Below are 69535 nucleotides of genomic sequence, written 5' to 3' on the forward strand. Positions count from 1 at the left end.
TTAGGTGCGAAGCTATCTAGTAAATTATAGTTAAAATTATCTATAAGCTAGCTATAGCCTAAGAGACTAAAGGTAATATATACTCTATTAAGCTCCTTTATAGTATTAAAAAAGCTATTTATTTTATATACTATTTTAAATATAGAGTATTTAGCTTATATAGTATTAATTTTTATAATTAAGTTAACCTTATATAATATTATAGTAGAGTATTCTAAAAGACTAATATATTTTATTCTACTAGCTTTATAGATTTTATTAAGAGTAGATATTAACTTAGAAAGTAGAGTATTTAGGTTAATATAGTGCAGGTAATAGAGGTCTAGTATAAAGCTAAGCCTCTAGATAGTGCTATTAATATATTCTTTAATATAGCTTATAGAGTTTATAACTCCTATCTCTCTATTTAAGTATCTAATGCTGCACTTTAAGGTAACAAAGACTTTATTATAAATATTATATTTCCTAATAAAGTCTCTAAGAAGCTTTTTATTAAGGCTAGCCTAGTATATAACTATAGAGTTCTAGAAAGTGCATTTAAGTTTAATTACCTTAAGTAAAATAGGCTTAGCTTATTTAAGGCTTAAATTGCTGCTTAAGCTAAAGCTAAGGCCTATAGCTCTAAAGTCTAGCAAGGGGATTATAAGATATTAAAATAGTAGAGTCCTAACTATATTTGTTTTTCTAGAATAGAGATAACTAGTATAATAGGAAGACTTAGATTATTTAAATAGATATAACTACTAAGAATAGAACTAACTCTTAATTTATCTCCTTTATCTACTATAACGCAAACTTATTCACTCTACCTTCTTTTACTATATAAACTTACTAGCTAAATAGCTATCTTAGAAGGGCTAAATTTATTTAGCCTACTTCTATATCTAGGCGTCTTAGTGTCTAGTTATAGTAACGTTAGTAAGATCTTACTATTTTTTTAACCCTATTAAAACTAATATATCTATATAATTACTACATCTACAATAATTAAAATATTAAAGTAATTTAAGTAAGAAAAATAGATAAGTTAGTAATTATTAGCACTTAAATCTATTGCCTCTGTGTTAAGTGCTAGCAGCTCTGTTTAAACACTCTATTTTGCAATATTAGCTTGCTAGCACCTTATATAGAGCAAATTTTATTTATAGCTAAATTTATAGTTTTTTTTACTATAGAGCCTTTCTAATTAATTCTTACTAATAACGTTACTATAACTAGTGCTTACTTAATTCTGTCTCCTTTATTATTGCTAGTCTACTATTAGCCTTTAATTATAGGCCTTTATAGCAGATGCTATAACTACTAGTACTTTAATGCCTTACTAAGATATTCTACTTCTATAGCAAGCAACGCCTTTAGGATCCCTTTTATTATAATTAACTAGCCCTTATATAGTAGTATAAATTATATCTTACTAATCCTAGAAGGCTCTAACTTTACTTAAGAAAGTGCTAAGCTGCTATACTAATCTATACTTCCTAACCTTTAGTTAGAGTCTAGCATATTAAATAGTTATAATTATATCTTACTATTATCCTATAGCCTAGGTATTATAGTAGGTATTATAGTAAGCGCGCTGCATGTATAGGATAGCACTCTAGCTTATCCCCTTAGTAGGCTTATTATAAGTAGTATAGATAATGTTTAGTTAAAGACTATAAAGGGTACTATACTATTCTATCCTATAGTTAATAAATATTATAGACTATGCCTAGTAGAACTAAAAGATGCTATAATATTTAAGCCTAGTACCTATATACTAGAGATTTTGCATAAGAGCAAATATTTTAACGCTATATACCCTATACTAGAGATTATTAAGTTTATAATAACTTAGATGCCTATCTAGAAGGAGAAGTAGGCGTTACTAGTTAAGGCACTAGCTATATATTTAATAGTTAAAGATAATCTATTCTTTAAGGCTAATAAGTAGAAGAGGTAGATAAGATCTAAGCCTAAACTCTAAGAAGCTTATATAACTAAGTATAAAGTTATTATAAATATATAACTAGGTAAATATATATTTAAGTATATAAGTAGATATAATTATATATATATATATAAGCTAACTCTTTTTTAGATATTTATATTAGTTATATAAAAGAAATTTAGAGATAAAATTAGGACCTTACTAGCAATTAATATAAATTTTTATCTATATCTATTAATTCTAAGAGATATATCTATACCTATTATAAGTAGAAGAATTTTAGCTACTAGGCACTATATCTATATATCTTATATTTAACTTTGCATAATATACTATATAGGTATATAGTTTATGTAAGCGTGCAAATTATTCTGCTAAGCTCCTGCCTAAAACTCTACTCTAGCTTTACTCTTAATAGCCTAATATAGTCCTATAAAGTATAATATAGCACTCTATACTATTCTTATACTTTATTACTCTTCTTCTTATATATATATAAGTTAAGATCTACCTAAGGGTACTATAAATAGTATCTTATAGGCTAGAGCTGCTAGAGGCTATATTCTATTATAGTAGTATTTTATAGACGCACTATTAGGTATAGCCTAGCGCGTTAGTAATATTATATATTATATACTAGCCTTAAGCTAAGCAATGCAATAGAGATACTAGGGTCCTAAGAGTTTACCTCTATATATCTAATTAGCTAAGAATTTAGTATCTAGGGACTTTATATTAGTATAGTCTTCTCTAGTTAAAGAAGGTATCTACTCCTAATTATTATATTCTTAAGATAGTAAGTAACTATAGAGGACTTCTTACTATTATAGATTATAGGTATAGAGTTAATATTAGGTGCAGTCTTATAGAAATATATAATATTGCTACTTATATATATAGTCTCTCCTTATAATAAGCTAAGCTTATCTACTATTAGGATAGATATAAATTAAGGTTATTATATAATCTATAATAAGACGTTACTTAATCTAATTTACCTTAGCTAGCACATCTATACTAGCTGCGTTATGCCTTAGCGCGTTAGTAATAATACTAGCAAGGTATATATATCTAAAGCTATGCGTTAATCTTCTATAATTAATTATAGGCATAAACTTTATAAGTAGAGAATAGCATTAAGGGGTAAAGACTAAAGATATAAAACCCCTATCTAATATTTAAACTAATTAGAACATCTTTAATATATAGGCTTTATTACTAGCTTCTTTAGTCCTACTTATAAAACTTATACCTATAGCTATAGTAGAGAGTATAGCGTGTTTGCAGCTAATATAATAGAAGATATATAGGTATATCTATTATCTAAGAATTATTATATTCTAAGCTAAAGATATATAGATATAATTTTGTCTATAGCTAGAGTTCCTTATAGTCTTTCTTTAAATATACCTATATAGTATATACTAACTTAACTATAATCCTAATAATATAAGTAGTTATAAAGCTATCTAGTTAAAAAGCTATCTATCTATATATAGAACAAATCTATAACTAACTTAATCTCTAATATTAATAATTGCTTAAAAAGAAATATAGAAGTAGCTTATATATTGTCCCCTTAATATAGCCTTAGACCTAGGTTTTAATAAGAAGACTAGTGCTCTTAAAGTTATCTATACATATACTTTATAGGCTTAAGGTAAGATTATCCTTATTACTAGTATCTTAAAGGGCAGTATTAGAGAGGGTATAGCTTGCGCTTTTACCTATAGTAGCGCCTCTAAGATTATTATTACTAGTTAAGATAATTCTTATCTATCCTTAATTACTAAAACTTTTTCTACTAATTATTTATTAGCTAAATTTTAACCTTATAAGCTAGATCTTACCTCTCTTAAGGCTACTTATTACTCTATAAACTAAATCCTTGCAGATAATACTATACTAAAAATTAACTTTATAGTTATAAATACTAGAGGTATATTCTATAGCCTATAAACGTTAATACTAGATAGTATTAAGTTATATCTTAGGGTTAACTACCTTAGTTACATCCTCTTTATTACTACCCTTCTCCCTAAGTTCTGCATTATAGCCTAGAGATTAGCGCTAGGCAATACTTATATAATTAAAGTAGACAGCCTTGCTATACTTATATCTCTCTTCTATTTCTTAGACTATAACCTAGAAGGCAAGTTCTTAGCAGAAGATAAGGCACTAAACTAGATAATTCTTAAGCAACTGCTAGGCTTTAAAGAATATAAAGGCTATAATATAGAGATTATATATAGATAAAGCAAAGTAGTAAATATACTCTTTGCTTTGTCTAAATACTAGTATTTAGCTATATAAGTTTATTTATACTACTATATTATAAACCTTAGAAGGGGCATAGTAGAAGATAAGAGATAGAAGGATTAATAACACTTAGGGACAACCTAAAGGTCTTTAAGAAGGTTAGTATTTAGGACTTATAATAATATAACTACTTCTATTCTAAAGTCTTAGTAGAATACTACTATAGAATAAGTTATATATAGTTCTAAGAATCCTATAATATTCTAATATATTCTAATATTAGTATATTCTAGAATATTAGAATAACTATAGAATATCTTTAAGTATATAGTAAGAAGGAATAAAACCTTTATAGTTTATATTTAACCTAAGTATTAATCTTTAATATTGCTTTATAACCTAACCTTTAAGCTAGATTATCTACTCTATACTACTTATTATTACTCTTACTCTTAAGATAGATAGATTATATCTATACTCCTTATTATAAACTACTTCTTTAGATTCTCTAATAGTATTTATCTCTAAGAACTAATTAATTAGTGCTTATAAGCTTTACTTAAAGTATAACCTTAATACTTACCTATAGAGTATATTACCCCTAGTTTCTACTTATATATATAGCCTATAAATACCTAATTTTATATATTAATATACTAAAATACTTTATCTTATACTACTTTAGTAGTATATATATAGATCTTAATATTATATATTAATAGGTTCTAGATCTATTATTATAGTTTCTAGTATATTTTCTTAAAGTAAGTCTACTAGGTATAAATACTAATCTAATAGTAAGTATACTATAGTATTTTATATTAATATATTTTACTACTAAGGTATATAACTCTACTAAAGTATATAGCCTTACTAATATCTTATCTATTATAGTCTATTACCCTTAACTATAGTACTAATTAGAAGTATTACTATTATCTAGATCTATAATTTCTATAGTATAGGTATATAAATTATAGCTAGTCTTACTATAATATCTATAGTGCCTCTCTTTATATACCCTCTTTATAGGCTATTTAGCAGCCTCCTTACTACTACTATTCTTCTTAGCTATTAAGTTCTATATATTACTTACTATAAGACTCTTCTCTACCTAAATATACTTTCTTTTATAGCTATACTACTCTATTAATATATTAATTAACTTTAAAAGACCTACTAATTTCTAAGCCTATAATACTAAATTATAACCTATAATAAGTATACCCTTTATAAGTAAGTTAATAGCTTATAGTAGAGAAGAGATAAGTAATTCTCTATATCTTTATATATGCTTATAAACTAGAGTTAATTATACCTCTACCTCCTTTATAGTAGCTAGTATTTTAAACTCCTATAAAGTAGTCTCTAATAGTATAGGTATAGAAGTATAAAGTACTATATTAAGCTTAGATAATATCTACTCTAGATTATAAAGAACTAAACCTATACCTCTAAAGCTTACTAGAATATTCTTTTTTATAATTATACTACTAAAAGCAATATAAAAGGCTAGTAAGAAGGTCTCTTTCTTAACTTAAATTTTAGCATACTATAACTAGCCCTTATTCTCTTTATAGTATACCCTCTTTAAGAGGGTAAAATAGCCTATATTAAGTATCTATAATAGGTATAATAAGTATAAGAGTATATAAAGAATAATAATCTTTTATTCTTTATAGTATTTATAAAACTTATAATTATTATAGCTCTTATAGCTATCTATAATTAGAAGTTAGTATACTTTAATAGTATGCTCCTTTATATATATATTAAAGTGCTTTAACTACTTTAAACTAAGCTTATTTATAGTCTAGCTATTAGCGCTAGTCTTAATAACCTAATTATAAGGTAGATTAATATACTAGCTTAATATTAGAACCTTGCTACTAAACATAATAAAGGGTAGGATAGCCTAGCTAGTAGTATAGATACTTTAGATAATTATAACCTAGTTATAAGTACCTAGCTATATCTTCTTAAAGTTAGTTTACTTCTTAGAGCCTATAAAGACTATCTAAGTATTAATTATACCTATTATAAAACTAGTCTTATTAAAGTTATAAGTATCTTTATCTAAAATACTATACCTCTCCTTTATCTTCTTTATTATTAGACCTTAGCCTAAGCTACTAAGGTAAGCAAGCTAAAAAAGGTATATAACTTATATTAATAGTAAGTCTTTGCTTAGAATAGTATATATTGCTCTTGTATCCTAAGTTATATAGGATAGGACCTAATAATATCCCCCTTCTTAAGGTGCTATAACCTAGGGTATGCTATGCCTTAATACTTATATACTAGACCCTCTAGCAGCTATTAGTAATAACCCTATAACCCTATTATGTGTCTAGTTAGGTAAACTACTTCTAACCTGCTATAACCTGCTATGTTCTATAGTAGGCTAGCTTAGCTAAACCTAGACCTAAGTATAGGGTAAGAGCTTAGAGGTATGTCCTATTAGAGCTTAGAGGTATATCTTAAACCTATGCACTTACTTTAGGTATTAATATAAGTTAATTATTAGACCTTAGCCTAAGCTACTAAAGTAAGCAAGCTAAAAAAGGTATATAACTTATATTAATAGTAAGTCCTTGCTTAGAATAGTATATATTACTCTTTTATCCTAAGTTATATAGGATAGAACCTAATACTTATAAGCTTAAACTAGAGTATTAAAATATATATATTTTTATTTAGAGCTTACTTATAATTATATAGTTAGCTATATTAAAGCTTAACTTTCTTAGTATATATATTAAATCTATCTACCTAGTACTTACTAATAGGTTCTTTACTATATATAGCTAGTAGATTATTAGCTATTTCTTCTACTATAGTTCTTATTATACTTATTCCTTACTTATCTAGCTTAAGTATGCGTGCTACTATTACCTTCTCTTCTATCTTCTTTTACTTCTTTAAGTTAGGCTTATAATTATATTATATAAGCTTCCTAGTATATTATTCTTTTAGTATAGTTTTAAAAATATTTAAGGCCCTATATCTATATTTTATACTATTAGGTATAGTAGCTTCTATAGCCTTAATTATAAGGTATAGTTTACTTTTATTATAGGTTTATTACTTATTATACTATAGTAGTATAATATAATAGACTATAATAGATATAATATTAATAGGGCTATGCGCTTTAGTAGTATTATATGCCTTAGTAGGAAAACATATTACTATAAATAATAAATTTAATAGTATAGAGAAACTATAATCTAATATTTCTATATATTATAGTTTTCTAGAGTATAAGGCTATAGTTTATAAGTAATATATTAAAGGTATAGTATTAGAAATATAGTATAAAGATAGGTAGGTAGAGTAAGTACTACCTATCTACTATCTAAGTTTATATCTTAACTATAATATAGATAATATATATTTCTATATCCTACTACTAATTTCCTACTTAGAGGAATATACTTTCTTTAGGCATAGTCCTAGTAGAATATAGCATAGAGGTAATATTACTATTATACTATAGCTAGTTAATAGACTAAAGGTAGTACTCTATATATTTTATAGCTTTCTAGCAATAACTATAGAGATAATAAGTAGTGTAAGACTTTAGAGGGCTTAATATAAATAGCTTAAAGGGGGTATACTCTATATAAAATAGTAATTATACCTAGTTAGTAGTCCTAACTACTATATAGTTAATGCTATAGGCCTATTGCTATTAATAAGATATATAGACAAATTTATATAAACCTAACTACTAATATAATTCCTGTTACTAAGTAATAGAATTAACTTATGCTATATCTCTCTATAGAGTAGTAAGAGTTAAAATAAGTTACTAGAAAGATCTAGGCCCCTATCTCTACTATTATATATATTATTATATATTAACTCTATTCTTAAACTTATAATATAGAACTATAGACTAACTTATTATATAATATTCTATAATTTATAGATCTAATTAGACCTTCTATAATTCTGCCCCTTTTATACCTTCCCCTATTAAGTGCATTTTTATATTAGCTTTCTCTCTTCTAAGACTATAGTATATAACTCTTCTAAGCTAGGCACGTCTATATATAGAGAGAATATCTCCTATAACTAAAGATATATATATAATATCCCTTTATGCTTAGGCTAGAACATAGCTTAGCTCTAAGCTTCGTGGCTATTCTAGCTATAGTATCTATACTACTGCTTTATCTTATAGCTATAGCTCTTTCCTTATTTGTAATATCTCTTAAACGTCCTCTATTATTAATTAATATTTTTTAAGACATGTTATTTTAGCTTCCTAATATGCTCGATAAGACTCTTAGTATTCCCTGCCTAATAGTTACTTACTTGCCTAGCAAGATTATTAGAGCCTTTATACTTAGTAGCTCTAACTAGTAATAAGGGAAGAATTACTTATATAACCTCTAGTGCCTTATTAAATTCCTTCTATTATTCTTGCTTAGTAATATTATATAAAGTATATTCTTAGGTAAGGTTTATAGAAAGTAATGCTAAATATAAAACCCTAAGAACTATAGTACCTTTAAGAATATTCTAGTAATCTAACTTCGATGTTATAAGAAGAGTATAAGTATTATCTACAAGACCTGTTAAACTTGTTTTATAGAGCTCCCTTAAGCCCTAAGATTAAGCTAATCTAGTATAGTAGCTGCTTAACTAGCCCTTTAATAATATTCTATATACCCTTAATAAGGTTAAGATCTAGTAAATTAGTTAGATAATTAAGGCTTATAATATAATACTACTACTCCTAGTTTTTCTAATTTTAGAGAGGGTGCTATATACCTGCTATAGCTTTTCTACTACTAAATCTATTATATAAATTGCTATTTTACTAGGTATATTCTTTTAGATTATACAGTTTGCATACTATTTATTATAGCAAATAGTTAGTTATATATACCCTAATACTAATAATAGAGATAGTATAATATAGATACTTGTAGTATTGCAAGATTATTTCCTATAACTATCTTAGTAGAAGATAAACTAGACTAGGTTAGCTAATTAGGATATATATTAATTATAGGTGCAAAGATAGTAAATAAATAGAGACTCTACTAGAGGTAGACCCCCTTAAAGGGTGCTTTAATCTTATAATATAATAAAAGTTAGATCTATACTAGCTATATATATTAGCTATTTAATTAGCTTCTAGTATCCTAACTCTAACGCTATTGCTATAGCTATAATAAGGTTTAATCTAAGGCCTTTAAGCTACTATACTAAACTTATCTGCATAAGTAAAACAGCGTAATATACTAGGATAACTAGAGTATTATAATCTTAGGCTTTAATAAGCTAGATATATTCCTAAGGTATATATATTACTTATAAGAATATAGCACTATAATTAACTAGAGTGTTAAACCTATAAGAAGCCTTTAAAGTTTTAAATAGAATAAGTTATAAAATAAGGGCGTAAGTTTTATAAAGAAGGCCTAAGGCTTAACTTAAGTAGTTTAAGTATAGATTATACTACTAGTCTATTTGCCTCTATAAGTCCTTAATCTAGTATAACCTTTTATCTTTATTGCAGGTATAAGGACTAGCTAGCTTCTGCGTCTTTAGCTACTATTTTCTTAATATAACTAGCAGTATTCTGCTATTAACTAACTAGCTCTAACCTTTTATAAGAACCTCTAGTAGGCTCTATAGCCTCTATATTATACTTATAATATATAATATTATTCTACCTACAACTTTAGGCGTATAGATATAGCAAGAAGGAATGCTAGCTTAGATATACTTAAAATCTATAATTAAGGTGTAGAATAAGTATATAGCTATTAATGCTAAGCTTGCAAATACTATAGCTATATTTTACCTAGTAATTCTCTCTATCTTAGTATAGTAACCTAAAAGAGTATAGTTTATCTGCAAAGCTGCTATAGTATTCTAGTAATTTATCTATTTTAGCTAAGCTTTAGCTTTAAAAAGATGTCTAAGGTGTAGTAATAAGATTAAGAGTATATAATACACTAAAAAGTTATAATCTATAGTAATTTTAGGAATACTAGACTGCTAGACAGCTATTACTTAATTGCTGTTTTCTATTATAAGACTAGTTATATAGTTATAATAGTAGAGTAGGTCTTAGAGCATAGAGGGGAGTGCACTTTAAGTATCTTTCTATATGTCCTAGAATTAGAGATATAGCAGGATAAGAATTTTAGGTAGCTAAGATATTAAACTTATATTTAGATATAGCTTATAGTAGTTAGAATAGCTATAGTCCTAAAGTGCACGATTCTGCCTATCTAGACAGCTGCTATTATAGTAACATGCAGCTATAGCGTTATAACGTTTATTGCTTATAGTATAATAATCCTTAATTAATAGCGTAGGTTGCAAATTATATAAAGTAGTAGTAGGCATAGATAATATAACTATAAGAAGTAATAAAGGAGCTAGTAGAAAGAAACTATAGTTTTCTTTTTTCTTAATATATCTTCCGCAAGAGGGTTACTCTAAGTTGCACTGCTTATAGTGTTAGTCTTCTTCTTAGATTTGAATAAAGGCAGATAAATTAACCAGCTACCTTTAAACTATCTAGGAGGGCGCATTTTAACATAAATGTTGTTTAATGATTATAATTAGCCTAATACTGCACATAACGACTACCTGCGTATAGGAAACTACTACCTTTATATGTCTTATCTTGCACTATTAGCATCTAAATCTAGATTTTGTATGCGCCCTTTGTATCTAATTTAGTATAGTGCTTCTAGATTGCTAGGCGCAGAAATGTTCCGATAAAAGTCCAGGCGCTAGGGAAAAAGCCAGAACAGGTTGTGGAGTGAGAACGACAGGTCTACGCCTTGACAAGTCGTGTTAAAAGTCTGTGATGATAGGTAAGTGTTTGTAAAGTGCCCTTTCACAGATGTACGATGGATTGCTGGGCATACATCGAAGGAGAAAACGAAAGACGTGCTAAGTTAAACAAAGTATCACGTTCGTTCTACACTTTTCCCAAAACGGCATTACTACGGGAAAGTTGGCATCAAATCTTTTGATTTAAAGGGATCCGGGATCATCGTAGCGAGCCAACCGGGCGGTGAAGACTCGCGTCCATGGGGGCTGAGCAGAACGGACAAAATCGTGCGGCTCTTCGCAACCTTAGCAGAAACTGGCCCGTGCTTAGCCAGAAAACGAGGTGATCGCCTGGCCAATAGGTGAACTTGTTTGGACGTGCTCTTGATCGCGCGGTGGTGCCGGTCAGAGCCACAGCTTTCCAGACATGCATTTCTGTCGCCCTCTCGCTTGTTGTAGCCCGTAGCGCTTCGAGTGGAGCGAATGTCTGCGCCTTATGCGACGGATGCGGAATCAGCTGCTGCGGTGCTCGTGCACGTGATGCGCGTGTTCGGGTGATAAGCGCAGCCACCAACATCTGCCTTCTACAAAAATGAGGCTATAGAGCCACACACAATAGCTATGACTACAAGACATACTGGTGAAGTGCTCTATAGACCATTACGACAAAGTTCGTTCATGCAAATTAACTGTACAAAGTGACGGTTCGGCCGCTGCGTGAAGATACTCCCCAAGACACAAGCAGAGAGTGTGTGGTTAACGCATGACGGGAAGAGAAGGGAAGAAAGGACGACCGACCTAAGGACGCACACCAATGTCCACCAAGGACATACTGTAGCTCCACAAACGGCTCAGCAAGAGGGAAAGCGCGCTGCTGATGCAGCTGCAGACCGAGGAGATAGGTCCCAACGACTAGAATCTACTGAAAATTGTACAAATTCCTAATGATCGCACACTGCTTCCGCGGTGCGAACGGGTTTAGGGAGAGGTGACCTTTCCAAAAAAGAGAACAGCCCCTTCAACAGTTCTTCGAACGGCACGTCAACCAGTAAAACATCAAAGTACTGTATCAAAGTACTGTATGACCAGGTGAGGGTTCAGAATCTTTATTGTTCGGTACAACAGTTCTCAAATTGTCTGGTGCGACTGGTGGGTTAGAGTTGGGAGTTGGAGTCATGACGCATGCGACGTGTCACACAACATCGGCTGTGAAGTCAAAGTACGAGGAGGAAGAGTATCCATGTGGCAGGAGCACACATGAGAACCGAAACAAACTTTATATATTCACGATTAGTCGTTTACCTGAGGGTCATATCTGCTATCTAGAGTAATACACGCAGTCCAAATCAAGTCAAGAAGCACCAGTGTCTATGTTACTGAGTTGGATACGATTGCAGAGGGTCAATATCTGACCTTTCCAGCCATCAACAGTTGTGCATAAGCGTAGGCTCATGGGGCTGTGAATGAGAGGTTAAGGAAGAGTACAGAGTGTGTGCCACTCTGGTAATTGAACTTCCCGCAACTAAGAAGGTACCATACGATTTGTTTCTGCGGTATTGGCAGAGTTGCACTGGATGGCCTACATCAAGTGGCCAGTCTAGAGACGCTGTAGAAAGTAATAACCCCTTCAATCATAGATGTAATATTCATACGCGAGGCCTTTGAGAGGTTTCCATACACATTGGCTGTACTTACAGTGGCTAGGATTAAAAGTTCCCACATTGCACAATTGCCAGCAGTACGAATGAAGTATTCGGCCAGTCTGTGTTAGGTGGGCGTCAATATGAACACACCCCACTTTTGAATCATTATTGAAGCTAGGAGTAACTAGCCACAGGCTCTCCTAGGACTTCTAAGCGAGGTGTATCACCCAGACCCGGCGTGTTTGGTGCCGTAATACTTCCATCATCCGAAGTATGATATTCGCAGTCCGCAGTCCTGAGCGAAGACTGGTCACAAACGTCCAGAATGCATCGCAGGTACCGCTTGGAAATTGTCTGAGCGAGGTGAACAATAGCAGCAAACGCAATATCAGAGCCCCAAGAGTCTTGCACAGTGATTGTGTATCCCGCACCCAAACAAATGTCTCGTACGTGACGACCCTTTGTCAGTCCACCGACTTTGGATATTTCAAGATTGACGCTGTCGGCCACATCATCGGCAACAAGCTGGATGACCGAGGCAATATTTGTTGCGATTTCGTCGACCAAAATTGGAAGATCAGTCCTGCGTCGCAACGACACCGTCTCACGCCACGTTGCGCACGGGCTTTCCAATATAAAGTCCAATCCAGCTGGGAGCAATCTCAGCATCCGCAGCGCAGCCTCGACTGTCAACCCGCAGTTCGCCTCTGCCAGGAATATCTCGCCGGGTTGCTTATCAGCGGCGGCGGCTGCGATGAGAGCGGTTTGCCTCCTCGCGCCAGGCTCTGTTGTCGTTGCCATACTCACCTCGCGTCTTGGCTGATATCGATGGGCCATCTGGGCCGGCTGGGCCACCACGACCAATCGCGTGTGGCCTGTTCCTCCGCTTCGATCTACGCACCAGCTGGCCGGTCTTCTCTGTCGCTCTGGTCGTCTTCGGTGTAGGTACCGTGTCCGTGCACCCAATGCACGGAGTCAACCAATGTACGCTCCGAGCCTGTACGGCCACCACAAGAGTGAGGCTATAGAGCCACACACAACAGTCAATATCACGAGATCTGTTGATGGATTAATCTATACACTTATGCAACAGAGATATTTATACAAAGTTACTAATATTTAGTAGCAGTGCGGCTGCTGCGTGCCATGATAGTTGGGCGTGGTGGAGGAGGCATCGCAGGCTTTGGGTGACTACGTGCACACACAGCACGACGCGCAGGCTTCTGTTTACCAGCAGAAACTTTTGAGGTTGGACGATTACTTCTTTGGGATAATTTATGAGCTTTTGTAGCGTCTTGAGCTTCCTAATCCTTGCGTCTTTGCTCCTTGCGCGCATTGATGGCTGCTTGCTCCTCTGCCTTGGCCTGGTCTCTTGTTGCCTTCTCCCTTACCTGCTGATCACGCTTCTCTTCTGCAATCTTCTCCTTGTAGAGTTTATTAGCAGCAGCTAACTCTCTCATCTCTGCTTTTTTGAGCTCCTCTTCTTGTGCCTCTTGTTCTGCAACAGCCATGCGAGCGCGCGCCTCCCGGAAGGCTTGAAGAGACCACATTATTGCACCTTCGTGATACTCCTGATGTTGCTGCAGGTCTAATTGCCTATTGGGTTGCCTTCTGGCGCTTCCTGTTTTGGTAGAGCTTCTTGCATAACCTATCTACTTCAACTTGGAGCAGCTCTACTTGAGATGAGAGATGGTGGATAGTTTGACCCAGCTTCTGGGCACCCACACTGCGCGAATCCTTCACCTCTGCCTGAAGGGTTGTGCAGGCTTTGAGACAATTCTCTGCAGAATAAATTGTGGATCCAGAGGAGACTAATTCTAAGCTCTCAGGGCTTGTGTGGCGGAACCTATCGAGTATAACGTCGGGATTTACTGGGCGTATGCCGGTGGCTGTGAAGGCCTTTGACATGAGATTTTCAGTGAACGTAGATACCTAGTCAGGCTAAAATAGGGCAAAGAAGTCACCTTTGGAAAGTGGAGAAAGGCGCTGAGACACCTGGAGGTGATTGTCGAGTTCACAGGAGTAGTTAGATGAGAGAGGCTGAAGCAGACTATATCTAACGGCGACATGGTTGTGGCTGGAAAGATATGTGGGCAGTCTGACGTCTTATCGAGGACATTGCCACGGTGATCTCCAGTCGTTCAAACAATAAGACTTTCTGAAACGTATTCAGTGCGTGCAGAGGGGAGGTGGATGTGTGGGTTGCGAAAGATGTTGATACTAATATAGGAAATTTTGAGTCTATTGAGATATAATAAATATCGTAGTTGCAGTTTCAGAATCTCCTATATGCAGTTCTATAGCTTTATAATGTCTGGTAGCAAACTTGTGCCAAAATGTAGCCCAGTCAAACAGGAACCTTCTTGAACATTAACAGCTTGGTGGCATCTGGAGAAATCGACCTGCCCATATACATGTTCGGGTATCTTTCAGTCACATCGTCTGCATTCTTGATGTCGTAGTCGAGTACAAGCCTCGCCAGCAACATCTTGATCTCGTTGGAGGCAAAGAACCTTCCAGGGCAGGCATGTCTACCATAGCCAAACGCGAGGTTGTGTTCGTTTGTGGTCACAAACATATTTCGAGCCTGTTCTGCTGCAGTACCACCTTCTCGGAGTTTGGAAAACCTGAAGCCATCAAACTTTTCGCTGTCTGGATAGACCTCACTGTCCTGATAAATTGGGTACGATGGGACTTCGATGGTCACTCCAGGGGGTATGTATTGCCCGTTGGATAGCGTAAAGCCTTTCTTCACCAGTCGAGTGAAGGAAGCTGTGTCTTTGTTAGTTTCGTAAATATCCCCAATAGATTTCTGATACGTACTTGCACCGGGAGGATACAACCGAAATACTTCTTTCATATAAGAGTCAACTTTCACCATTTGCGACAACGCCTGTGTTGTGATAGTATCATCGTTTGCCGCCAAAACGTTGCGAATCTCTTCGCGAAGTGGAGCTATATATTCTGGAGTGACGGCGAGACTGTACAGTCTGTTATGATGTAAGCATAGTAACGTGTTGAAAGCCTGCCACGGAAACGCACATATTGGTTACCGTCATGGCAGTTGTGTGAATAGCCGCGAAGATGACAGCAAGCTGTAGCTTCACTATCTCGTCGACTGTAGCCTCTTTATTACCATGGCTGCTTCGATTGAGTAGCCATTGGAGAAGGTCATCGGGCTCCACATAGTTTGAATCGTTCGCTGCAGCTGCGCGCCTTCTTTCCACTTCCGGAGCTAGGACCTGTTTTATTTTGAATTCTCTGTCGCGTAAAAGTTTGACTTCTGGAAGCCTCGAGGCAAGAAACGGTTTGAGAACGGGACGTAACTGTTTGATGGCGTGCTGGGCGTGGATGAGGTCGAAAGTATAGGCAACACTACACTCCAAATAGTCTGGCTGGTTGCATAAGTTAGGTCCGACGAACATGCGACCAGAGATCTTGGCCACCATAATAGAGAGCTTCGAGTAAATATGAACGGGCGTCCAGTCTTCACACCGAGGCATCTGCTCCGCCATAGCTTGGTCGGATATCTCGAGAATGACGCGGTTCAGCCGTGCTACGTTTGTGTCAGTCCTGTATCCATGTATCAGTCAAATAGCTCACGTAGTGCTGGAGTCAGGTCAGCCCTGACTGAGTGAACCATGAGAGGTGCTTCGCTGGAGTACTTGGTATACTTCGATTCCATCATCTATGTGATTTTAGCAATGTAGATCTAACCTGACATCAGTAGAGGTTACCCTATCGATCGCCCCCGGGAAGTCCAGTACCGTGTCCGGAAGTTTTCGCACCTCGGGCATAAGACTAGGAGGAATGACTATGTTTTCGTTTCCTAATAGAAGGGCTTATGTCAGTGTACAATGCTGACAGTCCTAAGGACAAGCAATACATACCATCTTCTGAAGCAATGCGATAGACACGGTCCTTGAACTGAGATTGTGAGCAAAATTGTTGTGGGCCTCAAAATCAAAAACTCATTTACCTGCCTGTAGCCATCACTGTACATTTTAAGTGCAGACTGCATGTATGCCATGCGATGCTGTTCGCTGCTATTACAGCTCTTTAATTCCGGCAATTTGGCCAATTGGAAACGATCCCTGAGATTAGAGAGCAGGAGGAATGCTGAGAAGATAAGGGAGGCGACCGCAACGGTTTGCAATGTGTGGCCAGCGCCGTTAAAGCTAATGGCTTCCATCGTGATGGCTCCAGGATATGGCTTCTGATCGATTTGTACAACAGATGATAGTAGAGTCTTTCTTATATCCATTGCACGAAAGCAGCAACATAGGCTTTCCCAGGTCATTGCAGGAGCCGGCCCGATACCTGATGCATGTGCTTCAATACGGTTTATACGTTGCACTTTGATAGTGATTGCACTATCAGACTAGTCAATCCTAATAATATTAACGACTGGCATCACTGCATAAATACGATGTTGCACTATCTAGATGCGGTTCAGATACTTGCACTAAATGAAGAGGTGGAGTATATGTTTTGATGGCTAGTACGCATGAGCTACGTGCTTTGTAAGGTGTGCAGTCCTATCAGACCCTGCTATATATGGGCATTTCACATATGTGCAACTGCTGGTCTAGTGGATCCATTCAAATTGTAATTGAGATACAGTGTGTGGCTGGAGCAGCGGCTGCATTTTGTTACTGCTTGTGGCGGAGCCTAAACTTTGCCGTAATACGCAAGATGATAATGTCTAACTGGAAAACTGTGGATGATCTGTTTCAGCAATACTAGTGTTGCGCGGCTGTGGGCGGCTTATGCCGCAATTTCTATTAATATGTTACATACAGTACTGGTACGCAAATGGCGCTAGTCTTATGTAAAAGCGCTGTAACTGTCTTACAGCGTTAACAAGTCTTGGCTGCTTAAAACGCAATGCATGGAATTCTAATGTTTAAATTGGGGCGTTGTTATTAGGTTAAGGCTGTGCACGCGACAGAATTTTAGTTATACCTACTAAACGATGTGTATTGACTGCAAATTGTTAACATAGCCCGTCGCAGTGTGACCCTAGGTGAGTGCTTGCGGGTATTTGTCCTGTCCCTGTAGCATTCTGCTCTTGATTGTTAGCAAGGCTAAGTTTCCTTGAGACTTCCTGAATTAGGCTGTTTGGTGCGTCTTCTAGAAGTGACAACGCAGTGACAGTCGCACTACTTAACACCGCCTGGAAGTACTCTGTTTTCTCGACATACCGACCACCATTTCAGCACATAGGAGCGTTCCCGTAGTTTACTACGCTACTCTTCGGGATTACTTGGACCCTACTCTCTTCCTCGCTTTAACACCGTCAGAATGTTATTGAAGGGTAACTACTTCTTCGACTACAGACCCTTGATTGCAGGAGTTGTTGTTGCATGTATAATTTTTAGTGCAATTACTAGGATTTATATTTTTTAATTTATAACAACTTACAAACTAACACACATTAAAATCCTTGTTGTACTTACCATGGCGTCTTTTAGTAAGCCTCAAAAACTTTTAACTTGCAATAAGATCACATCTAACCCATATCTTAATTAGATGAAGTATTGGGTTACATACTCCGCATTCCTGGAAGCAAGGGCAGACCTACTGGCCCTCTTTTCGCTTTAAGTCCACTTCTGTTCCTCTTCACTCCTCTGATGGCAACCTCGGCCATGTATTTTATCTTTAACAAGATCTCAACTAAGGTTGCACCGCAGAGTGCACTTATTAAGCCTTCTCTCATGCTTAAAATCTTGAGTGGAGTTGATATCGTATGCCAGTTGGCTACATCTGCCGGTGCAATGGTAGCAAGTCGAGAACACTCCAGTGCTGGAAAAGGTCTCCTACTGTCTGGCATCGCCATACACATTGTCAATGTTGTAGTCTTCCTGGTTGCTGTATTCGTTTGGCACAGACGAGTTATCGGCAAATTTACTGTTAACACGACCTAAATTGCGCCCTCTACACAGAGAGATATATTAGCCCTGTATGCTGCATGTGGTTTAATAATTCTACGCAGCTTTCTTCGCTTTATTAAATTCGCAAGCAGTCTAGTAAGTCTAACAGATCTTTAGGGAACCTTTCTTGTAGAACTGACATTACTAGAATGGACCCCTTTAAAGACACGAGGCGCCTTTCTACATATACAACGCTGTACCCATTGGTCTTGTATTTGTTGTGTGTCTTTAATGGTATGGTAGCGAGAATCTGAAGTCTGTATCCTGAGATATGAAGTGGTCCGGATGTGGGTAGCGCTCTACATGCGCGTTGAGGTTGCGCGGGTTCATCGCCCGCGGGCTGAGCACTGTACTGGGGTCTCTGATAGTCACGACGACTTCACGCTGCGTCTGCATAGGAGCCGTTCTAGTAACTTGTGTATCTGATGTACCTGCTAGTGTTGCGCTCCTTGCTTCCATCGCAGCGTAGCTCAGAGCGCCACCTTCCTTTGGTCCTGCGCTTTTGATCTGTCTTGCCATCTGCAGATTGGCTTTATCTACCTCTACCGCCTCCTTAGCTGCATTCCTTGCATCCTCTCTAGCTCTCGTGTTCAATTGTACGTTTGTGGCGATTGCATGGATAGTTCTGCCAGGTGCTGCATTACTTGCTGCTGTTGCAGGACTGCAAGAGCTAGCGGGGGCAAGTCTTTGCGTGGTACTGTGTAATCTTGACAAAGGCTTCAAAGGCCTCTGGATCTCCTACTAGTGCTGCACTTTACGCTATAATCTCAGCCTAAGTCGAGCGCTGTGGCGGGATAAATTTCTAAGTGGATGTGTTGGAGCTAGTTTGCAACTGGGTTCGCAGCGAGACGAATGCTCGGTGATTTCTAATCCTCAACATCGCCGAAAATGCTAATGCATTCTCTCCACTATCGAGTAGCAGGCAAATACTGGCGGCAGGTTCAATTTGGAGCAGCATACCTCAGTGTATGTGCAAATCGCTTGCCATTCGTCCATGTGCATGTTATGGTGTACATGCAGAGACGATTGCCGAGGCATTTAATGCGACAATGTCAGAACGAGCAGTCCAGGAGCTACAAGTCACCTTTCTTTGCCAGTGTCTCCATAGAAGGCAAAAATGTAAGAATCACTGAAGTCAAAAGAAAATTTTACCCAAATCATGCTCACACAACCCCTCCCCTTCAGAACCACGACTCCCACAACGAAACTTAATCACGTATACCCACTTCCAGCCCCGGCATAGGAAATATCTTCCCAGTCAATTCAAGAGTTCCGAAGATGAAATTTCCATCAAGTTCCATGTCAACAGGATGCATGCGCTCCGTCACAGGCGCAAACCTTCCAGGTCCCTCTGGCACAGGATTCAAGCGACACACGCGCCCGTTCACGACGTGCATGTAGTTTGCGTTGATGCCGGGGCTCACCCACAAGAGCATGTCGGGATCGATATCGCGCTTGATGGCCGATAGGCGCGCGTAGTTGCTGCCCCAGAAAGACTGCGTGTAATCAGGTTCGTTGACGCTGCCTTCGTTGATGTACGTGCCCATATCTGGAGCGAGTGCGCGCAACCCATCGGCGGAGGTGGCGTTACTCTTGTTGGCGATGACAAGCGCGACGGCGCGGCGCCAGGCGGGAGTGTTCGACGTCGCTGAGCCGTCGCCCTGCTTCATTCCAGGACTGTGCAGCATGAGACCCATTCCGCCACCTGTGCTCTTGAGCGCATCCAGTAGATCAGGTGAATTGAGGTGCTCGGCGGCGAGAAGGTGGCTGTCGTACGGAATCACGCCTCTGGCGCGGCGGTGCTCTGGGGTCGTGGGTTGCAGCACAAGAGGGCCGTATGTGCCGTCGAAGAAGGATTTGTAGCCGTCGAAAGCGAACGGACGCGTTTGAAAAGGCGTCATACCCGGAAGGCTTTGCATGTGTGATAAGATGGGCTCCCAGATGGCGTTCGCGGCGGCAATGCCGGATCCATTGCCCGGGTGAATAGCGAAGCCATGGATGTTGTCGGGCCGCACGTAGAACGTGCCGCTGACATTATTGGCTTGCAGGTCCTCGAACTGGCCCATGAGGTATTGTACCGCGTGGCTCACCGGCGTAATACCAGACTTGAGTGACGAGGCGTTGAACGTACCGTTGATATACCAGTTATATCCCGTTATTGGGACCGTGGGATATGCTTTCCACGTCGCCTGCACAACAACGCCAAAGGTGCCGCCTCCGCCTCCGCGAATCGCCCAGAAGAGATCGGTATTGGTTCCGCTGTTTGCTACGCGGAGTTCGCCATCGGGAGTTACGACGAGGGCTTCGAGCCATTGATCGACGCCGAGGCCGTATTGCGATGTCATGGGCCCGTAGCCGCCGTTTTGGCCCCAGCCACCCGCGACTGCTACTGTTGCTGTACGGGAATTACGTAAGAACGAGTGTCAGATATGGGAGAGAGAATTGGAGACGTACCTGCACCTCCACTGACAGTGAATAGTCCAGATTCAGCGACGACGTAGTTGAGCGGAAGTCCAGCAACCGCAGGACCAAATGAGACTGCCGCTTGAACGCCCTCAAGGGGCTTGATCTTGTTGACTTTAGTGGTTATGCCGACGAATGGCTGACCCTCTGGGGTAGGCGTGTAGCTCTGCAGGACTTTCGCGCCTTGGAAGAAACTGAGGTCGATGATTAGACCAGACCCAGCGTCGCTGCGTGCCTGCTGATCGTGTCCGGTCGTCAAGACCGTGAGACGGATATCGTGCTGCTTGGTGAAGCGCACAGCTGCCTGGACGTCCTCGATTGATTTGGCCTGCAGGCGGTAGTCTGGCAGAGGGCCCCATTTGTCGGTATTTTTGATCGCTGGAACGACATTTGGGAGTGCGGCTTGCCATTCTGCGAGTGAGGGCCAGCCAATATCAGTGTTGAGCTTTTTGCAGCCTACTGGTGTGGTAGTGCCGTTTTGAGGACCAGCTGCTGTGAGGTGGGAGAGGAGGAAGATAGCGAAAAAGGCACGAAGAGAAGGATACTTCATGGTGCAGAAATCGGTGCTTCGAGTGGAAGGTGAGGGTATGTTGTTGCATGTGGTGTGGTGTGTGTAGTCCTTGTACTATACTGGTGGACACCCTTACTCATGGGTTTCCATCTTGCGACAAGACAACGCGCGTCGGCCCTAAATTCGAGATGGCAAAGTGGATGTCTCATTATCTCCACACGAACCCGACTTTAATCATCTAAAGGGTAAGGTCGGGGAGTCGTCATGTACAGGCTTTTCAATGGGGAACGTAGGCTGTCATTGGTCCAGATTGGAGCTCTGAGCCTATAGTTAGAGCTCATGATGAGTGTCATCTCCGCAAGATCCTCTGGAATGCCCCAGTATATTATCCAGCTCGTGCGGGTATCATGCCATCGATTTGTGGCGGGCTAAGAATCAGGGTAAAAGTCAACCGTATACACCGTGTCCCTTAGGTAGTGGATCTGCCGACCCTGCCGACATCTGGAAGGCACATTCCGTCTTCGAAGCTACGTCGCCGAATGTACAGTAGGCTGTGTGCGAAAATTAACACAGGACTTCCGTCTAAATTCAACATCATGCCAGTGTCGGTCTCGGACTTACAGCAGATGGGGCAAGCGATTGCCCATCGGCTACATTGCCTATAGAGTCAAATCGACGGACCCATCGCAACCAACGCAACGGCAAGTGTCAGATTGTTGAGCGCGGGATGTTCAGAGGTGTAGAATAATCTTGTTAAAGTGTGTGTCTAGTGTTTTCGTTGACCCTAGTACCCCAGCCCATCTAAAAGAATCTTACAGCACGCTTACCAATGCAGGTACGTTCACGACAGTACTAGCCTCGCGTAACATATCTCCTGGCCTTAGCTTCGCAAGGACCATTCGCAGTTCGTTGAGTACAGTAGCAAGGCCTACTATGCGGGGTGCCAGACGGCTCGGCATCGTTTTAGGCCGCGTACATATGCTCCGCTCATTGGCCAGGCGATTACTGTTTTCCCTGATCAATCCTTGCCGAGGTTTGCGCGAATGAGCCTTACAATTTTATCGGATTTGCCCAGCCTCATCCGCCGCAAGTCTTTACAGCCTGATCCGCTAACGATGTTTCTAAGACGTCTTGAATCCTAAACTTTGTTATTGGCTCTGTAGTTGTGCTATAATAAGTCCGAAGATTCTTTTTTAAACTCTATACGCTTTAGCAATCCCCTCTACTTACTAGCTAGACCTTAGCTGCCTAAGAGTTAATATTTACTATATTTTAGAGCTTCTAGGCCTTATATAAGGGTTAATAGCAGCTACTATTATTAGAATCTCTCTTTTAAAGCACCTAGCTTATGCTTAGTAAAGTGGGCAAGGCTATTATAGAAGCTAATACTGGAGTAGCCTAGCTTTAGACTAATTATTAATACTATATTCCTAAACTATACTAATAGTATAAGGTTAAGTTACCTCTAGAAGTAAAAATAGTAGTTGCCTCTAGAGGCAAAGACTAGTAGTAGTAGATTTAACTATAGAGTAATACTTACTTTTAGAAGTAAAGAGTCTATAATATTATTATAAACCTTAGAAGGGGCATAATAGAAGATAAGAGATAAAAGAATTAATAACACTTAGGGACAACCTAAAGGTCTTTAAGAAGGTTAGTATTTAGGACTAATAACAATATAACCCCTCCTGTTCTAAAGTCTTAGTAGAATGCTATAATAGAATATATTATATATTATTCTAAGAATCCTATAATATTCTAATATATCCTAATACTAGTATATTATAGAATATTAGAATAACTATAGAATATCTTAAGTATATAATATATAGAAATATAACCCTTATAGTTTATATTTAACCTAAGTATTAATCTATAATATTAGATCTTAACCTAACCTTTAAGCTAGATAGTCTACTCTATACTACTTATTATTACTCTTATACTTAAGATAGATAGATTATATCTATACTTCTTAGTATAAACCTCTCCTTTAGTTTCCCTAATAGTATTTATCCCTAAGAACTAATTAAATAGTGCTTATAAGCTTTGCTTAAAGTATAACCTTAATAACCTTTTTTAATAGTATAAAATAACCTATATTAAGTAGCTATAGAAGGTATAATAAGTATAGAGGTATATAGAGTATAATAATCTTCTTCTCCTTATAGTATTATTAGAATTAGAGAGAGTTATAGCTCTTATAGCTATTAATAATTAATAGTTAGTACTCTTCTATAGTATACCTCTCTATATAGGCTTTAAAGTACTATAGCTACTAGAATCTAAGCTTATTTATAGTCTAACTATTCTTAGAGACTATAATAATCTAGTTATAGAGTATTATATTCTCTTTATACTAGGTAGAGAGGTAGTTATAGCTTTAGAAGATAATAAAGAGTAGAATAGCCTATTCTATACTTTTTATACCTTTAATAACTATTATTTACTCCTAATTGCCCTATTAAACTACTTTTAGCTGTTTTTAACGCTCTAAGCCTATAATAACTACTTCTATTAATATCTAGCCTATTATAAACCTAGTTTTATTAAAGTTATATATATCTTAGTTCTAGATGCTATACTTAGCTTTAGTATTCTATATAAGGTAGAACTAGCCTTATATAATCTCTAGATCCTTATAGAGGGCTTACTTATAGTTATACTTATAATTAAACCTTACTTAGAGCTTAGGGTAGTGCTTAATAAATATTTTAGGCTATTTTATGCTAATATAGTCTAGATTATACTCCTTATATAAAGAATTAGCTATATTAGCTACTATAGCTAGCTAGGGGGCAAATCCTCTTATAGCTAGGTTAAGTATATACTAAACAATTACCTTCTCCTTATTCTTATCTAAGTTTCTTAATTTAGGTATATAATTAGCTTTTATAGGTTATTTAGCGTGTTAATTATATAATATTATATGAGATATGTTATAAAGGGTTGCAGCGCGTTATAGAGAGATTGTTGCATCTTATTTAATAGCCTAAAGCGCAGTTTATATCCTAGCTTCCTTTAAAGGTCCTAATTTGCGTTGTTGTTGTAGCATTATGTAAGAAGGTAGAATTTTGGTGGGGTCTTGGCAGAGTAATTAACTTACCTATCCGGTTAACTTACCTATCCAGTACGTTAATATACATACATCGCTTAGCCTCCCTAACTAGAATAGGAGCTGTAGTTCTAAAATAGTAGTAATACCCACGCAGGCAAGAAATGCTTTTTAAGGTAGTATGTTAGCACTATAATTCCGTAGCTTAGCACGTCCTATATGCCCTTCGGGAGGCAAGATGGTGGACTTAATCCCTATTAACAGACGAAAAATAAATACCAACCAACCCTGACAACACTGGATACCCAGTTCCTGGGCCGACGCCAAATACCACGCCTAATACCAAAAATCCAGAGCTTGAGCCTATCTTCTTTGGAGCATCCGACGCCTCATTCGCCGATGATCCATTGACCAGAGCCAGCTCAGATGGCGACCTCTTCAAGCTATTCGGAATGCCAATTGATTGGAGAGCTACGAAGCAACGATCAGTCACCAAATCGACCACTGAAGCTAAACTATACGCTCTCAGCCGTGCCGCTTCAAAGATTATATAGTAGAACGACCTCTTTCGCCAACTCAACTTCAAGACCGGCATCACTCCAGTCATATACTGCGATAACCAAAAGACGGTCGGGATCGTCACTAAGGCTTCAAACTAAGCTCAAGCACGTTGACATACACCAGCTCTGGCTACGCCAAGCAGTTGAGAGAGGAGAATTGAATGTGCAATTGACCTCTACTTCCCAAATGCCTGCCGACGGCCTCACGAAGGCGCTGCCCAAGCAAAACCACATCCAGTTCACTCGTCAACTCGGCCTTGAGGACATCACCACACGCCTTAACGTGCTCCACAAAAGCCAGACTCCTCGTATTGCCTATTAGACTAGCTGGCTAGGTTACATTATCATATATACAGCCTTTCGCAGTTGCTACAGACTGGGGGGGGGGGGGGGGGGGTGTATCACCGGGATTATCCCTACTCTCTCATTATACACACATATACATAGCTTCCCTCTTTCATAGCTATTCAATTAACTCAGTCCTTCATTCTCCCTCACCCACTATACGTGATATTATGTCACTACACTCGCAGCCAACCAGCCAGCTAGCACGACGAGGCTCACAAGCATGCATGCCTACGCCGAGACAGTCGGAAGAGTCAACAGCGTCGCGTCCTCGCACGACTCCATCTACGAGAACGGCGCAGAAAGACATCCTAGCCCACCCTACATTACCTCATTCCCCCTTCTGAGGAGCGTTGCGGTACCCCAGGGTTCAGAAGCCATCTCGCAGCACACCTGCCGGACCTCTGGCATAGTCCACTCTTCCTCTCACTTGCCACCTTCGGTTGCGAGTTTTAGAGACCACGCAATATCGCCCGTTTAACCACATACCGGTCGATTCCAGTTTCGTCCGCCTGTGTCTTGTGACTCATGGCTCGTGGCTCTCGTGGCTTGTATCTTGTCTGTCGTCGCTTCACCGCATTTCTTTTCTTAGGCTGTGTAGGGAATTTTACTTGACAATGACCACGGCTTTGATAAAGGCCTATCTGGCCCCTTTGCATCTGTGATGTCGCTTCCTCTGCGATGCCACTTCCTCAGTGCAACGTGCTGCGCCCATTGGGCTTCGTTTCGTTTGTATTCTTTCTCGCACATGTCCTTCTTAGAGTTACTGTTTCGTCTACGGCACAGCCTTCTGCATTTACCATAGACTGCGCGCCCCTCTCCTGCACTCCTCTTTTTCTCTCTTCACCCCACTCCTGCTCCCTTCCACATATCTACTCTTCTCTCAAACCCATGGAGCCCTGCCCCTAACCCCTCTTTTCTTTTTGCAACCCATACACCACTCCTCTCACCACTCCTCTTCTTCTCTCCACCAATGACCCGCTACATCGCACTCAGAAACACAAATACGAGCACAAACCAAGACACAGACACACACGAAGCAGAGCAAAGCAAAATGAACAGGGATGTACTTTCCTAGTATACAGTATACAACCTCTTCTATCACATAAACCACACCGCTCTCCCCTCCTTCTGCATCCCATCTGATCAGACGGCCTCACCGCATCCGCAGCCTCTATTGCCCCGGCTGCCCCGGCTCCCCTGGAGCAGGGAAACGAAAGAAGTTCTGAAATTGGTGGCCTTGGGCACTCATCTCACCCAGATCACGCGCTGGGGGTCACTCGGGCCACAGGTACTGGCTAGGTAGGAGCTGCACAGACTCGAATTTAAGTTTGGGTAGGAGCCGCTTAGACTAGGGGCTGAAGGAGGGTCTGGTGGAGACGAGGTAGTCGAATCGGGTCAATTGTTGCAGCTGGTTATTGCACCATTGATTGGCAGACTTAGGTAGAGGCTACATTATAGGGCTACATAAATCTCACCTAACCTTGATTATGGAATACCTATCCCCGACCCTGCCTAGCAGCCCGTGGCGCGGGTAGAGGCTGGGTAGGGGTAAGGATATTTAAGTGACCTTATCGAACCCCGGCCCAACCTGAACTCATTTGCCAGACTACAGCTGCATTGCCCGTCTTACTAGATACCTTAGTGCCGGCATCTTCCTCCCTTCTTTCTCTCCCTCACTTAGCAGATCCTCCAAAATCGCCCGGTCCTGTCTGGACACCTTCCTACCATGATGGAAAGCATTGAATTCTGCGTAGTCCAAAGGCTTCGCCCCCTTGATCAACGATAGATTCATCTTCTCTGTAACCCAACTCCCTAGTACCCAAGACATTACCCAACCTGTCCACCCAAAGCGAGGCAGATTCAGAACCTCATGCTGTGCTCGCAGCATCATTTGCCAGAGCTCACTGTTGGCGCGGAACCGCTGAAATGGCCCAAACCCGTCGAGGTTCCAGCTAACCAACTGCACTGCTATGATCAATGGGGCCCAAGGTGCCGTAAACGCAGGAATACTCTTTACAGTGATGTTTCCGTTGACGTGGTAGATAGCTTGGAGTTTCTTTAACAGTGCTGGACGCGTATTAAAGGCCATTAAGCCCACGTTTGGGGGATTGTCGATGTAAAGAAGATCAGATTTAGCAATCAGATCCTTGCTGGCTGAGGTAGGGATCGAAATGTCAGACGAAGGTTGGTGCGCGAGCAGACTCAGGGCGAGAAAGAGTCGAGATGGCGCAATACGTAGATTACGCGCATAGTGCTCTTCCATGTCTAGGCTGACAGCGTCGTAGACTACAAAGCAGTCTGCATTCTGTGGTTCGTTGATCAGGTTGCCAACTGACTGGATTGTTGCCACTCCGCCTTCTGATCGTGCGGTGTGACCATCTAGCGTGTCGAGGATAAAGGCGAACGATTCCCCAGAAACTTCGGATACAGACTCGATAACGTGGTAGGATGAAAAGATAAAAACCTGGTTGTCTCTGTATGAATAGAGTCGCTTTGGCGGTGCGAAGGCAGATTTGCGACTGGGGCGTACGAGGTAGGTAATATCTGCACCAGCGGATAAATGATACCCTTGAGACAAGCCCACAGCACCGCAGCCGACGACTAGAACTTTCACTTTCGACATGGTGTTTTTGTTGCTTAAATTCGACTTAGAGGAGGCGATGCCATACTTTTATGTCCTGACAATCGACCGAACTGGTCCGTCCCAAGAGTATATGGATCCAGAAGCCTACTTCCCCAGCTCCCAATACGAGCGAAGCATGTGTGTAACAACCATTGCAAAGGTTAGTGGTTCTGGTCCGACCATCACAGGTAGTTCCCACAAAGCCTACCTCGGCCTCTTTTCGCGCATATCCCAGACTAAAGCCAGCTAGTGCGCATTAGAAATCATTAGACACTTGCGCCTTTTACGCCATCGGCCCGAAAAGCTCAGGCCATTACCTGTTAACCCCGGCGCCTGTCAGCAATTGCATACAATTTACAACATTCTTAGAACTGTTGCATTTTGCTATTCGAATACGTGCAGCTTCTTTGTCCGCCAAAGGGACCGGTTCCGGCGGACGAAACTTGCTCAATCCTGGTACTGATAGACTCTTATCACGGAGACCATAAGTAGAGTAAATGCGTCGTCAGCACGCGAGAACAGAAGTTGTACACGACAGAACTACTACACTACGAAACAATATGTCGATTTCACACGAACTTATTCGGAACACAATTGCGCAAGTGGCGGTCGCAATCGACCAGAAAGACTGGAGATTTCTCGAGACACTTTTCACCAACAACACCACTGTCATATTCCCAGCTCCGATCGGTTCCCACACAAGCTTCAATTCGTTCCAGGAGTCTCTGCAGGGCATCTTGCAAAACATCTCAACGCAACATTCCCTTACAACTCAGATTATCAACCTCGGAACCAACTCAGCAAAGGTTACGACATACGTTACGACTGTTATTTGTGGGGATGAAGCTGGAACAACCTCTACAAGCTCTGGCATCTATGAGGATGAATTGGTCAAGATCGATTCCAACGGTCAAGAACGTTGGCGTGTAGTGAAGCGCAAAGCCTCTTCTTTTCCGTAACTGTACTCTATATTCTAAAGTACACCAACTTCAGGCTCATGAAAAGATTAATGTGTTATGCGCTGTGCAGCTGACCTCTTTTCTGAAACGTCCCAGCAAAGCAAGATGTTGGGTGATTATGCTGAACAGAGGAGCTAGTGCCTGCATCTTATTGAATACGATGTTCAATCTACTGCTGAAATTGTCTGATTGTCTGCAATTTGATATCGGTTACAGTTCTCAACTTGGTCTGTGCAATGTTCAGGACTTTGCTGGCGCCCCTAAGATTATTCGGGTGCTGCGTCTCTAGGAAGATTGTGTATGTACCGCCAATCGGGTTTCCAAACACGTACTCTGCAAAAGCAGGCAAGGGAAAGGGTGACTTCTTTGTTCTTTGGAAACCGCTGGGTCGACATTGAAGGTCGCGGTGTTGCCCCCCCCCCCCCCCCCCCCCCCCAACCTCTAGGAGCAGTAAGGGCTATTTTTGATCTGCGAGAGGTAAAATTGATATTCATCTTCAACAGTGTCTTATCGCATTGATGACTAGTGTAATTCTCGCTGAGGTCTTATGTCGCGTTGACTCACACCAAGCATTTAGTGCGCGAGCAAGAGGCAGGTACCGACGCCGTAGCGTGCCTTGGCCAAGGCCGGTCCCAATGCCGTAGCGTGTTTTGGTAGATGTTTTCGGACAAATTGGACGCATATTGGAAGCACTTCAAGCGTTTTGTCCTTCTTTCGTCCGCTACAGCCTCCTCCAAATGAGTATGCAAAAGCCCTGGAGTCCATTGGTAAGCTCAGTAAGGAAGATTGTCATGATGATTGTCAATCTGATATCCCCTTCTTACCGATGTCTGGAAATAGTGAATTCTACTTCATATTTAGATTGACATTTCCACTCCAAGCAAAGTATTGCCATCAACTACTCTTCACCAACACCAACACCAACACCAACAATAAGTCAATACCCTCTACAAGATGTCTCATCCAACATACGTCTTTGGCTCTCACCAGATTGAGGGCTTCTCAAAGAGCGACTTGCAGGCTCTCTTGGATATTCTTAAAAGCCGAGGCATTAAGCACATTGACACTGCTCGCGTCTATGGTGATAGCGAGAAGTGTCTGGGAGAGGTGAAGGCCGCCCAATCTTTCACCATCGACACCAAGTCTCCAGCATTCGTTCCAAAAGCGCTTAGTGGCGCCTCGCTTGCGGATGGTATTCAGAAATCCCTCTCGCTCCTTGGCACCGCCAAGGTGGACACGTATTACCTCCATGCTCCTGACAACGACACTCCCATCGAAGAGACTGTGGATGCCATTCAGGCGCTGCATCGCCAGGGTAAATTCGAGCGCTTCGGTCTTTCCAACTTCCTTCCCGAAGATGTACGAAAAATTCATGCCTACGCGCAATCAAAAGGCGGAGTCGTCCCTTCTGTATACCAGGGCAATTACAACGCCTTCGCACGCACTATTGAGGACAATCTTTTCCCTCTCCTGCGTGAGCTTGGTATTGCCTTTTATGCCTACTCACCACTCGCTGGCGGCTTCTTTGCCAAACGCCCAGACGACTTGGAGAGCAAAAAGGCAGAGGGAAGGTTCGACCCTTCGACAATCAGCGGTCAAATGTACAATACGTTGTACACCAAGCCTACGACGATTGCAGCTCTGAGACACTGGAACCAGATTGCAGAGCACGCAGGCGATTCGAGTGTCAACCTAGCCTATCGTTGGGCAGTCTTCAATTCCAAACTCGATGCGGGATTGGGCGATGCAGTCATTCTTGGAGCAAGCCGCCCAGCGCAGCTGGAAAATACACTATCAGCACTTGATGCAGGCCCCTTGAAACCTGAGACTGTGGATCAGATCGAGAAATTGTGGAAGCTTATTGAGAAGGATGCGCCGCTGGATAACTACCACTCGTTTGCAAAGGAATTCATGTAAATATCACTTTTCTGTTTACATTTAGCTATAGACGAATTGCCACTGAATTCCAAGTCCCTCAAACTATGCAAACACTCAAGATTCGGCCTCTCGATGAACAAAGAACTGTCTGCCTTGCAGCCTCTGAGGCTGAGAAAGCACTTGACAGCAATTCTCAACCATGTACCTCTTTGCGAGCCGCGTTCACCATTGTTTTGCGTCGCTTTATTGTGTCTCGAAGATAAATTGATGATTTCTTGGGCGTTCGAACCAATGTTTGGAAATCTACATGGGTGATTCCGAATCTTATGCCATATCCAGCAGACCATTCTATTATGTACAAGTCAGCCGTATTCAGGTGAGGACTAGAGACAATCAATGGAAGTGTGAACAAACTCACCAAAATTATCCATCAAGCTCCAAGCATAGTAACCAGAGACCGTCACACCATCCTCGTATATAGCACGCGAGATAGCGTTGAGGTATAATCCGAAGTAGCGAACGCGGAACTCGTCGTTTACAGCTTCTGCGACCGTCATCTTGTCCTCCCCAGGGCAAGGGCATCCGTTTTCGGTGATGTAGATCGGCCTCTTGTAGCGATCCCAAAGCCAACAAAGCAATTTTTGAAACTGAACGTCCGTAACACGTAGCCAAGACACCCCCGAGAGAGGTCCTATCTCAATTCCGTCAGCATTGACGGAAAGTTCGTCGACATTGCCAGTTACGTCGTCATTGTCGGGCTGTGTGGTCCGGGCGCGCGCATATTGAGATGTATAGTGATTCATGCCGTAGAAGCTATTGATGGGTGCAGTCTGGCGGAGCAGACTGATCTCCTCGGCCGTAAATTCGGGGAGACGCGGGCCCAGTTGGTCGCGCATGCAGACAGGATAGTCGACCCCAAGATAGATTGGGTCTCCAAACCAACCGATGTAGAACTCCATTCTGCGCTGCGCTGCAGCTCTGTCTGCTTCGCTTGTCGTGTCGTAGGGCTCATAATAGTCACCATTCATGACGATAGAGATGCTTCCGGCCTGGGTGGGCTGGAATTCCATGGCAAAAGCCTTGACGGCTGCAGCGTGTGACAAGACAATGCTATGCCCAACCCGAAAGGGCTCCGTTCCTGAGTCGTTACCCATAGTGGTGCTATGGCCAGGTGCTAGCACCCCGCTGTGGAATCCGTAGATCGAGATGATATACGGTTCGTTGAAAGTAATCCATTGCTTGACGCGGTCGCCAAATCGGGAAAAGCAGAGGCGGGCATAATTAACGAAGTCTGCCTGAAATTCGGCAGTGTTCAACATGCCACCATAGCGGTTCTGAAGCCCCAAAGGTAGGTCCCAATGATATAGTGTGGCCACTGGCTGGATGCCTTGGGCCAAGAGGCGGTCGATAAGGTCGTTGTAGAACTCGATGCCCTTCTCGTTGATAGGATCGTCTCTCCCACCTAAAGGTATTATTCGCGACCAAGAGATGGAAAAGCGATAAGCGTCAAGACCGTACGACTTCATAAGATCCACATCTTCGGCGACGCGGTTGTAATGATCGCAAGCCACGTCGCCGTTTTCGTTGCTCGTACGGCTGGGGTCGAGGTGCGAGAACGCATCCCAGATCGAGGGTCCCTTGCCATCTTGCGAAGCTCCTCCTTCGATTTGATATGCAGCTGTGGCAGCACCCCAGACAAAATCCTGCGGGAGTGGCAGGTCTAAGACTGGTGCTTGATCGGTGGCTGAGGCAGCATATTTGGATGTTAATCCCTCTTCAGAACGAAACATTATGAACCAACAAGACAAATAGTGGTGAGGTAGTATGCCAGTAGATGTAATTCAAGAGGAAGTGATATGTTGAAGGATGCCCTAGGATTAAGGATGGACCTTCTTTAATGCGGAACCTGAGCCGGAAAATTGCAAGAAAGCCAATGAGCTTATTCTCCGAGGAGATAATCATTGGCTGACAACCTCTGATGCTTTGCTGTCTAACATTGCTAAAATATGAGGGTACAGGTCGAGGTACTTCTTTGCTTTGTCGATTAGCAGACCGGATAGATTATGTGCCATCAGCTCTAAAATTGCAGCCCCAACAAGGCGTATTTTCTCTACGCATGCCTCACCATTAAGACTAATGAGCTCCAGAGTAGATGTGTGAATGAATGCAAGCATATCCTCTGCAATCTGCATAGCCTCAAGCATGTATGAAAGTGTGGTGGGACCGCTACTTGTAGAAGATATCTCCCCGCCTCTAAACGATCTCACGTCGCCTGGTTCGTCCAAGAAGCGGTTGTGGAACAGTTCGGGAAGCTTATGCAGAATAACCATTCTCAGGCAATAGAACGAGGCTTGGAGATTTACTCGTTGTATCGCTATTGCTCGAGGCACTCTCAGGTGGCTTGCCTGATCCGCGAAGGTAAATCCGGACACCGATAGTTCCAACGAGTTGTAGAAGCGCAGGACGGAGGGGACATTGTCCAGACAGGTCCGAAACCCCACGAAGGCCTCTGCCAAGCTGCTGAAGTCTCGTTGTGCTTGCGCGTCACCGAACCCCGCGACGAGGAGCGGTTCGGCAGAGCGCCAAAGCATTTGATTCGCATGGAACCCATCCATGACGCTCATCTGCTTCTTGGCCCCGGTTGGAGTGGTGATCTCAATTTCATCCTGTTCCGGCATATGATCTGGATAAGTGACAGTAATGCCCTTCGGAAAAAGATCACTTTTAAGACACATTGGGTTGCCACCAAGCACAGCTGCTGACTTGTCTCCTGCGTACAGCGTCCAGAAAGCCCTTTTACAGAGCTGTGCTTCCATGTACGGCATGGTCTCGTAAGTTCGTTCATCATGCAGGCGCATCAACTGGCAGATGCGTATGCAGTCCCCCATAATGTACCAGGAAGGCCGGACTTTCCCTGACGCATGAATCCACCCTGAGTGAAACATACGAATCACTATGGATGTGTAGTCTGGATTCTCAATGTCCCTCTCTGCGTAGCTTTCCAATCCATTTTTGGATGCCCGGTAGAATATCTCAGCGACGCGTCTTGTAACGTTGGAGACAGAGGCGGGCAACACTGCCAGGGTGTATGCGCAGGAAGCCGTGATGAGAGTGAATGATTTACAGTTCCAGCCTTTACCTTGGACCTCTAGATCCGAGAGAGCTATGTCAATGGCCGGCCGATAAAGCACTGGATACGTAGGATAGATGTTATCGAAGAAAAGGTCCATGCAAGCGGCCATGTAGGTTGTAGGGGCCTCCGTTACGCCTGCGGCGATGAGGTCTTCCGCAACGTCTGCCAGCCCAGGATTGATATCAGAATTCCAGGAGTAAATTCCCGAACTGGGAGATAGTAAGTGTTGATCTGCATAGTTTTGAGCTGCCGGCACAGGAGCGAGGCTGCTGCAGCCGGTCCTATTGCCAGGTTGAGATCCTGGTATGTTCTCCCACTGAAGTGGGGAGGCGAGACCACGATTTGGCGACCCGCTGAATGACGTATCGAAGCGAGGTCTTACTGATGAAACCGTTTGCTTGTGTGACGAGCTGTCGAGTGAGACGGGGCTCTGAGCTCGTTCGTCAATCTGGGACACTGCGGTGGGTCGTTGGGCAGCACGCAAATCAGTGTTGCCGATCACCTTTCTCCCACGCTTGCCTTGGGATTTCAGTGTTTGGCAAACGATTCTAATGCTCTCGCAATTGACACAAGATGGCTCTCGTGCGTCGCACTGGACAAACGTGAGTCAATCAATTCGTGCAATACCTGACGAGAGGAAGGAGCATCTTAGTACCCGAACTTTTCGCTGGCGACAGGAATCGCAACTTTGAGTCATGCGCTGTGCGCCCGCTCTGCCGTACCTTCGAGACGGTGCATCAAAGCAGGGTGGCGAATCGAATGGAGGCCTGGAGTTCCCAGTCTGCTGGCTGTCCGTTGCGTGCAACATGAAGTCGCCAAATCCTGATCTAGAAGCAGCGTGCGGCTTTCGGATAAATGAATGCAAGGAGTGCCGGAAAATAGAGGTGGGGAGGCACAGTCAGAGAATCGCAAATGTGGAGTGGCCTTTCGCCATCTACTCGGCAAGCTAGGTTGAATACAGTTAGTTCAATGAGATCAAAAACCCTGATATTCAGTCTGAGCGTGTCATGCGCTAGTCCTGTGAGGAACTTAGCCGCGAAGCTTGTATATTTGGAATATCGGAACGTGTAGACTCGATTGATTCATGAGCGGCAGTCAATGACTATGATTGCGACTCTCCTCCATCACATATCTTAGACGGGCGTAATGATCGACACCCAGAATGAACGGTCAAAATTTCCAAGCCCAAGCTACAAAATCCAATAGTGACGGGTAGCACGACCAGGTACCGAGGACATATTTGCGAGCGAGATTGCAAATCAGTCAAGAAGTCAGCAATTCCAGCGCGCTGTTTTTGTCTAGCTCCAATCCCGCTGTTTCCTACCCAACTTCCTCTGAACCCTAGATAATGTTGTGGACCAGCCAACAGCATTGCGTGATCAGTGTCATGAAGAGAAGTTCTCCAGTTCTCCCCAGCTTTTTCGAGTCTCTGCACTATTCGGCCGCGGAAATTTGGGCACTTCTCAACAAGCTAGAAACGTCAATGTTTGTTCCCGATTAGGACCAAATATGGCGGCATATCAAATCTGAATATGACTTTATCATTGCTTCATATCTCATCCACGCCTAATTGACTCGTCTTTCTACATCTGCATGCTTCCACCATCTTCGAGCGAAACATCAGTATCAGTCTTTTGTTGGCTTGTTCTGGGGTCATAGCCACTGAAGGGTCTTTAGGGGCTAGAAAGTTGTATAAATGTGGTAGTATTGCATGATAATATTAAGCTATATCCAAATAATATACTACCTAACAGTATTCAGGTCTGACACTTCACTACAAACTCGACTAATTTACACACAGCTGGTTATACCTACATTTGAAAAAGAGTGACGTACACTATAAGACGACACCTCTTTCAAAATTTACTTGAGAGGACGTCATTACGCCCCCTCGACTACCGTTATCGAATCCTTATTATCGCCCAAAATTGAACCCTCACTAGGAACGGCAGCCTTTTCGCCGTCAAAGATGCGCGCCATCTCCTCCAGACTGTGACCTCTGGTCTCCGGATAGAAGAAGTATATCGTGGTGGTGATGACGAAAAGGAGCGCCACATAAACAAGGTAGTATCTCCATTGGATACCATCAAGAGCGATGGGATTAACGAAGATGTTGAAAAAGGTTGCCATGGAGGTGGCCAGGTTCATACTGGCTACACCGCGTGCTCTCAGTTCGTACTATAGGACATGTTAGCTGAACAAGCAACAGAGCTTAGCAAGAATCTGGGACTGTTTCTTACCGGCCAGATCTCGCAGGTGTAGCCATAGAGGAGAGGAGTAAACGCGATATCGTAAAACCCGTAGTAAACAAACAGAAAAGGTATGACCGCAATTCCTGTTGAAGTCGCTGCCGTGTTGGCAAAGGATCCAGCAAGACCCGAGATGATGATGTAGCAAACAAGCATACCGCTGCTTGAGATCAAGAATAGACGGCGTCGTCCAGCAAGATCAACTGTAAGCGCCGCCGTTACAGCGATGATTAAGTTCCAGATTTGAAGGAAGCCAGAGATGAGGGTTTGCTGAGTCACAGATGTGATGCCTACCGTCCTCAGCACAGGTGCAAGGTAGTAAGACACGATACCGACACCGTTCCATTGCGCGAAAACGCCCAGTGTGATGGAGATGAAAAATCTGTGTCGGTTGCCTTTGGTGCGCACCAAATCCAGCCAAGTAGTGGCCGTTTCCCGCTCTCTCTCCAGACGAAGAGTCTCGGATATTTCAGCCATCTCAAAATCAACAAGACGCGAATGTTCGTCGCCTTCGGCATGAAACTTTTGCAGAATTGCACGGGCCTCGTCCGTTCGGCCAACGGCAGAAAGCCATCGAGGCGATTCAGGGGCTATGAGAAGACCTGGAAGCGCGACCAGAGGGATCAAAAGCTGAAGAATGGACGGAATGCGCCAAGCCCAATTCGCTTCGCTGCCTGCGTAGTTCCTCGTGGCATACGTCGCCCATGCTGCTATCGTTGATCCTACTTATGTTGGCATGTGTGCTTCATACTAGTGTCGCTAGACTTTTTACTTACCGATATACCAGCCCGTGCCATAGAGCGCTGTCAGACCGCCACGATGCGTGGGGTATGCAGTCTCAGTGATGAGGAGCGGTGCGGCGCTTGAGAAGAAGCAGGTGACCCCACCAATAAAGAGACGACCGAATATGAACATTGTGGTGTTTTGTGCTGCAGTCTGCAAGGCGACACCAAGAGCAAGCCAGAAGTACGCAACGTACATTGTCCTCTTGCGACCAAATTTGTTCGCGCAATACGCAGCTACTGGATACGCACTGAAGGCACCCAAGCTTTGCACGGCGTTAATAAAGCCAAGCCAGGCGCCCGTAGGTGTGTCCATGAAATTCTCCCATTGTGGTAAAGCCTGTAGACCGTTCATCATTGAACCATCGTAGCCATTTGCCGAAGCAAGCAAGAACATGGAAGTACTCGAATAGATCAGGCGTCGGAGGTTGGGTTTCTTGTACCATGGTAAGTCGTTTTCAGGAAGGACGGCTGCGAGTTCTGCCCCGACGGCTTTAAGGTGGGCGAGGACCATCTTGAAGATCTGCTGGGACGATATGGATTTGTGCTTGGGAAAGGTGGTGCACCAAAGAGGAATCGAAGAAGAGACGATACTCCAGGCAAGTGAGGTTGGAAATGATCAGGAAGATCCTATGCAGATCGATGCAAACATGGCGGTTGATGTTGAGGCTTTAATAATCGTCCTTGGGCTGGGTGGAGAAGTCTGGGGTATGGACAAGATCCGGGGCAAGAAGAGAATCGATGGCCGCGTGCTTCAATACCAAGACGGGGAGTCTCGGGAAGATCGCGCGTCTCATTGGCTCGACCTACGCTAGCAGATTTGATGCTTGGTCCGCTGGGGAATGCCGGAATTAATGCAGGACAATGACTCGATGCGTCAATATGATGGTTCACAAGGGGATGGTGAGCTAACAGGCGACTCTCAGCTCGCCCAGAACAGTAGTGGCACAGTTTGTGGGATTGCGACAAACCCTAATCCTCCCCGCAAAAGCTTGACGAACCTCAATAGTCCCATGACCTTTGCGCCCCGAGTATCGACAGCCAGCCCACAAATAGGTTTTCTGACAACGTCAGCGCAAGTGCTCAAGTGATGGACCTTGGCTTTTCCCTATGATCTCTTCGGACCAAGGACAAGGACAACGTGACATATGCCTTCGTGGCTTGCAATGTATAATCTTCTTCGCATTTCCACGAAATCACGATGGCTATAACGTGGCAAGGATGAGGGAAGGTTGATCAGGAGCTCTGCATTGTGCTCGTGTGATCGTAAAACCTTAATCGTAAGCCATATCACATTGACGCTATTGATGAGAGCCACAATCTATGTAGTAGAGGTTGTGTATTCATCCACGCACAACTGAACGTCACGGGGACACTAGAAGGGCCCCGATGCAATTCTCTCTTACGAGAAGTCGCACATTGAGACTATTGCGACATGGGACATTACCCTTCAGTATGACTTGAAGCGTATACATGATCATTCAGCTAGAGACTATGGTAGTTGTGCTCCCCCGCCCTCATGATCATAGCAAAAACATCCAGATCGTTGCGGGCGTCTGCTACGGTCGTTTTAGGAGTCTTGTTTTCAACAACAGTCTCGTAGAAGGCATCAAACTCCAAAGAGTAAGGGTCCTCATACGTGCGCCTAATAACTTTTTCCTGATATCCGGAAGAGTCCGACCCACTCCGTCCCTCAACCTTCTCCCGGATGGTAAGTGTTGTGGGGAGTCCCTTCACATATGGAGTATCGTAGCTGACTTTTACTGTCTTGTTGAGAGAAAACACTTCGATGCTAGCATCGAAGAGCGGTATCTCGTTTATTCCGGATTCATAAATGACCGAAAAGTTATCGTACTGGAGAAGTGCGGACCAGAACCGAGGTGGCCCCAGGCTTGCCCCGATGCAGCTCTTGGGCATTCCAAGTATTTCTCGCATCGCAGAGAGGTCGTGGCTTCCCAGGCTGCGTAAGCAGGTCAGCGACTGTTCGTTTAAAGAAGGGGAGGAAGTCAATCGCTCACCCGCCAAGTATTCGAAGCATCATCTGAGACGCGGGTGTTACCTCGACACCAAATTCAGCGTTCAAAGCCTGCTGTACCATATCGGCCTCTCGCTTCTTCAGTTCATCGACATCTGATTGTGCAAAGTCGTTGAACTTCTTCGGGAACGTGCCTGATTGGTCTACAAAAGCTGAATTGGGACCAATAATGTCTCGGACGCGTGCGTAATGGACATTGTCCAGCCCCCCAACCTCTTGAATCGCTTCAAGAAATGCCGGCGCATATCTTCTCATGTAGCCAACGAAGACCTTTCCCTGCGACGTGGCCTCAGCAGCAACGAGTGCATCAATATCGCGATAGTTCAAAGCTGCAGGCTTTTCAAGCAGGCAGTACTTGTTGTACTGCAATGATAGAAGAGCATGAGGTACATGGAATGGATCGGCGTTGGCAATGACGACCACGTCGACTTCGTCGGAAGCGCATAGCTCGTCAGCATGCTTTGTAGTCTTGGGAGGCGGGGATATCTTGGCAGCGCAGTGCGCAAGAGCATTCTCGGAAATATCGCATAAGTATTTGATAGCGAACTTGTCGGACGAAAAGCCTAGGGTAGGGATGTGCGAGACCTGAGTGATCTCACCACAGCCAATGATGCCAACTCGTAGGATGCGTTTCGAATGGCCGTTGACACCATTGGTTTTTAGGTCGACAGTCATCTCGAAGATGAAAGGAGTTGCGCGATGTCGGGCTTTGCGAGATGAAGTCGTTTTGCTTAGAACCTGCGGCGGGCAAGTCCTTCTACGTCGAAAAGGACAAAGGGATTAGAAAATGAACATCGAAGATTGTCCGGAGGACGCAGAAGGCTCATATATGTAACCTCCGCGACACGTCGATCAACCATGAAATCAGCCTCGGCAGGCCATGGCAAGGATCCAACAACCTGTAGTGCTGGCCAGTATAGACAGCGACATTTCTCGGGCAATGCTGCTCCTTCATCACCCTATCCCTTCCGAGGGGAATCTCAAGAACTGCAGGACCCATCCACTGCGCTTCGCGAGCAGGAAAGCTGGGGTTAAGGGGAGTGCCGGGGCTCAGGGCTCCACTTAATTCTCATCCGGATATCCTGTGCCGATTTTCCTGCCCCGCAGTCACGCTCGCGCAGAATTATCATGGCTTAAACCCGCGACTCCCCAGCTGACGCTGCATGCATCCTTACTTGCGCTGCGACCAAGCTGCATCTTTTGCCGTGACTGTCCAGGAATATCGCACATGCATCGTCAACCAGTCGCAAACGCCTCTGCGACCCCCGCAAAGCGATCGCAAGAGCCACGTATCTTCTATCCCCGCAAGCGCGCCCTCGTGGCCTGTCATGTTTGCCGCAGGAAGAAGACGAAATGCGACAACGTAAGACCAAGTTGTGGCTCTTGCCGGGAGCTTAAGATTGATTGCCGTTACGGTGACTTGAAATTCGACAACTCAACGTGGGTTTTCCCGGTCAGCCACTTGGGTTTGTCTGTCCGCTGACTGCACTACCTCTCACAGATATGACCCGGCTAGCATAGAAATCCTGGACCAGCTTGGGGCCATGAGAAGGCTCCTTGAAGTCCAAAATGCTCACCTTTTGGGCATAGTATCCAACCCGTATCAGGTCGATCACATATCTCCGTTGCCGCCACTGAACGGCCTAACTGATGATCACAGTGCCAGTCCATCGTCTGCAATCGCAAGCCAGAAACACTATGACGGACTTTATCGCTATGAACCTCGAAAAGAAGCCGTCTTACTCTCTGAATCACTCGATTTTGCTGAGACGGCTCTCGGCAAATGCGAAGATGTGCTCGAGTGGCCGGTGTTCCAGGGTGAATTTCACCGCTCGGAGACTGAGACATTGATCTTCAATCCCGACATGGCTCGTGGAGACCAGTCAGTCTCGACCTGGTCTGTCAGTTGTGAATCAGATCGAAGCTCTAGATGTAGCCGTGGCATCCAAGACGAGGAGACGCTTGCTCTGGTCGAAAAATTCTTTCTCAACGTTCATATTAAAAACCCCATTCTCAACGTAAGTGAGACAATGTCGATGGCCAAAGATGCCATGGAGCACGGATTCAAGTGGGACGCACCGTCATGTCTTGTGGTATGTGCTACAAAGACCTCTGATGTTGACTCAAGACCTCGTTACTGATACACATCTCTAGCTGCTAGCATGCGCGTTGGGCTGTCTGTCATTGCCATATAGATCAGATTTTGTCACGTCAGATCTGGTACAAGGCCCCAACCCACGATGTAGTATTGATGACGCGGACGATTATCCCACTGCGGAGAGCTACTATGTCGCCGCTCTGAAGCGCATCAGCCTCTTGAAATGCTCGATCTTGACCACTCAATGTCATTTCCTTTGTGGCGTTTATGAGATGTACTCTCTCCGGCCGTTGCGAGCTTGGAATTCGTTCAACCGGGCTTGCGTCATGTTTCAAATCTACCTGAGAGCCAAGGATAGAACCAAGGCTGGAGTCAACGAGAGCTTGGAGCGCCGCCTGTATTGGTCATGCCTGAAATCAGAATGGTAAGCATAGTCGGTGCTTTTGAAGGAACGCAAAACTGACAACTAAGTGAAATTCGGATGGACGTCTGCCTCCCAGCATCGGGTCTCGCCAAGGTCATGTACCCCGACGCGTTTCCGTCACCTCCATGTGGAAGTCCAGTTCCACGTTCAGAATCAGCAGCAGATGGAACGGTCGGCAATACCGATGCTCCGGCCTCAATGCTATCCCCCGAGTTGGAGAACAGCTGGAGCTATTATCTGTCAGAGATCGCTGTTCGGCATATCACAAACAGAGTGATCAACATCTTCTATCAAAAGAACGAGAGCTCTTGGCTGTCGATGCCAATCCACCAGATGATCTGGTTAGCTCAGGAACTAGAGTCGCAGCTTATCCAGTGGTTAGTGTCTGTCCCTTCTCCTTCCAGTTTCCCAAGGTAGCAAAACTCAACTCCCTGTAGGTACAATCACCTTCCAGAACCTGTTGCAACCCCAGGGCTTCCGCTTTCAAGCCTTCAACAATCGGAAGAACTCCACCACATGGTCCATACCCGCTTCCCCGACATTCTTGAACGAATTTACCGACCATTTCTATATCTTGCAATCCATCTGCCAGATGGCAGTCCGGCGCAGCAGCTTATTGGGCCGCATGTAGAAAAGTGTCTTGAAGCTTGTTTGCAACACGCTGCGAGAGGGAGTGGGCGTCATCGACACCACGGAACATGGTATCAAAATCGTTCAGTCTTCACAAAGTCTCTTCTGCTTCTTGCCGCTGTAAGGAGTAGACGAGTAAATGTGCCGGCTGGCTGGAGAGAGACAGTACACCAGACAACTATAGGTCTGAGGTTCTGGCAGAAAGAAGCACCAGATCTCGGGAGGGCCGCTGATATCTTGCAGAAACTACTTCATAACATCGAGACAAGTCGCTGTGTCTAGACAGAGATAGGCTGGCAAGTCGGGTAGTAATGCCTCGGCCCGGGGTATGGCTGGGTCGTGGTCGCACGGACATGCCTCTGGTCAAGGTAGCAGACTCATTTCATACTACCTAGGTATACAGGCTATTAGAGCTACCCTCTGCGTGTGCTGTTAATCCCTGGGCCACGTACATCTTTGTCCGTGATTCCCCGTGCATCGCGTATTTCCGCGTGCCGTGACTCCCCGCTTCTAGATTTTGATCGTTCTTTTCGATCAAGCGCTGAACATCCCCGGGGCCCACACTTAATGAGGCCCTAGTGTCTGAGTGTTGCTTCCATCTTCGATATTGGTACGAGATGTTAGAGAGTAATTGGCGGCCATCTTTGCATACCTAGGTAAGGAGCAGCTGCCACGTGCCTTCATTGTGAGGTATATATTTCGCTCCATCGCGGAACAAGAAAAAGCAGTGGTTCAATCAATCAATCAGTCAATCAATCACTCTGTCTTTGCATTATGTCACGCCCAGGATTACCGACTCTCCGTTGGGGAATCGTTGCGACTGGCCTTATTTCCTCATGGTTCGTATCGGATCTAGCTCTGCCCCGCCCAGATGCTAAGGCAAAGCACGTGATCCAAGCCATTGGTTCATCTTCAATGGAAAAGGGACAACGTTTTGCCAAAGATCTCATACCAAGCCTCTCACCAACCATCTACTCCAGCTATTCCGAGGTGTACGCCGACTCGGATGTCGATATTGTGTACATAGGAACGCCACACGCATTTCACGCACGCAACTGCCTCGATGCCATTGCAGCTGGTAAACATGTTTTGTGCGAAAAGCCGTTTGCTCTCACGGCTTCTGAAGCTGAGGAAGTCTTTTCCGCTGCAGCAAAACGAGGCGTGTTTGTCATGGAAGCCATGTGGACTCGCTTGTACCCTCTCATGCGAACGTTGCAGTCGGTCATTCACGAAGAGAAGTTGATCGGAAAGGTGCAAAGGGTGTTTTGCGATTTCTCGCTCGACATGGACATCGAAGCGTTGGGACTTGATTCTCGACTTAAGAATCCGGCGCTGGGGGCTGGCTCGTTGCTCGACATTGGTATCTACTCGCTCACCTGGGGTCTCCTGGCATTGGACCGGGCGATTGGAGAAGAAGCTCAGAAACCGCGCATTCTTGCGGCACAGACATTGTCCAACGACATCGACGTCGCGAGCTCAATGATCCTTTCATACCCTACTGGCGCCCAAGCTATCCTCACATCGTCCCTGTGGTCGAGGACAGATTCGGACTTTTGCAGAATCGAGGGCACCGAGGGCCATATCGTGGTATCAGGACCAGGCTCATCCGCGCCACAACGTTTTGTGGTTCATTCGAAAAGCGGAAACAACACATCGTCCGCAGGGACGACTGATACCGGAAAGATATACGAATTTGAAAAACCTGGGCATGGATTCTACTTTGAAGCAGACGCAGTCGCACTCGATATCGCGGCTGGTAGAGTTCAGAATAGCATTATGCCATGGAAGGAAACTGTACGGGTTATGCGGCTTCTTGATGAGGTAAGGCGACAAGGAGGCGCTAGATTCCCTCAGGACAAGGCACAGACATAAGAAAGCAATAGGGCTATAGAGTAATACTTAAATTCATGTATAGATAAGTGTTTATTCAACGCCTGTGTATTGACCGTAAACCGTATAATATAAGAAGGACGCAGTGTAGACGTCTAACAGCTTATCTAGCATAACATCTAGAAATTTGCAATGTCTAGAAGTTTTTTTTTATTAGTTTTTTACTACTCCTAGCTTATTCTTTATATACTAGGTTTTTATTCTATAGTACTAAAAATTAGTAGAATATCTAGGAAGTAAGATATTTAAAAATTAAAATATCTAGAAATTAAGATACCTAGAAATTAGAATATCTAGAAATTTCTACTTATTTTCTATTTTAGTTAGAATATTTAGAAAGTATCTAGTTATTCTATTCTACTCTTTCTTTAAGATTTTCTAGAAACTTCTAGTTATTCTAATTAAACTTTTAGAATAGCTAGAAATTTCTAGTTAGTTTCTTTATATTTAGAATATCTAGTACCTTTAGGTAATTAATAGTTCTACTTAGAATAAGTAAGTATTTTATTTTTAAACTCTTAAATAAAAGTTCTAGTAGTAATATATATAAGTAGAAAGAGTAACTAGTATTTTTTAAATATAGAAATAAGTAGAAGAAAAAGCTAGTATTCTATTTATCTAGTAAGAACTAGAAGTAGTTACTAGTATTCTATAAAAAAAGAAAAAGTTAGAAAAAGTATAAAGTATATAATATACCTTATATTACAATCTTCCTTTTATAACTAACTAGATGCTAACACCTAGCAAATGCTAACACGCTTAGCATAATATTATATGGGCTATCCTATGCAGCGCAGTTTTATTACAAGTTATATAATAAGCTTACTCCTTAGTAGTTAAGCTAAAGTAGGTCTTATATAGAGCTTACGCAGCTCACGTTAAGCTTAGTAAGCCTAGCTTACGCAGCTTACGTTAAGCCTAGTAAGCTACTATACTCTCTATAGTATATAGCTAGTAGGAACACAACCCTTATAGTTCGTGTTTAACCTAAGTATTAATCTATAATATTAGATCTTAACCTAACTTTTAAGCTAGACAGTCTACTCTATACTACTTATTATTACCTCTTGCCCTTAAGACAGATAGATTATATCTGTACTCCTTAGTGTAAGACCCCCTTTAGTTTCCCTAACAGTATTTATCCCTAAGAACTAATTAAATAGTGCTTATAAGCTTTGCTTAAAGTATGACCTTAACATTTTAAACACCCTCAAGATGTCTGCTACCTTAGGAAACCGAGCTACCCCTAGCTCGTCAAACGACACGGATATAGCCGACGATGGCGCTGCCTGCACAGGCAACATCACAGTTAACAAACCTAACCTCTACTATAGCAAACGTAGCAAACTCGACGATTGGCTCATGCAATGGGACCTGTTCTTCCTGTTCTAGGGCGAGCGCGTCAAGGAGGGAAAAAGGGTTGTGCTCGCTAGCAGCTATATGCGTGGCGTAGCATTTAAGTGGATTAAGCCCTTTATATAGCAATATAACGCAGGCAACGCCCCTAACAAAGTAGATATCTAGATGCAGGACTTTAACGCATTTAAGGAACAAATTAAACCTATGTTTAGTATGTTTAACGAAGTTACTAGCGCTAGACGCAACATCTAATATATTAAATAAACTAAGTTAGCTGCTAACTATACTGCAGAGTTTTAGCAACTTGCTATATATACTAACTAGGACAACACCGCACTTTTAACTATGTTTAAATAAGGCCTTAAACTAAAGATTAAGGAAGAGCTAATGCGCACTAGCGCTAGCACTAATACCTTTACTGCCTTAGTTAACACTATAATTAATATTAATATTAAACTATATAAGCTATAGTTAGAATTATAAGGTAACCCCTAAGCGCAGGCTACTAATTCTGCACTACACGCCTTTAGGAACTAATAGAAAAATAACCTCTAACAAGGATAGCATAGTAGACGCTACTAGTCTAACACGTTATAATAAGTCTATACTAGAACTAACATAGGATACTATAGCGCTAAGGCTATAGACCTTTCTAACATTAACAAAGAACCTAAGCAGTAGAATATTAAGAACAAGGGTAGTTCTAGAACTAGCAAGCCCCTAATAACTTGCTATAGCTATAGCAAAATAGGCTACTTTACTAGAGACTATTGCAGCAAGAATAAGGTTACGCAATAGCTTAATATATTATCTAGTAAAAGAGTTAGCTTTACTAATACTAGTAATTAGGAAATAATTACTAATAATATAGGACGTCTTATAGAAGACCTAGAGACAGAATCTAGGATAGATAATAAGTATATTAAACCTAATAAGGATTAACAAAATATCCGAAGCAGCACACTTATACTATACTAATAGTTAGAAGAAGTCTATACTACTAAATAACGCAGATCTACTAAATATTAAGAATATTATAACTAGATGCTCTAGGTCCTAGACTAATAACTAGAAGCTAAGCACTAGGCTAATGCAGTATAACGCATTAGCGCTAAACGCATAGCACGCAATAACGAAGAAAGTGCAGGACGCTACGCACTAAATAACAATATACTTAACATTATAGATAATAAACCTGCAGTAGCTTGTATTTAGTTGCAGAAGTTACTATAGAGATATAATAATAGCAAGATACTAGTTATAGTTGCCTTAGACCTATAAGTCTGCAAGAACTATAAGAACACGTTAGTATCTATCTATAAACTCCTAAAGAAACCTAAAGAATAGTATAATAAATAGTTCGCAGATTATTAACAAAATAACTACGCAACTATTAAGACGCTGCAACGCGCTAGCTAAGATATCCTAGTATAGGATAAACCCGACGTTAGGCAAATGCCTGCACAACAAAGAATAATACCTTAGTACCTAACTAATATAAGGAACCTACTCTACTATACCCTTTTATAGATAGCCTATAGCATAGACTTATGCATAGTATACTATAATAATAAAATAAACAGTAGATAGTTCTCTAGTATAAAATAATACTGCTATAATAAATAGTATAAATATAAGGATAATATATGCAAAGTTTACTTATAGGACAAGTAATAATAATACTACTTCCTAGGAGAAAAAGATACTTAGTATGCGTATATTAAATAGTTATTAATTAATAATTACTGCCTAAACCTATATTAGCAACAATGCCTATATAACAACTGTAAAGGCTATAAGAAGGCTAAGAGGTAGCAAGGATTCCTTAAACACAAAGAAGTATTAGATAGTAAGGACGAGTTTTTTTTAGACTAGCGCAAATAATATGCACTAGGGATTAATCTATTAACAATATTAGTACTAATTGCCTAGTTACACTCTCTATTAAGTTAGGAGGAGTATAAATAAGGGCACTATTAGACTGCAGATTATAGTCTAACTATATCTCTTCGCGAGCGATATAGCTAGCTAGACTACGCCCTACTTAGAAGATAGAACCTTACCTACTGCAAGTAGCTAACAGAGAACCTATGCCTAAGGAATTAGAAATAACCTACGAGGTATTGTCTGTTCTAATAACTATCTAAGGAAACTATAAGAAAATAACCCTAGATACTTTTAGGATAGCTACTTACGATATTATATTAGGAATTCCCTAGTTATAAAAGCATAACCTATAGATAGATTAGGCACTTAAGAAGCTTTTACTAAAGCACTGTAAATATAGCATAATGTAGTTAGAACCTGCGCAGACTATAACGCAACTAGCAGATAAGAAGATAATTAGTAACATTACTTTAACTAAGACGCGCTAAGATAGAGTAGTTAACTATATAGAGAGCAACCAGCTCTAGCCTTATAAAGTAGCGGTTAAGGAGAAATATGCAACTTCTAGCATCCTAGATATATATTAATAATACGCATAGATGTTTAAAGAAGAGCTTATAGTAAAAGCCCTGCCTAAGCATAAACCCTAGGATTATAAGATTAAGCTCTAGGAAGGAAAGCAACTAACTTTTAGGCTACTATACTAGTTATTAGAAAAGGAACTTAGTATACTACGCAAGTATATTAAGGAGAACCTTTAGAAGGGATTTATTAGAAGATTAGAATTACCTGCAGGGTACCCTATTCTCTTTATACTAAAGAAAGATAGCAAGCTATAACCTTGTATCGACTTTAGAAAGCTTAATAACATTACTATTAAGAATCGATACCTATTACCTAATATATTAGAGTTGCAGGATTAATTATAAGGAGCTTAATACTTTACTGCGTTAGATCTAAGAGGAGTATATAACCTTATCTGCATAAAGGAAGGCGAAGAATAGAAGATAGCATTTAGAATAAGATATAGACTCTATAAGTACCTAGTTATACTGTTTAGTCTAACGAACGCACTAGCTACGTGCTAGGAATTAATTAACAATGTCCTTAGGGCGCACCTTAACAGAATAGTAGTAGCGTATCTAGATAATATCCTAGTATACTCTAAAATACTAGAAGAGTATATATAACATGTTATAGAAGTGCTAGAATGCTTGAAGCAAGCAGACCTCTAACTAAAACCTAAGAAGTGCTAATAGTATAAGGAGGAAGTTAAGTTCCTAGGGTTTATTATAGGACGATATAGAGTTAAGATAAGTAATACTAAGATTAACGTAGTAAAGAATTAGCCTACCCTAATAACAGTTAAAGGAATTTAAGAATTCCTTAGGTTTATTAACTTTAACAGACGTTTTATTAAGAATTACTTAAAGAAGGCCTTACTGCTTACAAAGCTTACGCAGAAGGATATACCCTTCTTATAGGGAAAAGAACAAGATAACGCATTTAAGTTATTATAATAGGCATATATCGATCCCCTAACACTAATTATATTCAAGAGTAATAAACTGCTTTAAATAGAGACAGATGCCTTAGACCTAGTATTAGGAGCATATATTATATAAGAAAAAGATAGACAATAGCACCTAATTGCTTACTACTTACGCAAGTTCTTAGGACTAGAAGAATGCTATAATATACACAACAAGGAACTCTTAGTAATTATATTATCCCTAGAACATTAGCGAGTATATGCAGAAAGTTATTTAGACCTTATAATCTATATAGATTATAAGAATTTAGTATACTTTACTACTACTAAGGTCCTAAACCGAAGATAAGTTAGATAGTTAGAAATGCTAGGCTAGTATAAGTTTAAGATCCTATACACCCTAGGCAAAGATAATAGCAGAGCAGACGCTCTTAGCTAACAACATAACCTAGCAGGCGAGAAGATAATTAACAAAGCCGCTATACTTAGGATTAACTAAGACAGATCCCTTAGACTATTATAATAACTTAACAATATTATGCATATATTATAGGAACGTTATATACCAAGTTAAGTACTAGATAACCTTTAAGAAGGAATAATATGCAATTACTATAACAATCTGCTATATAGTTACCTAGAAATTATAAGGACTATAGAACTTATTAAATAACACTATAAGTTCCTAAATATAAAAGACAAGGTTACTAAATATATTAAAAGATATATTAACTATTAGTAGAATAAATATAGTATACATGCTAAATATAGAGGAATATAGGCAATAGAACTACTAACTATACTATAGATAAATATTATAATAGATTTTATTATATAACTACTAATCTCTAAAGACTCTATAACAGACTATAATTATAACTCGATATTTATAGTAGTAGATAGATTTATAAAAGCCGCTAAGTTTATACCTTTCTAATATAGCTATACTATAGAGTAACTTGCTTAAGTATTCCTAGATAGGATTATTTAATACTATAGCATTCCTAAATTAATTATTAGTAATAGAGATAAGCTCTTTACTTTAAATTTCTAGATAATATTCCTAGCAGCAATAGGAATAAAGAAGAAGCTTTTAATAGCCTATTATCTGCAGATAGACAGATAAATAGAATAAGTAAACTAGATAATAGAGATGTATCTCTATATCTACTGCAACTAATAGTAGAATAATTAGGTTTTACTCTTGCCTATAGTATAAATTGCATATAATAATAAACTATTAGAGGTAATAGGCATAACGCTGTTTCTTGCAAATTATAGAAGATATCTAAATCTCTTTATAAGAAGTCTTAATAGTAATATCTAAATAGAATTAGCGATATCCTTAGTATAGAGACTAAAGGAAGTATATTAGATATTACTTAATAATATTGCTAAAGCTTAGTTATAAGCAATCTCTTATATTAATAAGAAAAGAAAAACAGCACCTCTGCTAAAGAAGGGGGATAAAGTATACCTCCTTATAAAGAATCTATGCACAAGAAGACTAACGAAAAAACTAGACAAAGTTAAAGTTAAACTATTTTTTATTTTAGAGAAAATTAGCCTAGTTAACTATTAACTTAAGCTACCTAAAGATGCAAAAATATACCCTATATTCTATATCTCTTTATTAGAACTAGCTAACGCTAATATACTAACCTAGCAGGACTTCTATTACTAGAACAATAGTAACAACAAATAGGAAGTTAAGAAAATAATAAAATATTAAGGAACTAGACTAGATAAGGAATTCCTAGTTAAATAGTTAGGATACCTAGACTTAGAAAATATATAGGAACTAGAGACGCACCTTATAAACTGCTAGATACTGCTTCGCTAGTACTAAAGTTTGCAAACTTATTAAGATACCTAAGGGTAGACTATATAGCGGGAGAAAAGGCAACCTGCGTATTAGCAGCAGGACAAGCAATCTCCTTAGCCTAAATATCCTCGCCCTCCGCGTCTATCTCGTTCGCTAAATATTTAGCCTTCTTCGCAGCTCTATCCTTTGCCTGCATAAGAATCTTCTTATTTCGTAGCAGACGCGATATTACCTCTGCTAGCAACTTTTTATCCTCTTTAACCTTCTTCTTATATTTAGCCCTAGTCTTATCTAAGGACTCCTAGGACAAGTTAACGCATAGACGCCTAACGCGCACGCACTTAGAATATTTTAGGCAGTTATTAGCAGAAGGCATAACAAAATAATTATAACTAGAAGCAAAGCAACGATTATAGGAAATAGGAGCGATAGTGTTGTGTTAATAGATTTTAATGCTTAAGCAGAGTCGCTTTTAGAAAGTAGAAGATATAATGCTACTATAGGCACTAAAGGTAGTAGCAGGGTAAGCTTATAAAGAACAGCTAACAGATTTAGGACGAATCTAAGAGAGAGGGGAGCAAGTGTTATAATCTTCCTTTTATAACTAACTAGATGCTAACACCTAGCAAATGCTAACATGCTTAGCATAATATTATATAGGCTATCCTATATAGCGCAGTTTTATTATAAGTTATATAATAAGCTTACTTCTTGGTAGTTAAGCTAAAGTAGGTCTTATATAGAGCTTATACAGCTTATGTTAAGCTTAGTAAGCCTAGCTTACGCAGCTTACGTCGAGCCTAGTAAGCTACTACACTCTCTATAGTATATAGCTAGTAGGAACATAACCCTTATAGTTTATATTTAACCTAAGTATTAATCTACAATATTAGATCTTAACCTAACTTTTAAGCTAGACAGTCTACTCTATACTACTTATCGTTACCCCTTGCCCTTAAGATAGACAGATTATATCTATACTCCTTAGTGCAAGACCCCCTTCGGTTTCCCTAATAGTATTTATCCCTAAGAACTAATTAAATAGTGCTTATAAGCTTTACTTAAAGTATAACCTTAACACCTTATAGGTAAAAGAATTACTAAGTAAGAGAATTACTTTTACTAAGCCCCTACTAAACTACTCCTTCTATACTAATATCTTCTAAATACTACTATTTAGATATATTAAAGGAAGCTTAGATATAGCTTACGCTCTAGGCTCTTAAATAAGATATAACTCTCTCTTAGTAACGCGCTATAGCTATCTATAGAGTTCCTTAAGCTATACTAAGTAAATAATATATAAGATAACCTTTCTATACTACTTCTATAGCTAACTTATAGAAGCTAGATAATAATAAGAAGGAACTAATTATTAAATATATTCTTAAGCTAAATATATAAGAATTTCCTCTTTAGCTTTTAGATATAGCTACTATAGCTAATTCTTTATATACTAAGTATAATCTAGGCCCTATTAGTATAAACTAGCCTAGTATATTTATTAAGTAATATCTAGAGCTTAAAGTTAAGTTTAATTATAAGTATAACTATAAGAGAGCCCTCTATAAGGATCCTAAGGTTCTATAAAGCTAGTTTAGCCTAGTAGCTAATATTAAAGCTAAGTATAGTATCTAGGATAAAGATATATATAACTTTAATAAAATAGGCTTTATAATAGGCTAGATCTTCTAAGAAGTTATTATTATAGCTTTAGAATAATAAGGTTAGCTAAAGATAGTCTAGCTAGGTAACTAGAAGTAAGCTTTATAGTAGGTATTAATACTATAGAATAGGCTATTCTAGCCTTTCTTATCTTTAAGGCCTACTATTACCTCTTAGCCTAGTATAAGGAGAAAGAACTATCTACCTAAGATAATATATAAGAGTAGAGGTAACTTATACTAAGAGTAGACTAACGCTAAGGTTTCTCTACTCTAAAAAGTAAGTTAATAGGCCTAACTTATTTAGGTAATTTATTATTAATATTATCTTATTATATAAATTTTATTATTATAAGTACTTTCTTTATCTCTTAGCTATATTTATATATAGTTTTATACTCTTCTAAGTACTATTATATGCTATTAGAGTTAGAGTTAGAGTTTAATAGTAGAGTTAGGATATAGAGTTCTACTAGCATATATAGCTATTTATAGTAGAAGCTAGTTAAATAATAATAGTAGATAGTATATCTACCTATTAAACACTGCTATTATATAATATAATTAAAGATATAATCTACTATCTAGCTATGCATGCTATTATTATCTATAAGTAATATGCTATAGTAGTATAGAATCTTAATATACATCTATATAATTATTATACTAGACTAAAGAAACTATATAAAGAGATTATAAAGAGCTACTAGGGTAAAGTAGTCTTATATTTAAAAGAAGTTATAATACCTAGTCTACTAGGTTTGCTAATTAAGGAGCTTAGAAAGCTACTTAATAGCTTTTAGTATAGAGAAGAGGACTCTAGCTTTCTTATAATTAATATTAATATAGTACGTATATACTATAAGAAAGAGTATAAGCTACTATAGAGAGTTAATAATAATATATTATATTAAAGAGTTAAGGTATAGATATTCTTCTAGGCTAGTAGACTATAGTGCTACTTTATTATAAATATAGGAGATAGCAGTATAGAAGATAGTAATAGCGTGCTATCTGCCTCTTATAATATAGTAGAAAATATTAAAAGAGAGATAGCTAATTAAAAAGTAGTATAAAAAGAAGAAGAGTAGAGAATATAGGTTATAGACGTAGCTATAGCAAAGATAGATTAGATAGGCTAGTTTAAGTAGATAGGCTAGCTAGAGCACTTTATAGGCTATAATCTAGCATATGTTATATATTAGGCCTAACTACCTAATTAAGGTAAAGTAAAGCTATAGCTAGCTGCTATACTAGTTAAGGGGCTTATAGAGAGGAGTATATAGAGGCTATTAATACTAGACTAAGAGTTAAGATAGTAGTTAAGGAGTGCAAGGTATAATAATCTAGACTTATAACTACTTACTTAACTATAGAATATAGAGAGTTAAGCTTACTATATAAGCTATATAGTTAGATTTATATGCTACTTTCTATATATTATTACTAATAAAGAGGCCTAAGCTATATAATAAAGTAGGAGTAAGGCAAGTAATAATAGTAATAAGGAAGGGTATAATAATAATAAAGAAGTAGAAGAGAAGGAAGAAGATAAAGAAAAGGAAGAGGAAAAAGAGGAGGAAGAGAATAAAGAGGAGGAAGAGGATAAAGAGAAGGAAGAGAATAAAGAGAAGAAAAGTAATTATAGTAGTAATATAAATAGCACTATATATAGCTTATAGTTAGTATAGTTAGTATAGTTAAGTAAGTTAAAAGATAATACTAGAAGTAATAGCAGTAGCTATTATCTATAGTATAGAAAGAAAAAAATAGACTATATAAAGGATATGCATAAACTATTCTATTAGTAAGGCTTATAGCGCTTATAGGTAATATAGCTATAGAATACTCTAGAGAGTAGTAATTAAGGTGCTTAGATATAGGTATTGCTTAATATACTTATAGCATTCTTCTTTACTTTAATAGGTAGTAAACTACTTAGTAATAGGCTTATTTACTTTCTTACTATACTAGGCATTAATATAGAGCTAGGCTACTTATATATAGTAAAGAATTACTTATATATACTTGCTAGCATAGTATACTATATATATATGCTTAGTATAAAGAAGCTACTACTATCTATATACTATAATAAGTAGACTAATAATAACTAGTAGCTATTCTTAGTAGTAAGAAAGTAGTATCTAGCTAATAGCTTATATAGCCTAATAAGTAAGATAATTAATATACTAGTATATAATAAGTACGTTGCGCTAGAGGCAGGTAATATAGGTAATATATACTAGTTAAAGGATAAGAAGATCTTCTACTTATATAGCTAGTAGGTATATATTAGCTACTTTTAGAAGATAGCGCAGGATATAGTTATAGAGGTAGAGTAAATGCTATAGCAGGAACTATACTAGATAGCAAGGAGGGAAGACTAGTTTACTATTAAGCTAGGTAAGGTTATTAATAATATCTTATTTATAAAACGCTAGTACTTATTTATAAAGTAGGCTAGAAATAGGCTTAGTAGTAGGCTATAATAGATACTTATATAGGTAAAATAAATAGAGAAAGGCTATAGACTATACTTAAGTAATAGTAAGTAGAATATAAAGTAGGTTAGATAGTACTTATATTATATAGACTACTTCTTAATACTATTACTTATCTATATATATATAATATCTAGGTAGCTAGGTAGAGAGTTAGAAGTAATAATAATGCGCTTTTAGAATAAGTAGCTATAGAACTATAATATCTTTATTATTAATAGGTAGGTAATAATAGTTACCTAATATTATAAGTTATAGTTATAGTAGGATAAGCTAAAGGTAGTACTATACTTCTTACTACTATAGCTAGAATAGGTAATAGTTATATATTTAATATACTTATACTTATTTTAAGAGTACTTAACTATAAATATACTTAGTAGTAGCTTTAGTAACTATATATAAGTAGATAAGTATAGGCTATAAGAGACTAACTAACTAATATAGGCACTATAGTATAAGATAGGTAAGAGAATTAAAGTAAAGCTATATATACTTAACTACTAGTATACTACTATTAGAATTAGGAGAGAGAAGGTAGAGCTAGTATTTAGTAAGGGCTATCTAGATAAGATAGGTAAGGTAGAGGAGGCTAAGGTAGATAAAGGAGAGGAGAACTTAATAGAGCTATAGAATATATAAATAATAGTAATAGAAGTAAGTAACTATAGTATACTAATTAATATTATAAAATATCTTAGTATATACTTAATTAAAGTATTCTAGATACTTAGTAATATATAGTATAGCTTCTTAGGGCTAGAGAGGTATTAAGCACTATAGGAGAAGATATAGATAAGTAATATAGACTTATGTAGATAAGTAGAGAAGAGATAGCATAGCACTAAAGAAGAAAAAAAAGAAGAAGAAGAAAGAGAGAAGGAAGAGAGTAAAGAGCTTATATAGTAGTAGAAGCTATTTTAAGTTAGTAATATAAAGGAGATAGTTATCTATAAGGTAATATAGTAGATACTTAGTTAGAAGAAAGTTAGCTTTAAGTTAGCTAAGTAAGAGTAGGTATTATATATAGTAATAGATAGGTAGATGCTACTAGTAGTTATACTACTAATAAGTAGAGGTAAGAGCTTACTATTTAGTATACTAGCTTACTTAATAGATACTAGAGTAATAGTAGTTATAGTACTATATTAAGTACTAATTAAGAATTTAGTTAGCTATATATAAAAGTATAGTATTAACTATATTAAGTAGAAGTATAGAGAGAGTAACCTAGTAAGTATAGTAGTAGTTAGTATAAATATAGCTAGTAATATAAGAAGTAATAGTAACTTTATAGAGTATATAAATATACTATATAGTAAAGAGCTACTATAGTAGGTAGTAGTAGATAAGTATTATCTTATCTTTATATTAAGTAACTAGTAGCTAAAGCTAGTAGAGCTAAAAAACTTATAGCTACTGCTATATCTAATTATACTACTTATAGCAATACTTCTACTAGTATAGAAAGATAAGCTAGTAATAAGTATACTAATACTATATATAATATATATCTAGGTAAGCACTATATAGCTAAATATATAGTACTATATATTATAGTATAAGTATAGCAAGGTATAGAAAATAGTAGTAGTAATTTATTAATAGTAGTAGTAGCTACTACTTAGTAGAGGTATAAAGGGTATAGTATACTATTATAGTAAGTAGCAATATAAGGAGCTAGCTAAGGTGCTAGAGTATAGGTACTATTATGCTAGCATACCTAACTATAGAGATTAACTAAGGTAGTAGTTAAAAGAAAAGAGGGCTAATAGTAGTAATATTAGTACTAGGTATAAGTATAGACTTTTCTAGAATTATATTTATACTATATATAGAGATACTATAGAGTATAATTAACTATATATAAGAGAGTAGGTATAGAAGGTAAGCTAGTAAAAGAGTAGATTCTATAGTGCTAGTAGAGTAGGGCAAGGTAAAGTAAATAATAAAGTAGAAGAGTAATAACTTAGATATATAGGTAATAGGTATATTTATTATTAGTAGTAAGTATTAATAAGAGCTAATAAGTAGCTACTTAGATAGTAAGTAGGTAGAGTATAATAACTTAGAGATAGCTAGGTATAACTAATATAAAAAAAGGGTATATAGTTAGCATAATATATAGTAGGAGGCAAGTATAGAGTAGTAGTAGGTAGAGAAACTAATAGATAAGCTATATAATAAGTATATAGCATACTATATACTAAATATTACTAGTATAACTAAGTAGTAGTAGTATAAAATAATATAGTATACTATATACCTAGGCATAATAAGTATAGAGCTAGATATATTTTAATAAGGGATTTATAACTAAAGTAGTAGTTATAGCTACTAATAGTGCTAGGTTAGTTAGAAGTACTATATAATGCAGAAGAATATATAGAAGTAATATTAATAGCTAAATATAGTAATACTATTAGCAAGAATAGTAGTAGAGCTAGATTAAGGTGTTTAGATTATTTAAGAGTAGTATAGGTATAATAGAGAGCTTAGAGGGGACTAGAAGGAGTAAATAGCATAGCTAGGGAAATAGTATAGAGAGTAAGTATAAGGGAAGTTTTTTAGTAATATAATAGTAGTAGTAATTAAAGTAGTATTATTTATATAGTAGTATAATAGAGTATAGGTAGTAGAGATAGACTAGTATTAGTATTAAGGCTAAACTAAGGTTATATATCTTAGAGACGCTTAGCTAACTTATATATATATATTATGCAAGAATTAAGGAAGTAAAAATTAATAAATAGTAATATAAATAGTATAGTTATATAGAAGAAAAGATAGAATAGATATTTAGCTATTAGATAGTAGTAAGAAGGCTATTATTAAGGCAAGGGAAAGAAAAAAAGAAATAATAGTAGAGTTAGGTCTAGGCTAGTATATAAGTTAGTATAGAATTAGGGTTAGCTATATTAGTAGAGTATAAGTAAAAGCCTATAAAATATCTCTAAGCCTATAAAAGTATAGAAAAGAGAAGTTTAAGAGTAGAGGAAGTATAGAAAGAAGTAAAGTAAAGGTAAGGAGACTTATAAGCTAAGAAGGTCTACTATTAGTAGTAGATAGTAGATAGTAGAGATAATAGTATTAAGCTATTAAGAAGTATAAGAAAAAAGTAGAAAGTAGAGAGTAAGTAGAGAGCCTATAAGATATTATATAATAAAGTTAGGTTTAGAGCTAGATATAGGTTAAAGTTAAGATTAGAGTTACTTATACTTAAAAGTATAAATAACTGCTATATATAGAGCTAAATAAAAGTATATAACTAGGCTAGAAGTTATAAGAGTATAGTAAGAAGAGTAGTTAAAAAGAGTATAATAGAAACTTATCTAAGAGTATATATGGTATAATAAGTAGTAGAGAGATATACTTATAAACTAAAAAGGTAGTAAACTAAAAAGGCTATAATATATAAGAGAAAGGTAGATAGTAGGTATATTAAGTATTATAAGAAAGTAGAGAGGAGAGAAGAGAAAGTTAATAATAGGAAAAAGTAAGTATTAAGTTAGAAGTAGAAGAGAGAAGGAAAGGTAGTTAATAAGAAGAGAGTAAGAGAGAAAAAGAGGTAGGTAGTAAACCTATTAGATATTATAAAGTATAAAGAGAGAAGAGAAAAAGTAAAAGGTAAGAGATAATTAGGTTAAGAGATAAACTAGAGTTAGAGTTATCTATATTTAAGGTTAAAGTTATAATAGGATATAAGTAAATATAGAGGCTATAATATAAAACCTATAACTATTAACTATTACCTATTTTAGTAGCCCTATTAAAGTAGAGAAGTTTAAGAAAAGTTTATTAAGTATTAAAAAAGGCCTATTAGATATTATAAGAAGCATAGTAAAAGAGAAAAAAAAAGCCCTAAAAGCTATATAGAAAGAAGGAGAGCCTATAAACTATTAAGAAAGAAAAGGGGTAGGTAGTAGTTTTACCTAATATAAAGGTATATAAAGAATACTAAATTATAGTAAAATAGGTTTAGTATTAGAGTTTTTACTTAATTAAGAAGTATACTTTAGTAGTTTCTTATATAACTTTAATACCTCTAAATTATAATTAATTTTTACTTAGATTAAAAAATATCTTATATAAACTTAATTTCTATATACTTTATATAGTAATACTAAGTATTTAGTCTATAACTTTAGTAAAATATAGTGCTATTTTAGTAAGTAGGGTTAAAGTTTCTATATAATAGAGCTTATATAAAATAGCTAAGTAATAGTACTCTAATAGGTAAATATTATAAGTAGTAATACTATAAACTTCTATAAGTAGCTATAGTAGCTTATACTTAGTAACTATAATAGTATATTTAGCTTTCTTAAAGACTTTAGTATTATTATTTATAAGTAATACTATATAGTTATAGTAAGTCTAGATATATATCTCTATAAATACTATACTATATCTACTATACTATAGTAATAAATACTTAAGTACTTTAGTTAATTTAAAACTATTACTCTAAGTATAATTAAGCTCCTAGATAAGCCTATATAGCTACTAGATAAGCTTAGAGAGCTACTTAATAGTATATAGTGCAAGATATATAGCTAGATTACTATTAATAAAGATAAGATATATAGGTATTATAAGAAAAAATACTAGTAAGCTTAGATAGGAGAGAAAAGCTTACTCTATAATATAGTAATAGTATAGAGCTTCTTTTATACTAGAGAGCTGCAAAAATATTTTATTATTAAGGCTAGTGCTATTAAAAATAGGTAAAATTTAGACCTATCCAATATGAGGTGACGAGAGAGGCCCTATCCAATATGAGGTGACGAGAGAGGCCCTATCCAATATGAGGTGACGAGAGAGGCCCTTCTCGCAGCAAAATTAGCTTAATATCGCTTAGCGTTAGGGTTTCGCACTAAAATTAAGGAGGCGACTCGTCAAACTTCATGTACCCAACTCATCAGAAACAAAGCACTGCACAGCAATTTCGCTCATACAAAGTCGTCTTGTACGCGTCTGAATATTGCGCCGGTATTGTTGTTTTCAACAAATTACAGATCTACTGATACAGCAGGGTTAGGGTTAACTTGGGGTTAACTTAGGGCTCACGATGGAGCTAGTGTGGGACAGCCGTCTGTCAACACCGCAAGAGCGAGTTAACACAACAAGCAGCAGCGCACAACGCCGTAAAAGAGGCTTGCAAGTATCGCTTGACAATTGCGATAAGATTCTTTGCTTTTTGCAAGAGTTTGGTGTTTTAGTATGCAGGGAGCATTACACTGCTGTTGTTAATCTTAACACGCATCTCTTGCAGCATCACAGTGTGCCCGCTGCAACTCGAAAACAAGTTGTTGAACGCTTCAATCAATTCGCGCTAGTTGATGCAGCAGACGTTGAGCTTCCAGATGAGCCGGCGCGACCGATAGAAGAGCTTGGGAAACCGCTAGACGGGCTGCAGTGCAAGACATGCAGCTTCATCACTATCAACAAGGACACAATGCGCATGCACTGTAAGAAAGATCACCAGCAAGCTTGGCTAGGAGAAAGAGGCGCGCTCTATCACACTGTCAAAGTACAGAGCTTTTTCCGCACAGGGGGTTTACAGCGATACTTTGTTGTTGATTCAGCGGTAGCCGAAAATGCTCTAAACGACAACGTCGAGGTTGCAGTTCAGAGGCAGCTTGCTGAGTATAAACTGACACAACAAGAAGTCGAGGAAGAGCTGCAAACGCTAGAAGAGGCCGCGAAAACAGACAAGACAGGCTGGTTCAAGCGGACAGGCTGGTTGGCGTTCTTCAAGGATCGAAATCTTGTTCATCTGGCCCATCAAGCCCGGGCTCCCGATCGGAGCGAACACAAGCTCAAGCTAGCTGCTCAGCTGGCAGAGGGACTGATTGAGAGAAGCGTTAAGGGATTGGCTACGCTTCCGCAAGAACTCAGGCGCTGGCTGCGGAGCGCAAAGCAGAGCGAGATTGACGTGCGGCCATTAGGGCGACTGCAGAACCTATCCAATATGAGGTGACGAGAGAGGCCCTATCCAATATGAGGTGACGAGAGAGGCCCTTCTCGCAGCAAAATTAGCTTAATATCGCTTAGCGTTAGGGTTTCGCACTAAAATTAAGGAGGCGACTCGTCAAACTTCATGTACCCAACTCATCAGAAACAAAGCACTGCACAGCAATTTCGCTCATACAAAGTCGTCTTGTACGCGTCTGAATATTGCGCCGGTATTGTTGTTTTCAACAAATTACAGATCTACTGATACAGCAGGGTTAGGGTTAACTTGGGGTTAACTTAGGGCTCACGATGGAGCTAGTGTGGGACAGCCGTCTGTCAACACCGCAAGAGCGAGTTAACACAACAAGCAGCAGCGCACAACGCCGTAAAAGAGGCTTGCAAGTATCGCTTGACAATTGCGATAAGATTCTTTGCTTTTTGCAAGAGTTTGGTGTTTTAGTATGCAGGGAGCATTACACTGCTGTTGTTAATCTTAACACGCATCTCTTGCAGCATCACAGTGTGCCCGCTGCAACTCGAAAACAAGTTGTTGAACGCTTCAATCAATTCGCGCTAGTTGATGCAGCAGACGTTGAGCTTCCAGATGAGCCGGCGCGACCGATAGAAGAGCTTGGGAAACCGCTAGACGGGCTGCAGTGCAAGACATGCAGCTTCATCACTATCAACAAGGACACAATGCGCATGCACTGTAAGAAAGATCACCAGCAAGCTTGGCTAGGAGAAAGAGGCGCGCTCTATCACACTGTCAAAGTACAGAGCTTTTTCCGCACAGGGGGTTTACAGCGATACTTTGTTGTTGATTCAGCGGTAGCCGAAAATGCTCTAAACGACAACGTCGAGGTTGCAGTTCAGAGGCAGCTTGCTGAGTATAAACTGACACAACAAGAAGTCGAGGAAGAGCTGCAAACGCTAGAAGAGGCCGCGAAAACAGACAAGACAGGCTGGTTCAAGCGGACAGGCTGGTTGGCGTTCTTCAAGGATCGAAATCTTGTTCATCTGGCCCATCAAGCCCGGGCTCCCGATCGGAGCGAACACAAGCTCAAGCTAGCTGCTCAGCTGGCAGAGGGACTGATTGAGAGAAGCGTTAAGGGATTGGCTACGCTTCCGCAAGAACTCAGGCGCTGGCTGCGGAGCGCAAAGCAGAGCGAGATTGACGTGCGGCCATTAGGGCGACTGCAGAACCTATCCAATATGAGGTGACGAGAGAGGCCCTATCCAATATGAGGTGACGAGAGAGGCCCTTCTCGCAGCAAAATTAGCTTAATATCGCTTAGCGTTAGGGTTTCGCACTAAAATTAAGGAGGCGACTCGTCAAACTTCATGTACCCAACTCATCAGAAACAAAGCACTGCACAGCAATTTCGCTCATACAAAGTCGTCTTGTACGCGTCTGAATATTGCGCCGGTATTGTTGTTTTCAACAAATTACAGATCTACTGATACAGCAGGGTTAGGGTTAACTTGGGGTTAACTTAGGGCTCACGATGGAGCTAGTGTGGGACAGCCGTCTGTCAACACCGCAAGAGCGAGTTAACACAACAAGCAGCAGCGCACAACGCCGTAAAAGAGGCTTGCAAGTATCGCTTGACAATTGCGATAAGATTCTTTGCTTTTTGCAAGAGTTTGGTGTTTTAGTATGCAGGGAGCATTACACTGCTGTTGTTAATCTTAACACGCATCTCTTGCAGCATCACAGTGTGCCCGCTGCAACTCGAAAACAAGTTGTTGAACGCTTCAATCAATTCGCGCTAGTTGATGCAGCAGACGTTGAGCTTCCAGATGAGCCGGCGCGACCGATAGAAGAGCTTGGGAAACCGCTAGACGGGCTGCAGTGCAAGACATGCAGCTTCATCACTATCAACAAGGACACAATGCGCATGCACTGTAAGAAAGATCACCAGCAAGCTTGGCTAGGAGAAAGAGGCGCGCTCTATCACACTGTCAAAGTACAGAGCTTTTTCCGCACAGGGGGTTTACAGCGATACTTTGTTGTTGATTCAGCGGTAGCCGAAAATGCTCTAAACGACAACGTCGAGGTTGCAGTTCAGAGGCAGCTTGCTGAGTATAAACTGACACAACAAGAAGTCGAGGAAGAGCTGCAAACGCTAGAAGAGGCCGCGAAAACAGACAAGACAGGCTGGTTCAAGCGGACAGGCTGGTTGGCGTTCTTCAAGGATCGAAATCTTGTTCATCTGGCCCATCAAGCCCGGGCTCCCGATCGGAGCGAACACAAGCTCAAGCTAGCTGCTCAGCTGGCAGAGGGACTGATTAAGAGAAGCGTTAAGGGATTGGCTACGCTTCCGCAAGAACTCAGGCGCTGGCTGCGGAGCGCAAAGCAGAGCGAGATCGACGTGCGGCCGTTGGGGCGACTGCAGAACCCAGAGAGTCAGGCTGTGTACGCAAGCTATATAGTGAGGTTTGTCTGCTTCTATCTACGCGTGCTAGGAGATGAAGAGCAGCGGATTATGCGTTTCCGACAGCAGCGCGACACAGCTGCTCGATCCGAAAGCAGTGCGGCGTTGAGCAGCGACGAAGACAGCGAAGACGAAGCGGAAGGCAGTGAGGCTGACGACGACAGCCCGCGGCCCCGGCGCAGGACACGCAGTCAACAGGCACCAGACATGATGAAGGACACGCGCGAGCTCTTCACGTGGACAGCTGAGCAGAAGTTGTATGCGATCAGGCTGTGGGACGCGCTAGATGGCGACGACAGAGGCGCTCAGACGGAGGCGCTTCTTGCGTCTATCAGCTCGTTCATCTTCACGACGTATCATCCCGTGGCGTTGTCTACTGGTTTGATTCAGTTTCTCGCAGTGCTTGGGATTGATGTAGACACGGGCCGCTTGCGGACCGCAAAGAACTACTCGTACATGCTGGCGGGGATGGTGTACTGCGTGCGGGTGCTCGCTCTGGAGAAGCTGCTCCCAGGAGGGCAGCGCGACACGCAGACAGAAGAAGACCGCGACAGTTTTCTGGCAACGCGGCACAAGCAGCTAGCAGACGGCACGTTCAGCCCGATGAGCGAGATGATCAGCATGCTGGCGTACGGCAAACACATTGGACTCACGGCCGGCAACTCAGGCAACGCTTACTGGTCAGAGGACAAGCAGACGTTCTATCTGAACGGCCGACCGATCGTCATCCGCCGCTTCTGCAAGATGGCGCAGGACTTGTTGGCTGAAACAGAGCAGATGCTGTGGGAGCTTTGCTGGGTGGACGGCGAGGAAGAGCGGGTTACCGTTGATTTGAAGCAGGTAGTCGACGACGTCACGTTCACAAAACGACGCACGTCGTTTGTCGACGCTCCAGGCAACAAACTGCAAGGCGGGCTGGCTTGGATGCTTAGGAGAGCGATGACTACAGCGGGCGGGCTGCGATTAACGCGTGCGGACGGGCAGTGGAGCGTCAAGGCGGTGCGGCAGTACATGCGACAGATGGATCGCTTCTTGGAACTGCTGCTCTGCAGCGTGCACGTCACGTCAGGGCAGCCGGGGAGGGGATCGGAGATCACGACGATTCGGCACCGCAACGGCTGTACTGCAGGACCGCAACATCTTCGTCGTGGACGGGCAGGTGATGACAGTGGTCCGCTATCACAAGTCGCAGTCGCAGTGGGACAAGCCGAAGATCGTGCCGCGCTTCTTGCCGCCGCAGCTGGGGCAGGTGATGGCGGTGTACTTGGTCTACGTACAGCCGTTCCGCGAGTATCTGACGCTGCAGGTGCTGGGCGGTAGCTACAGCGACTACGTGTGGCACGACGCGCAGGGCGCGTGGGACACCAGCCGGCTCACGAGGGTGCTGAAGCGCGAGACAGGGAAGAGGCTGGGCGTGGTGCTGCACACGCTCGACTACCGGCACACGGCAGTAGGTATCGGGCGAGTCAAGGTGGGAGAGTCGTTCAGCAGGGGCTATCAGGACGACGTTGGCGAGACAGAAGAGGCGGAAGTGGACGATGATGGCGAAGACGTTCTTGAGCTGCAGAACTCACGCACAACCGCAATGGGGGTAGGCAACTACAGCGTGCCGATGGATATCGTGAAGCATCTCAGCGTGCGGTCCGTTGATGCGTTCCGGCCGCTTAGCGCAGCATGGCACCGCTTCTTAGGGGTGGATGGGAGCGCAGCGAAGCCCGTAGAGCCGAGCAGGACGACAAAGCGACGGATGAGCAACAGCACGTCGTCGGCGCTTGTTGGGCTGCCGAAAGAGAAAGAAGTGCGGTTTGCAGACCCGCGAGCCGACGCGATACACAGGGGGCTGCAGCAGGTGCTAGGCAAGCAAGATGTTGGCTTTCGATCGGTGGAGCAGGAGCAGGCTTTGCACGCGGTGCTGGAGAAGCAGACGCCGCTCATCGTCGTGCTTCCGACGGGCGGAGGCAAGAGCTTGCTGTTCACGCTGCCGGCTTGCGTGGAGGAGCCGGGGGGTAACGGTGGTCGTTGTGCCGTACCGGGCGCTGATTGAAGATCTAGTCAGGAGGATTCAGCAGTGCGGCGTCGAGTGCATGGAGTGGAAGCACGGCGAGAACAACCCGGCATCTGTGGTGGTGGTCAGTGCAGACGTAGCTGGCGACATAACAAGCACTGGCAACTTTCTTGGCTACGCGCGGATGCTGAAAGGAAAGGGGCTGCTGCATAGGGTGGTGATTGACGAGTGTCATCTGGTGTTCACGGCGAGGAATTGGCGAGAGAAGCTGCTGGCGATGAAGAACTTGCGGCTGCTGGGTAGTCCGATGGTGATGCTGACAGCAACGCTGCCGCCGCTGCAGGAGGGAGAGTTTGAGGCGAGCATGCTTGTGCGTCACGCAACGTACATAAGGGCAAGCACGGTGCGGCCGAACGCGCGGTACTTTGTGTCATGGTGTCAGCGCAACAAGCTTGAGGAGACAGCGCTGTTCATGTGCAAGCGGTGGGCAGAGAAGCTGCGGCGGAGTAGACAGAAGGGGGTGGTGTACTGCAAGAGCAAGGTGCAGTGCGAGCGACTCGCGACGGAGCTGGGCTGCGGACACTATCACGCAGGGGTGGTAGATCGCGCAGACCGGCTACAGGAGTGGGTGGAGGGGGGCGGAATGATGGTGGCGACGTCGGCGCTGGGGACGGGAGTGGACTTTGCTGGCATCGTGTACATCTTGCACGTAGGCACACCGTGGAGCATGAGCGACTTTGCTCAGGCAAGCGGACGCGGGGGACGAGGAGGAGAGCAATACGATGTGGTGGTGCTGGTGGGGCACGGGGAGGTGGAGCAGGTGATGGAGCGAGAGAGAGAGAAGATGGACGTGCTCGCGATGGGGCAGTTTCTGATCGGCAGCGGGTGTCGACGAGAGCTGATGAGCTCGTATCTGGACGAGCGGGGGCAGAGCTGCGGGCAGATTGGGGCAGCGGGGTGCGATCGATGCGGAGAGGGAGAGGAGGTATGGATAGAGGAGCAGGAAAAGTGGTCGCAGGAGTGGGGGGTGGTGGAGGAGGCGTTTGGGGAGCTGCGAGAGGGGTGCGCGATATGCTGGGTGGTAGGGCAGCAGTTCAAGACGGCGAGGGAAGAGCAGTGGAGAGATCACAAGGCGATGCAGTGCACGGCATGGAGTAGAGGAACAGGGATGCAGGCAGATCAGTTTCGGGTGAAGATGCGGGACCGCACGGTGAGGAACAACTGTCGACGGTGCTGGGTGAGTCAGAAGTACTGCGCGACGGGGGAAGGGATGGACAAGCGGTGTCAGTGGCCGAACGTGGTGGTGCCGCTGGCGTTTGCATCGCGGTTGACAAGGGGTGGGATCCGGGCGATGGGAGAGCTGGGGTTTGCAGAGACGGGAGACGAGGCGTACGCTGGGTGGCTGGGAAAGCCGCACAGGTCGGAGATTTGGGGACAGATGTTTAGCAACGCAATGGCGATGGCGATTAGGCTAGTGTTGGAGGGGTGGGGACGAGAGGGAGAGGAAGAGGAGGGTAGCAGAGTAGAGTAGCAAGCAGGGGAATGGATGAAGCAATGGGTGTATATGCGCAGCAAAGCCGTGATAAGGTATTGGCAAGAGAGTAACAGGGGGGTGGGTGGTGGGCCCGTCCGGGGCAGAAGAAGGGGGGGTGGGTGGTGGGCCCGTCAGGTGTCACAAGCAGCGGAGCGGTTGGGGTGAGTGGGAGAAGAAGGGGGGGGTGGGTGGTGGGCCGTTCAGGTGTCACAAGGAGTGGAGCAGCAAAGGGAAAGAGAGAAGAGCATAGCAAGGTGTAGCAAGGTGTAGCAAGGTATAGCAGGGTGTAGCAAGGTATAGCAGGGTGTAGTAAGGTATAGCAGAGTGTAGTAAGGTATAGCAGGGTGTAGCAGGGCGTGGTAAGGTATAGCAGGGTGTGGTAGAAGGCTAAGCTATAATAAAATATTACAAGTTAAGAGAAGAGGAGAGTAGGTAGTAGGTAGTAAGAAAAAAATAGGTAGTAGGTGTAAAGAAAAAAGTAGGTAGTAGAAAAAAAAGAATAGGTAGTAGGTAAAGAAAAAAAGATAGTTATTAAGTATAGAAAAAAATAGCTAGTAGGTATAATAAAAAAAGTAGGTAGTAAATATAAAAGAAAATTAGAAGAACTCAAGAGAGAGAAGAAGAGTACATGGAGTGGTAAACAAGTTAGTAGAGTATATAGACTAAAGAAGTATAGTAAAGTAGTTTATTGGAATAAGTTAGAATAGATGAAGTTGATAGAAAAAAAGGGTGGTAGTAGAGGGCTAGAGAAGAGAAGAGGAAGGCGGTAGAGTAGGGTAGAGTAGGATAGGATAGGGTAAAGTAGGAAGCAAATAAAGTTGTGTAGAGAAGCAAGAGCAATAGAGGTGCAGGCAAGAAAGGAGAACAGGAGCAGTAAGCAGCAGAAGAAGAGGAAGCAGGCAAGTTATAGGAGGAGAGAGAAGGAAGTATATAGGAGAGAGAAGGAAGTATAGGAGAGAGAAGGAAGTATATAGGAGAGAGAAGGAAGTATATAGGAGAGAGAAGGAAGTATATAGGAGAGAGAAGGAAGTATATAGGAGAGAGAAGGAAGTATATAGGAGAGAGAAGGAAGTATATAGGAGAGAAAGGAAGTATATAGGAGAGAGAAGGAAGTATATAGGAGAGAGAAGGAAGTATATAGGAGAGAAAAGGAAGTATATAGGAGAGAGAAGGAAGTATATAGGAGAGAAAAGGAAGTATATAGGAGAGAGAAGGAAGTATATAGGAGAGAGAAGGAAGTATATAGGAGAGAGAAGGAAGTATATAGGAGAGAGAAGGAAGTATATAGGAGAGAAGTAGAAGGGTAGATAGTAGGCGCTTTAGGTGTTACAAGAAGTAGAGCAGCAAAGGGAAAGAGAGAAGAGCATAGCAGAGTGTAGCAAGGTATAGCAGAGTATAGCAAGGTATAGCAAGATATAGTAGAGTGTAGTAGGGTGTAGTAAGATATTGCAGAGCGTAGTAAAAAGTCGAGTATTATAGGGTGTAGCAGGTATAGTAGAGTATAGTAAGGTATAGTAAAGTATAGCAAGATATAGTAGAGTATAGCAGGGTGTAGTAAGGTATAGTAGGGTAGAGTAAGGTATAGTAAGGTATAGCAAAGCATAGTAAGAAGTAGAGTATAGTAGAGTGTAGCAGAGTATAGTAAAATATAGCAGGATATAGTAATGTATAGTAGAGTATAGTAAGGTATAGTAGAGTATAGTAAGGTATAGTAGAGTATAGTAAGGTATAGTAGAGTATAGTAAGGTATAGTAGAGTATAGTAAGGTATAGCATAGTAAAGTATAGTAAAGCATAGTAGAATATAGTAGAATATAGTAGAATATAGTAGAATATAGTAGAAGGCTAAGCTATAATAATATATTATAAGTGAGAAAAAAAGAAGAGTAGGTAGTAGTTATAAAAAAAAGTAGGTAGTAGGTATAAAGAAAAAAAAGGTAATAAGTATTAAAAAAAGAAATAAGTAGTAAGTATAAAAAACAATACAAGAGAATAGAGAAGATAGAAGAAAGGTATATAAAATAGTAAATAGATTTGTAGAGTGTATAAATACAAAAGATATAGTAAAGTATTTTAATAGAATGAATAAGAATAAATAAAGTAGAGAAAAGAAAGGAGGAAAAGGAGAAAAAAGAAAGAAAAAAAAGAGAGAAAAGAGAGAAAAGAAAGAAGGGAAAAGAAAAGAGAGAAAAGAGAGAAAAGAGAGAAAAGAGAAGAGAGAAAAAAAGAAAAAAATAGAGTAGAGAAATAAATAAAATTAGAAAAAAATAAAATAAAGTAAGGTAGAACAGAAAGTATAAACAGTAGAAATAGTAAAGATTAAAATAGGATAGAGAGTTTTTAAAAAGAAGGGAAATAAAGGTAAAGTTATTAGAGTATAGGTTAGGAGTAAAAAAAAGATTAAGTAGTAGAAGAATTAAAGATTAAAAACAGAAGAAAAGAAAAAGCGCAGCAAAACTATAATAAGGTATTAACAGGAGGGTATTAAAAGGGGTGGGGGGTGGGCCCGTAAGAAGGAAAAGGAGGGTGCCCGAAGGGCAACCCGTCGATGGTTTGGGTTAGGGTTAGGGTTAGGGTTAGGGTTAGGGGTTAGGGTTAGGGTTAGGGTTAGGGTTAGGGTTAGGGTTAGGGTTTAGGGTTAGGGTTCGGATTAGGGTTAG

The 69535-nt window shown here is 40.8% G+C and overlaps 14 protein-coding genes across 14 annotated transcripts; 5 read left to right on the forward strand and 9 right to left on the reverse strand.

The window, feature by feature from the left end:
- Nucleotides 1-12816: 12816 nt before the first annotated feature.
- Nucleotides 12817-13443, reverse strand: C7974DRAFT_324216 (enolase C-terminal domain-like protein; the record flags this gene model as incomplete). The annotated part of the gene is made up of 1 exon (XM_046138947.1): nucleotides 12817-13443. One exon carries the CDS (start codon nucleotides 13441-13443, stop codon nucleotides 12817-12819), a length of 627 nt encoding a protein of 208 aa, XP_045990809.1.
- A 1546-nt stretch (nucleotides 13444-14989) lies between these two features.
- Nucleotides 14990-16834, reverse strand: C7974DRAFT_324244 (ent-kaurene oxidase; the record flags this gene model as incomplete). Its single annotated transcript, XM_046138950.1, has 7 exons — nucleotides 14990-15414; nucleotides 15466-15632; nucleotides 15685-16198; nucleotides 16246-16330; nucleotides 16380-16471; nucleotides 16533-16569; nucleotides 16622-16834. 7 exons carry the CDS (start codon nucleotides 16832-16834, stop codon nucleotides 14990-14992), a joined length of 1533 nt encoding a protein of 510 aa, XP_045990810.1.
- Nucleotides 16835-18102: 1268 nt separating this feature from the next.
- C7974DRAFT_381620 (uncharacterized protein) lies at nucleotides 18103-18569 on the forward strand (the record flags this gene model as incomplete). Its single annotated transcript, XM_046140590.1, has 2 exons — nucleotides 18103-18115; nucleotides 18181-18569. 2 exons carry the CDS (start codon nucleotides 18103-18105, stop codon nucleotides 18567-18569), a joined length of 402 nt encoding a protein of 133 aa, XP_045990811.1.
- A 234-nt stretch (nucleotides 18570-18803) lies between these two features.
- Nucleotides 18804-19577, reverse strand: C7974DRAFT_381621 (uncharacterized protein; the record flags this gene model as incomplete). Its single annotated transcript, XM_046140591.1, has 2 exons — nucleotides 18804-19304; nucleotides 19536-19577. The coding sequence occupies 2 exons, from the start codon at nucleotides 19575-19577 to the stop codon at nucleotides 18804-18806; spliced, it is 543 nt and encodes a 180-aa protein (XP_045990812.1).
- Nucleotides 19578-19783: 206 nt separating this feature from the next.
- Nucleotides 19784-21588, reverse strand: C7974DRAFT_381622 (uncharacterized protein; the record flags this gene model as incomplete). The annotated part of the gene is made up of 2 exons (XM_046140592.1): nucleotides 19784-20970; nucleotides 21030-21588. 2 exons carry the CDS (start codon nucleotides 21586-21588, stop codon nucleotides 19784-19786), a joined length of 1746 nt encoding a protein of 581 aa, XP_045990813.1.
- A 5366-nt stretch (nucleotides 21589-26954) lies between these two features.
- C7974DRAFT_407189 (uncharacterized protein) lies at nucleotides 26955-28202 on the reverse strand. The gene has a single exon (XM_046143211.1). The coding sequence runs from the start codon at nucleotides 28133-28135 to the stop codon at nucleotides 27119-27121; it is 1017 nt and encodes a 338-aa protein (XP_045990814.1). The 5' UTR covers nucleotides 28136-28202; the 3' UTR covers nucleotides 26955-27118.
- Nucleotides 28203-28504: 302 nt separating this feature from the next.
- On the forward strand, nucleotides 28505-29272 carry C7974DRAFT_407190 (uncharacterized protein). The gene has a single exon (XM_046143212.1). It carries the CDS (start codon nucleotides 28633-28635, stop codon nucleotides 29092-29094), a length of 462 nt encoding a protein of 153 aa, XP_045990815.1. The 5' UTR covers nucleotides 28505-28632; the 3' UTR covers nucleotides 29095-29272.
- A 731-nt stretch (nucleotides 29273-30003) lies between these two features.
- Nucleotides 30004-31054, forward strand: C7974DRAFT_370709 (NADP-dependent oxidoreductase domain-containing protein). Its single transcript, XM_046139976.1, has one exon. It carries the CDS (start codon nucleotides 30049-30051, stop codon nucleotides 31009-31011), a length of 963 nt encoding a protein of 320 aa, XP_045990816.1. The 5' UTR covers nucleotides 30004-30048; the 3' UTR covers nucleotides 31012-31054.
- A 77-nt stretch (nucleotides 31055-31131) lies between these two features.
- Nucleotides 31132-32846, reverse strand: C7974DRAFT_446178 (glycoside hydrolase superfamily). The gene is made up of 2 exons (XM_046145582.1): nucleotides 31391-32846; nucleotides 31132-31320 (listed from the first exon to the last, which is right to left on the reverse strand). The coding sequence occupies exons 1-2, from the start codon at nucleotides 32760-32762 to the stop codon at nucleotides 31166-31168; spliced, it is 1527 nt and encodes a 508-aa protein (XP_045990817.1). The 5' UTR covers nucleotides 32763-32846; the 3' UTR covers nucleotides 31132-31165.
- C7974DRAFT_92562 (uncharacterized protein) lies at nucleotides 32847-34965 on the reverse strand. Its single transcript, XM_046147527.1, has 2 exons — nucleotides 34761-34965; nucleotides 32847-34697 (listed from the first exon to the last, which is right to left on the reverse strand). The coding sequence occupies exons 1-2, from the start codon at nucleotides 34911-34913 to the stop codon at nucleotides 32931-32933; spliced, it is 1920 nt and encodes a 639-aa protein (XP_045990818.1). The 5' UTR covers nucleotides 34914-34965; the 3' UTR covers nucleotides 32847-32930.
- A 905-nt stretch (nucleotides 34966-35870) lies between these two features.
- C7974DRAFT_429578 (general substrate transporter) lies at nucleotides 35871-37650 on the reverse strand (the record flags this gene model as incomplete). Its single annotated transcript, XM_046144641.1, has 3 exons — nucleotides 35871-36283; nucleotides 36346-37076; nucleotides 37131-37650. 3 exons carry the CDS (start codon nucleotides 37648-37650, stop codon nucleotides 35987-35989), a joined length of 1548 nt encoding a protein of 515 aa, XP_045990819.1. The 3' UTR covers nucleotides 35871-35986.
- Nucleotides 37651-38621: 971 nt separating this feature from the next.
- C7974DRAFT_370719 (uncharacterized protein) lies at nucleotides 38622-40190 on the reverse strand (the record flags this gene model as incomplete). The annotated part of the gene is made up of 2 exons (XM_046139977.1): nucleotides 39155-40190; nucleotides 38622-39096 (listed from the first exon to the last, which is right to left on the reverse strand). Exons 1-2 carry the CDS (start codon nucleotides 39844-39846, stop codon nucleotides 38622-38624), a joined length of 1167 nt encoding a protein of 388 aa, XP_045990820.1. The 5' UTR covers nucleotides 39847-40190.
- Nucleotides 40191-40345: 155 nt separating this feature from the next.
- Nucleotides 40346-42940, forward strand: C7974DRAFT_407198 (uncharacterized protein). Its single transcript, XM_046143213.1, has 5 exons — nucleotides 40346-40611; nucleotides 40673-41264; nucleotides 41326-41693; nucleotides 41741-42070; nucleotides 42131-42940. Exons 1-5 carry the CDS (start codon nucleotides 40400-40402, stop codon nucleotides 42603-42605), a joined length of 1977 nt encoding a protein of 658 aa, XP_045990821.1. The 5' UTR covers nucleotides 40346-40399; the 3' UTR covers nucleotides 42606-42940.
- Nucleotides 42941-43097: 157 nt separating this feature from the next.
- On the forward strand, nucleotides 43098-44195 carry C7974DRAFT_446192 (dimeric dihydrodiol dehydrogenase; the record flags this gene model as incomplete). Its single annotated transcript, XM_046145583.1, has 1 exon — nucleotides 43098-44195. The coding sequence occupies one exon, from the start codon at nucleotides 43098-43100 to the stop codon at nucleotides 44193-44195; it is 1098 nt and encodes a 365-aa protein (XP_045990822.1).
- Nucleotides 44196-69535: the final 25340 nt, after the last annotated feature.

This window comes from Boeremia exigua, assembly GCF_020726555.1.
Source record: "Boeremia exigua strain MPI-SDFR-AT-0100 chromosome Unknown C7974scaffold_17, whole genome shotgun sequence".
NCBI classification, from domain to species: Eukaryota; Fungi; Ascomycota; class Dothideomycetes; order Pleosporales; family Didymellaceae; genus Boeremia; species Boeremia exigua.

Excerpts from the sequence above, each read along its gene's own strand:
- C7974DRAFT_407189 (XM_046143211.1), bottom strand. The coding sequence starts at position 28,135 with ATGTCGAAAGTGAAAGTTCTAGTCGTCGGCTGCGGTGCTGTGGGCTTG.
- C7974DRAFT_407190 (XM_046143212.1), top strand. The coding sequence starts at position 28,633 with ATGCGTCGTCAGCACGCGAGAACAGAAGTTGTACACGACAGAACTACT.
- C7974DRAFT_370709 (XM_046139976.1), top strand. The coding sequence starts at position 30,049 with ATGTCTCATCCAACATACGTCTTTGGCTCTCACCAGATTGAGGGCTTC.
- C7974DRAFT_446178 (XM_046145582.1), bottom strand. The coding sequence starts at position 32,762 with ATGTTTCGTTCTGAAGAGGGATTAACATCCAAATATGCTGCCTCAGCC. Across the intron at positions 31,321-31,390 it reads GAGCTTGATGGATAATTTTG|AATGGTCTGCTGGATATGGC; the intron begins GTGAGTTTGTTC and ends TGTACATAATAG.
- C7974DRAFT_92562 (XM_046147527.1), bottom strand. The coding sequence starts at position 34,913 with ATGTTGCACGCAACGGACAGCCAGCAGACTGGGAACTCCAGGCCTCCA. Across the intron at positions 34,698-34,760 it reads GTCGCCAGCGAAAAGTTCGG|TGCGACGCACGAGAGCCATC; the intron begins GTACTAAGATGC and ends ACGTTTGTCCAG.
- C7974DRAFT_407198 (XM_046143213.1), top strand. The coding sequence starts at position 40,400 with ATGCATCGTCAACCAGTCGCAAACGCCTCTGCGACCCCCGCAAAGCGA. Across the intron at positions 41,265-41,325 it reads ACGCACCGTCATGTCTTGTG|CTGCTAGCATGCGCGTTGGG; the intron begins GTATGTGCTACA and ends ACACATCTCTAG. Across the intron at positions 41,694-41,740 it reads TCATGCCTGAAATCAGAATG|TGAAATTCGGATGGACGTCT; the intron begins GTAAGCATAGTC and ends CTGACAACTAAG.